At 31.8% G+C, this 71,048-nt stretch overlaps 10 protein-coding genes across 13 annotated transcripts; 7 read left to right on the top strand and 3 right to left on the bottom strand.

Moving 5' to 3' along the window:
- The first annotated feature begins 7,964 nt into the window (after window positions 1-7,964).
- Window positions 7,965-9,215, top strand: LOC107947750 (uncharacterized). The gene has a single exon (XM_016882277.1). It carries the CDS (start codon window positions 7,965-7,967, stop codon window positions 9,213-9,215), a length of 1,251 nt encoding a protein of 416 aa, XP_016737766.1.
- An 8,908-nt stretch (window positions 9,216-18,123) lies between these two features.
- On the bottom strand, window positions 18,124-20,525 carry LOC107948154 (protein TILLER ANGLE CONTROL 1). The gene is made up of 5 exons (XM_016882622.2): window positions 20,071-20,525; window positions 19,930-19,975; window positions 19,305-19,804; window positions 19,100-19,211; window positions 18,124-18,282 (listed from the first exon to the last, which is right to left on the bottom strand). The coding sequence occupies exons 1-5, from the start codon at window positions 20,074-20,076 to the stop codon at window positions 18,263-18,265; spliced, it is 684 nt and encodes a 227-aa protein (XP_016738111.1). The 5' UTR covers window positions 20,077-20,525; the 3' UTR covers window positions 18,124-18,262.
- A 3,101-nt stretch (window positions 20,526-23,626) lies between these two features.
- Window positions 23,627-24,579, top strand: LOC107948155 (ATP synthase delta chain, chloroplastic). The gene has a single exon (XM_016882624.2). It carries the CDS (start codon window positions 23,627-23,629, stop codon window positions 24,467-24,469), a length of 843 nt encoding a protein of 280 aa, XP_016738113.2. The 3' UTR covers window positions 24,470-24,579.
- An 877-nt stretch (window positions 24,580-25,456) lies between these two features.
- Window positions 25,457-27,818, top strand: LOC107948156 (pentatricopeptide repeat-containing protein At5g08510). Its single transcript, XM_041082845.1, has 2 exons — window positions 25,457-26,529; window positions 26,614-27,818. Exons 1-2 carry the CDS (start codon window positions 25,597-25,599, stop codon window positions 26,929-26,931), a joined length of 1,251 nt encoding a protein of 416 aa, XP_040938779.1. The 5' UTR covers window positions 25,457-25,596; the 3' UTR covers window positions 26,932-27,818.
- A 1,351-nt stretch (window positions 27,819-29,169) lies between these two features.
- LOC107948157 (serine/arginine-rich splicing factor RS31) lies at window positions 29,170-31,680 on the top strand. Of its 3 annotated transcripts, none has more exons than XM_016882626.2 (6): window positions 29,170-29,281; window positions 29,431-29,582; window positions 30,652-30,764; window positions 30,850-31,079; window positions 31,167-31,442; window positions 31,527-31,680. In XM_016882626.2, exons 2-6 carry the CDS (start codon window positions 29,477-29,479, stop codon window positions 31,555-31,557), a joined length of 756 nt encoding a protein of 251 aa, XP_016738115.1. In that variant the 5' UTR covers window positions 29,170-29,281; window positions 29,431-29,476; the 3' UTR covers window positions 31,558-31,680. The 3 variants fall into 3 exon arrangements, with proteins under 3 accessions (XP_016738115.1, XP_016738114.1, XP_016738116.1); XM_016882627.2 differs by lacking the exon at window positions 29,170-29,281 and adding an exon at window positions 30,134-30,517 and having other exon boundaries at window positions 29,436-29,582; XM_016882625.2 differs by having other exon boundaries at window positions 29,244-29,582.
- Window positions 31,669-32,151, bottom strand: LOC107948158 (calcium-binding protein KIC). Its single transcript, XM_016882628.2, has one exon. It carries the CDS (start codon window positions 32,149-32,151, stop codon window positions 31,780-31,782), a length of 372 nt encoding a protein of 123 aa, XP_016738117.1. The 3' UTR covers window positions 31,669-31,779.
- A 2,163-nt stretch (window positions 32,152-34,314) lies between these two features.
- On the top strand, window positions 34,315-41,929 carry LOC107948159 (bifunctional fucokinase/fucose pyrophosphorylase). 2 transcript variants are annotated; one of them, XM_041082844.1, is made up of 8 exons: window positions 34,315-34,388; window positions 35,653-35,712; window positions 37,645-38,345; window positions 38,765-39,129; window positions 39,209-39,335; window positions 39,425-40,438; window positions 40,583-41,316; window positions 41,388-41,929. In XM_041082844.1, the coding sequence occupies exons 5-8, from the start codon at window positions 39,317-39,319 to the stop codon at window positions 41,778-41,780; spliced, it is 2,160 nt and encodes a 719-aa protein (XP_040938778.1). In that variant the 5' UTR covers window positions 34,315-34,388; window positions 35,653-35,712; window positions 37,645-38,345; window positions 38,765-39,129; window positions 39,209-39,316; the 3' UTR covers window positions 41,781-41,929. The 2 variants fall into 2 exon arrangements, with proteins under 2 accessions (XP_040938778.1, XP_040938777.1); XM_041082843.1 differs by lacking the exon at window positions 38,765-39,129.
- A 953-nt stretch (window positions 41,930-42,882) lies between these two features.
- Window positions 42,883-45,073, top strand: LOC107948161 (ORM1-like protein 1). The gene is made up of 3 exons (XM_016882629.2): window positions 42,883-43,342; window positions 44,088-44,236; window positions 44,663-45,073. The coding sequence occupies exons 1-3, from the start codon at window positions 43,157-43,159 to the stop codon at window positions 44,799-44,801; spliced, it is 474 nt and encodes a 157-aa protein (XP_016738118.1). The 5' UTR covers window positions 42,883-43,156; the 3' UTR covers window positions 44,802-45,073.
- Window positions 45,074-48,083: 3,010 nt separating this feature from the next.
- On the bottom strand, window positions 48,084-49,619 carry LOC121210906 (dof zinc finger protein DOF3.7). The gene is made up of 2 exons (XM_041082842.1): window positions 49,352-49,619; window positions 48,084-49,267 (listed from the first exon to the last, which is right to left on the bottom strand). The coding sequence occupies exons 1-2, from the start codon at window positions 49,373-49,375 to the stop codon at window positions 48,473-48,475; spliced, it is 819 nt and encodes a 272-aa protein (XP_040938776.1). The 5' UTR covers window positions 49,376-49,619; the 3' UTR covers window positions 48,084-48,472.
- Window positions 49,620-60,183: 10,564 nt separating this feature from the next.
- On the top strand, window positions 60,184-61,505 carry LOC121210905 (transcription repressor MYB6). Its single transcript, XM_041082841.1, has 2 exons — window positions 60,184-60,481; window positions 60,568-61,505. Exons 1-2 carry the CDS (start codon window positions 60,349-60,351, stop codon window positions 61,275-61,277), a joined length of 843 nt encoding a protein of 280 aa, XP_040938775.1. The 5' UTR covers window positions 60,184-60,348; the 3' UTR covers window positions 61,278-61,505.
- Window positions 61,506-71,048: the final 9,543 nt, after the last annotated feature.

Here is a 71,048-nt window from a genome sequence, read left to right as displayed (position 1 = left end):
GTATTCATGCTAAAAATCCTTCCAATCGCTATTCTCATTTCTCCTAAATATCGGGATTGACAACTCATCCCTTAAAGCTGACTCGATTTCAAGTCAAAAAGTACACGTTGGGTTGGAGTCGTGTTTGCTGAAAATTGGAGAGACGATTCGGCTGTGCTATATTCGATTCTCCGAGAACATATCAAGGAAGAAGTGATCGGGTTTAAATAACCCACATGGTTGAGGTCGTTAATTCGAGTTGGGTTCTTCAGAGCGCAAGGCTGCTGGAATCTTGAATCTGGAACACGTGTATCTCGGTTAGATAATCGGTAAGGGTTGGTTTGTAGGTCGTACGAGAGGAAGAATTGGTAGTTAAGATGTTCTTAACTGCTATAACCAGCTTATCGTTTGGAGGAGAAGATTAATTTTCGAGGAGCGATTCTTAATCCGGAACCCACCGAGTCTAGGGCTAAGGCTTAATTATCTCTGTTTAAAAAAATCTAAATTTATTTTTCGATTTAAATTTATTTATAATATTAATTAATTGTTTATTTATGTTGATTCGACTATTTACTTTCTAAATATTTTCAAAACCCCCTGATTTATTTGTTTATTTCTTTTGCAGGTACGTTTGGAGTCGCGGGCATGACTTTTGCCACAACTTTCGACACGAGAAATGTTCTGTTCACAAGTTAAACGCAGAAATTGATTATAACATCCAATCCTTATGGATTCGACCTTACTACCACTCTTTACTACTATTTAGAGTTATTTTTATAGGAATTATTTTTGGTGGTTTCGATGCCCATCAAATTTTGGCATTGTTGCTAGGGATTGGAGATATTTTTTCTAATTTTTTTTGTTTACCTTATGAACAGATTAGAACCGAAAACACTAGAGTTTGAACCAAAAATTGAGAAATTGGCCCAGCAACTATGGAAAGAAGCCTTTCAACGCTGTAAACGGCCAAATACCAGATTCGAAACTGTATCATACGTTGAGGAAATTTTTTAGTTTGACGAACCAGACATGATGGCCGAACAAACTATACGCCAGCTCGCAGCGGCACCAGATGAACAACAACCCTTATATATAACCTATCCTGTAGGAGGAATGCCGTTCGAGTTGAAATCGGGTTTGATTCATTAACTACCATTTTCTGTGGATTACAGAACAAAAATATGCACACTCACCTTAAAGAGTTTTATATAGTGTGCACAAGCATGAAGCCTCAGGCCAAATCAAACATCGTGTTTTTCCTTTCTCATTAGCTGACTCAGCTAGAGGGTGGCTATTTTATTTACCCTCAGGATCTGTCAACACAAGGCCTGACATGTCTCGTTTGTTTCTTGACAGGTTCTTCCCTATAGCTCGAGCAGTCGAACTAAGAAGAGACATTGTGGAATCCGTCAGAAAGAGACTGAATCGACCTACCATTATTAGGAGCGATACAAAAAGTTGTGTGCAAGTTGCCTACAACATGGACTGACTGAACAATCACTTTTGTAGTATTTCTATGAGGGGTTTCTTTCGATGGAAATGAATATGATAGATGCTGCAAGTGGAGTGACACTAGTCATTATGACTCTTTAGAGAGAGTTGATTTCAACAATAGCTGCTAATTCTCAACAATTCTAACCGGCTATAGAACCCACGATACAGGTTCATGGGTTAAGTTATCTATCTCTAGAAGATAAAATTGATAAGCTAACTAACCTTGTTCAAACTTTGCTTATAGATAAAATGGGCCCAGTACAATTGTGCGAAATTTGCGCTAAGCCAGGCCATCCAACAAACTCATGTTCGAATTTACATTAGGATTCAACAAAACAAGAAAATGTTGTCGGAAACTTTTCAAGACCGCCCCAAAGGTGATATAGCACCTACTCGAACTCATATAATATGGGATAGAAGGATCACCAAAATCTAAGCTATAAGTCGAATCATCAGTTTAATCAATCTTACCAATAAAGACCGCCTCTGAATCAACAATTACCACCCCCAAAGACATATTTGGAAGCCATAGAGGAAAGACTAGTAAATAGTATTGAGAAGTTTCAGCAAAAAACTGAAATACATTTGCAGGAGTTAAATAAGCAAGTGAGCAAGCTTGTGCTCACGGTTAGTCTTTTGGAGTCCCAAGGTAAGCTGCCGTCCCAAACTGAGCCTAATCCTCAATACAATGTAAGTGGTATGACGTTGATGAGTAGGAAGTTTTTGGAGCCCGTACTTGGCACGAGTTGTGCCCACAACATTGGTTGAGATAAGAAGAAACTTGACACAAAGGCTCCAATAGAGTTAACACTACAAAAACCATTTGTTATACCACATCCGTTTCCTAGAAGACTAGTCAAATGCAAGAAGGAGCAAGAAGAGAAGGAGATCATCGACATCTTTCAAAAGGTAGAAATCAACATACCTTTTCTTGATGCGATTAAACAAATTCTGTGGTATACAAAATTCTTAAAAGAATTATGCACAAGTAAGATGAAGCTCCTAGGCTATGAAAAGATGAGTTTCAAAGAAAATATCTTCACCGTTTTACAAAGGAAAGTACCACCTAAATGTAAGAACCAATGTATGTTTTTCATATCTTGCGAAATAGGTAATGTCGGTACTAAAAAAGCCATGTGTGACTTAGGCACATCAATTAATGTTATGCCTTTGTCAATTTATAAACTACTTAATGCAAGTCATTTGAAGGAAATAGGCGTAATTATTCAACTTGCAAATAGATCTGTAGTGCATCTGGAAGGAGTGCTGGAAAACGTTCTTGTTAAGGTAAACGAACTGATATTTCCTGCAGACTTCTACATCATCAACATGGAGGATGACAACTCAGTCAATTCGTCTGAGATACTTTTTAAGAGACAATTTTTGAGTACCATGCGAATGAAAATTGATGTTTAGAGTGGAACACTCACTATGGAATTTGACTGAGAAGTGGTTAAGTTTAATGTTTATAGGGATATGGGTCATCCCAATGATAAGTTACAAATCGTGCCTTGCAGGAATGTAGATCTTGATTTATGCAAGAGGAATTATATATAATTAACAAACCAATACGTGAAGCTGTCATGAAAGCCTCGAAATTAGAGCTAAAACCATTTCCAAAACGTACAAGGATTTCGACAGAGAGAAATGCAAACTTGAACGGAGAAGCTCAAAGACGCCTCAATCTACTAGTGATAGGGGAATCCGAGAGGGCTTCAAGGTTAGTGGGCAAAGGTCAAAACTTTTCTGCAAAAATATCCAAGTGCACGAGATGGAAAAATTAATTCTTAATGAGCCAAACAGATAACATTTAAGGTCGTCGAGCTAACGACGTTAAACAAAAGCATTTTTTGGGAGGCAAGCCAAATTTATTTTTAATTTATTGAATTTTTTTTAATTTCAATTTAATTTGGATTAAAAATAAAATAAATAATAACCATATTATTATTTAATCAGGTTCATGTGCTCTTTTCAGGTACATTATAGAGGTTGTCAAATTTTCCAAAATCAGATACTAATGGTGGCGTGGGCATGCCGTGCTAAATGCTGACAATTATTTCTCAATGCCGACAACATCGTTAGAAACACATGGGAAGTCTTCTTAACCTTTCTCTTTGCTTGTTGTTTGAGTTACTGAACTTTATTACATATAAAACAAGCTTGATGACAAGGATAGATTAAGTGAGGGGATGAAAATAGTAAGTATGCATGGATGATTGATTGATTTTTACTGCATTTTTTTTTTTGCATATGTTCAAACTTATGCTAGATTTATTTGATAGTTTATTTGACATTGAGCCTCTAATCTCATTACTTAGTCAATTTGGACAATTGGGCAATTTTTGAATTAAAATGTTCAAGTATCTAAATTAATCAACATATGTGTTTTAAAGTTGATATATGTAACTTGATATTTCATATAAATTGAATGTTTGGAAAAAAAAATTTCTTGTATATAAGTAAATAAATAAAATGAAAAATAAATAAATTAATAAAGGCTCAAGTTATGAGTGAAAGTTTTGAAAACGTGATTGAATTTAGTAACCGGGTTGAGGTGCTTGGGTTGTCATCTTATCTCACGTAAAAGGGTTCGAGTGACAAATCGAAAACCTACAAACATTCCGCTAACAAGCCTCCAAAAAAAAAACAGATTGTTTGAACTGAGTAACTGGGATAGGGTGCTTGGGTTGTCACCCTAGTTCGCGTAAAAAAGTTTGATCGTGTCTAAAATTTTTTATGAATGCATGATTAAATAATAATACCTTGCAAATTTTGGATTCAAACTCAATTTAGTGAAATGATTTAGTTAATATATTTCAGTTTTATGACACTTGTTAATCAAACTATATATTCTGAGCATTTATTTATTTTTGCCTATGTTGTTTGCATTGTTTATGGATGTGAAAAAGAGGCTCAATTTTTAATAAATTTTAGAATAATTTCTAATGTTTGAAGGAACAATATGCTTGAGGACAAGTAGGGGGATTTGATAACATGTTAATTTGCATGACATTTTGTGTTTAATTCGGTTTATTGCTGAATTGATCCCTGCTAAATTAGTGCTTTTATGTTTTAATCTTGTCAGGGGTGTAATTGGGATGCTAAGAGAAAAAAACAAGCAGAAAAAGACCAAATTAAAACACAATCAATAAAATGGGGCCGAATAAAAAATGTCGAGAAAGCCAAGGATTTATCAATTTCTTTGACAATGTAAAAGCCAAAAATAAAATAAAAATATTTTTATTTTTATTTTTATTTTATATTAAAGTGGTTAAGGCCAAAATTAGTAAATTCCATGTATATAAATAGGGCCTTAATGCACTTAGGAAAGACACTTAATTCTACATTCTGACTTCAATTTGAAATTGAATAGAATTATTTTCTCTTTCTTTCAATTTGACGTAAGCATATTGCTACTTTCATTTACATTTCCTTATTTATACAAAATTGGTTTAATTATTTGGAAGTACATTTCTTTCTCATTCTTCACCATCATCATCAAATCACATTTCAAAGTATACAAAGCATGAATAATTTCATTCTTCAATAAATTCCATCTTGGTTTTAGGCCGGTGTTCTTTCCTGTCGGGAATCGTGAGATATGTATTGGTGCTAAAAATCCTTCCAATTGGTATCCCTATTTTTCCTAAGTATCAGGATTGACAACTCATCCCTTAAAACTAACTCGATTTTAAGTCAAAAAGTGCACGTTGGGTTGGAATCCTGTTTGCTGACAATTAGAGAGACGAGTCGGCTGATAATGCTCTAAAATAACATATTTTTATGTATTAATCATGTGTTTATTCTTAGCTTGATCCTACTAATTTAAGCTATTTATGTCTTTTTATCGATTAGGGACTGATTTGGAGGCAAAAGCAAAATTAAAGGACAAAAGTGCGAATTTGGAGACACAATGGGCTGATATGCGACACAGGAAAAAGATTGTGCCAAAAGTGCGAGCATGGAAGACACAAGGACTAAAAATGTAAAAAGAAGAGATTTTATTTTATAAGACTCCATTTTATTTATATTAGGATGATTAATATCAAGATAATTATTAGGATTATTTAATTTTAGGATTTTATTTTAATTATCTTCATTTATCTTTAATTAAATGTATTTATCTTTTTAGAATTTAAGTTAAATTAGACTATCTCTCTAGCACTATAAATAGGGTGTGAAGTGACTCTATTTGGTGTTCATCTTTTTCTGTAAACACTCTCCCTCTAAAAGTCTAGGCTTTTGTTTCTTCATATTTTCTTTCAATAAAATTCCCTTTTCCATTTTTATATTTATTTCTTTTTCCACCATTATCATGAGCCACTAAAACCTATCTAGCAGAAAGTTGTCAATATTCCCTAAAAAGAGTTCTTGAGGCCTAAAATCTGTACTTAGCCTTCTCGCCAAGTATTCATCATTTTTCCGCACTACGGGCTGACACTTCCATCCATGGCCCTTAAGAAGTAAGCTTTTCAGCATATGCAAAGGTGGCCGTTTTGTATGTTTTGGAAGGATTGCATAGTCGGTTCGTTAACTTACTACTTCAAAGGTTAGCGAGCCAAAGAAACGAAATGGCGTGGGATTCGCCATTGAGAAGAGTTGATCTAGCATAAATTACTGGCTAGAGTCAGGTTCCCTAAAAATCGTAAGTCTAATCTTTGGAGCTGGTGGTCTAAGGCATCCTCTTCCACTATAACTGGCTTACTTGAGTTGAGAATGGTCATTTAAAAGTCAAGGATCGAACCCAATGTGGAATGAGACAACTGGAGGCTGGAATCTACCAATAAGAATTTCTTTTCCTTCAACTCTCTTTATTATTTTTATTATTTTCGTAAACACAATTTCAGTCAACTTTAGATTCTGTTTTTTATTTTTTCCAAATCAAATTTTTAATTCTGTTATTTTTTTTATTTTTTTCTGTCACGCAGGTTTTCTTGGACACGATTCTGCCTAGGATTTCGAGAAACAAGCATTCATATAATCCAATCCTACTTCCCATTTACTGTTCTTTTTCATTATTTTACAGGGAATAGGATATTTTTCGTGCTCTCAACGATCACATCAAATTTTGGTGCTGTTTTTGGGGACCGGTAATGTACTAATCTTGTTTTTTTTGTTTCTTATGACCAGATCTGCTCCGGGAACTCTTACATTTGATTCGGAGATTGAAAAGACTGCAAGAGCAAATCGCAAGGAAACAAAGCTAAAGAAAAAGCAGTCAGCGGTGGTTGGGACTCAAAGTAATCCACCGCCAAGAATCAGAATCGACGACGAAGCAGAGTCTAGGGTTAACAAAAACCCTACTCAAACTTTTGAAGGCGAAAAATTAGAAGTCGATTCCCCAGAAGAAGTGCTTAACGCTAGTGTTAACGTAAACCCTAATTTAGCACCTCAACCTATGGTTCAGACAATTCGGCAATTGGCCAAAGCGCCGACAAAACAACCGCCACTATGCACACGTATCCTACTATGGATACTGATTTCGAGCTAAAATCAGGATTAATTCAACTACTGCCAACTTTTCGTGGGTTACAAAATGAAAACCTCCACAAGCATTTAAAAGAATTCCATATGGTTTGTTTGAGTATGAAACCTCAAGGGGTAACTGAGGATCAAATTAAATTGAGCGCTTTCCCTTTTTCCCTAGCAGATTCAGCTAGGGAATGGTTATTTTATTTACCTCCTAGATCCATTACAACTTGGGCTGATCTATCTCGCTTATTTCTTAACAGGTTTTTCCCTACATCACGAGCGGCTGAGTTAAGAAGGGAGATCGTGGGAATAAGGTAAAAAGAGGCAGAATCTCTGTACGACTATTGGGAATAATTTAAGAAGTTGTGTGCGAGTTGCCCAAAACATGGTATAACAGAGCAATCTCTCCTCCAACGCTTTTATGAAGGCCTGAAACCCATGGAGATGAATATGGTAGACGTCGCTAGTGGAAGAGCATTAGTCAACATGACTCCCTAACAAGCAAGAGACTTGATCTCCACAATGGTGGCAAATTCTCAGCAATTTTGAGCTAATCTTGAACCCCCTAGAAGGGTTCACCAGCTAAGTAATTCTACTTTTGAGGATAGACATGATAGACTTACTAATATTGTGAATTCTCTTGTTGCAGAAAAAGCAAAACCAGTTCGAGTATGCGGAATATGTGCTACACCTGAACATACGACTGATGCGTGCCGTAGTCTGTGTGACGATACTATGGCCCATTTAGATGTTGTGGGAAATTTTCCTAGGTCACCACAAAGTCGATACGACCCTTACGCCAATACCTACAACCCAGGATGGAGGGACCACCCTAACTTTAGTTATGGGGCTAATCCACGATATAACCACCCATACCAAAATCAGGTCCCACAAAAGCCACAAGATTCAGGTAATTCTCTAGAAATTTTGGTTAATAAATTAGCAGCTAATGTCCTTGATTTTCAACAGCAAACTCTTAATTTCCAAAAAAAACGAAGGCATCTATAAGAGAATTGACCATGTCAATTGAGAAATTAAGTTCTCAAGGGAAGCTACCGTCGCAAACAGAACCAAACCCGAGACAGAATGCAAAGGCAGTAATGTTGCGAAGTGGAAAGGTGCTGGAACTAATTCTTAGTAAGAATCTTGGCCAAGAAATCGCCCAAGAAACTCCAAAAAATGATGAACAGATCCGAGCGAAACCCCCACTGCCAAAAATCCAACCTTCATTTCCAGGACGACTAAACCAGTGTCGAAAAAGTAAGGAAGACAAAGAGATCTTAGAAACATTCAGAAATGTCGAGATCAACATACCACTGTTGGATGCCATCATACAGATTCCAAGGTATGCCAAATTCCTTAAAGAGCTTTACACCAACAAACAAAAGTTAACAGGCAATGAAAAGGTAAGTGTTGGTGAAAATGTTTCCGCAGTGCTACAGCGGAAAATACCGGTTAAATGCAAAGATAGGGGTATGTTCGCTATTCCATACAAAATTGGCCATTTAGGAATTAAAAAGGCTATATGCGATTTAGGGGCGTCCATAAATGTAATGCCTTATTCTATTTATGAATCACTTAATGCGGGTTTTTTGACGAAGACAAGTGTTATTATTCAATTGGCGGACAGGTCTATTGTGCATCCCGAAGGAGTCCTCGAGGACGTCTTGGTAAAAGTTAATAAACTTATTTTCCCTGCAGATTTCTACGTAATAAAGATGGAGGAGGACAACACTGCTGGATCTTTAGACCTCTTGTTGGGCCGACCCTTCTTTAGTACTGCTAGTACCAAGATCGATGTTCGAAGTGACACTCTTACGATGGAATTTGATGGGGAGATCGTGAAATTTAATGTTTACGATGCCATTAGCCATCCAAGCGAAATCTTGAGCGTAAACCGTGTCGACATAATTGACTCATCAGTAGAAAAAACTTTTGAGACATCTTATGAAGATAAATCTAAAATGATGTTTGGTGATTTTGAATCTGTTAATAAATTATTGGCTCCCATGAATACTAAACCTCTACCTTCTATTGTGCAGGCACCAGATCTAAAATTAAAACCACTTCCCAATCATCTCAAATTCACATTTTTGGAGAATGATGAGACCATTGCTGACTTAAAAGGGATCAACCCCTTGGAGGAAAATACGGAACCAAAGAAAGAGGCACAAGGACGATTAAACCCAAATGTAGTGGACATGTTAAAAAATGAGAATTTCCAAGCTCATAAGAACAAAAGAATTCAGCTGGAACAGCCCCAATACTAGTTGGGGCGTCAAGCTAGCGACGTTAAACAAGTGCTTATTGGGAGGCAACCCAATTTTTATTTTTATTTTTATTTTAGTTTATTTTATTTTTATTTATTTTTCTTATTATTTTCTTATTTATTGTTTTAGATATTAATAAAATTCTCTTCTTTTGTCTAGGTAAACCGAAGGAACAATAGGAAGAACTCATTACCATAATACACGAACGACAGCAACTACACGAGGAGTTCTTCTAAACTTTTCTTCTACCTATTTATTTATTTATTTCACATCGAAGACTATGTGTTTTAAGTATGGGGGAGACATTCCTCATTATTTCTGTCGTTTTAGATGCTGATTTGGTTGTTGCTGCCCATATATATATTTTTTTAAGAATATTTTGCCTCTTTTCATGACCAAGATTTTGACCAAGAATTGCCTACTGTTTGCCCCACAAGCATGATTCTTGCCTTATGAGGAAGTTATGATTTTTCCCTATAGTTGATGTCATTTCCACTGTTTTATTTTTATTAGGCTAAAAATAATTGTGATTAATGGAGTTAACTCTATCTTACTTTTCGTAAAATCGATCAAGTTTAATATAAAGTGAACACTTAAAATGATTGCATGCTTAATTTATGTTCATGGCTATTAGGTGATTATTGAAACTTGTTCTTGACACTTAAATTATTTTTCCTGAGTTCTCAAAATGTTAATTTCATTTAATTGTTAATAAATTTTTCCATGGTTATGGGTACAGCTTAGAACGTGACAGACTGAGTAACCGGGGTAGGGTGCTTAGGTTGTCATTCTACTTCGCGTCAAAAGATTGTGTGACGTGATAGTTAAAGCTCCACTAACCGGAATTAATTCTTAAGAATGCGTTGGGCTGAGTAATCGTGGTGGGGTGCTTGGCTGTCATCACTCTTCGCGTCAAAAGGTTCCACATGTTCTTAGGGAAAATAAAAATAAAAAGTATGTTGGGCTGAGTAACCGGGGTTTGGTGCTTGGCTATCATCACTCTTCGCGTCAAAAGGTTCAACATACATACATAAATAAATAAATAACAAAAAAGAAAAAAAATATATGTAAATAAATAAAATTTGGGACTAAGGAAGAAACAAAGAGGGTGTCTTGGTAAGTTTAGTAATTCACCTAATTTCTATGAAATAATTCAAATCGATTTTAATTTCTGTGTATTAATTGGAAAACTTTTTCTATTTTACTTAAAGCAAACTTAAGGTTCTCTTTATTTTTCATAGGGTTCTCTTTATTTTTCATATGCGTTTTAAACTAATTCTTATGAAACTTTGGAGTGGTATTTCTTTTATGGCAGAATCTAACTTTCACAGTAGATAGGAACCATACTTGAGGGCAAGCATGGGCTAAGTAGGGGGAATTTGATAATGCTCTAGAATAGCGTATTTTTATATATTAATCATGTGTTTATTCTGAGCTTGATCCTACTAATTTAAGCTATTTATGTCTTTTTATCGATTAGGGACTGATTTAGAGGCAAAAGCAAAATTAAGGGACAAAAGTGCAAATTTAGAGACATAATGGGCTGATATGCAACACAAGAAAAAGATTGTGCCAAAAGTGCGAGCATGGAAGAAACAAGGACTAAAAACGCAAAAAGAAGAGATTTTATTTTATAAGACTCCATTTTATTTATATTAGGATAATTAATATTAAGATAATTATTAGGATTATTTAATTTTAGGATTTTATTTTAATTATCTTTATTTATCTTTAATTAAATGTATTTATCTTTTTAAAATTTAAGTTAAATTAGACTATCTCCCTAGCACTATAAATAGGGGGTGAAGTGACTATTTGGTGTTCATCTTTTTCTGTAAACACTCTCCCCTTAAAAGTCTAGGCATTTGTTTCTTCATATTTTCTTTCAATAAAATTCCCTTTTCTATTTTTATATTTATTTCTTTTTCCACCATTATCATGAGCCACTAAAACCTATCTAGCCGAAAGTTGTCAATATTCCCCAAAAAGGGTTCTTGAGGCCTAGAATCCGTACTTAGCCTTCTCACCAAGTATTCATCGTTTCTCCGCACTACGGGTGACGCTTCCGTTCATGGCCCTTAAGAAGTAAGCTTTTCAGCATATGCAAAGGCGGCCGCTTTGTATGTTTTGGAAGGATTACATAGTCGGTTCGTTAACTTACTGCGTCAGAGGTTGGCGAGCCAAAGAGACGAAATGGCGTAGGATTCGCCATTGAGAAGCGTTGATCTAGCATAGATTACTAGCTAGAGTCAGGTTCCCAAAAAATCATAAGTCTAATCTTTGGAGCTGGTGGTCGTAGGCATCCTCTTCCACTATAGCTGGCTTACTTGAGTTGAGAAGGGTCATTTAAAAGCCGAGGATCGAACCCAAGGCGGAATGAGACAATTGGAGGCTAGAATCTACCAATAAGAATTTCTTTTCCTTCAACTCTCTTTATTATTTTTATTATTTTCGTAATCACAATTTCAGTCAACTTTAGATCTGTTTTTTATTTTTTCCAAATCAAATCTTTAATTCTGTTATTTTTTTATTTTTTTCTATCACACAGGTTTTCTTGGGCACGATTCTACCTGGGATTTCGAGAAACAAGCATTCATACAATCCGATCCCTGAGGATTCGACCCTACTTCCCATTTACTGTTCTTTTTCATTATTTTACAAAGAATAGGATATTTTTGGTGCTCTCAACGACCGCATCATCGGCCGTGTTGTATTCGGTTCTCCAAGAACAAATTAAGGAAGAAGTGATTGGGTTTAAACGACCCACGTGGTTGAGGTCGTTAATTCGAGTTGGGTTCTTTAGAGGGCAAGGCTATTGGAGTCTTGAATCAGGAACAAGTTTATCTCGATTAGATAATCAATAAGGGTTGGTTTGCAGGTCGTATCGGGACCAGCTATGAGAGGAAGAATTGGTGGTTAAGACGTTCTTAACTGCTATAATCAGCTTATCATTTGGAGGAGAAAATTAATTTTTAAGGATCGATTCTTAATCCGGAATCTACCGAGTTTAAGGCTAAGGCTTAATTATCTCTGTTTAAAAAAAATTGAATTTATTTCCTAATTTAAATTTATTTATAATGTTAATTAATTGTTTATTTACGCCGATTCAACTATTTACTTTCTAAACATTTTCAAAACCCCCTGATTTATTTGTTTATTTTTTTTGTAGGTCCGTTTGGAGTCGTGGGCACGACTTTTGCCATGACTTTCGACACGAGAAACGTTCTGTTCACAAGTTAAACGCAGAAGTTGTTTATAACATCCAATCCCTGTGGACTCGACCCTACTACCACTCTTTACTACTATTTAGAGTTATTTTTGTAGGAATTATTTTTGATGGTTTCGTCGCCGATCAAAAAGTTGTCTCTTAATTTTGTAGCACACTTTGAAACGCATCATTTTAAGTACAAGGGCTCAAGTTATGGTTGTTTTGGTGAATGATGCACGAGTTGAAATTTCGGATGAGTTCAATATATATTTTGATTATTTGAACAAAACACATAACATCTGAATCAAATATTAGATGAAAGGAAAAAGAAACAAAAACATAATTTGAAGCTTGACATACGATTTTTAAAAATCCCTTATTTTAACACTTTTGAAAAAGTTTCACCCTTACATAAATTACCTCTAAAAAGTTAAACTCTAATTTGAGCATTTAGCGTTATTCATACGACAATTATTATTGTTGATTAATATGTTGAAGCAAGTAATAGTATACTTAGTAGCTTCCAAAAACAGAACCTTAAACATGGGAATATATAAAGCAATTCATAGAGTAGTTTTTAAGCATGATTATGGAGGAATAACAATTCAAAGATCTGAAAAAAGAAGCTTCATATCACCCACCAAACCTCCTTTGAATATAATAAAGTGAAGACCAAAACCCAAATCATATATACCTATTCTTCTTGTTGCCCTCATAGGAGATCAAAAGGGAAAAGAAGAAAAGCAATAACATGTTTTTTTGGGTTTGTTTGAGATTATTAGTGTCGATTAATTACATTAGATTCTATTTAAATCTAAAATCGAGTCGAATCAGACCTTTAAATGAAAGACAACTTAATTTATTATTATTTTTTCTATCCATAAGGTTCGAACCCATAATTTTACTTAAAAGATATCAAATTTTTTAACACTCGATTATTACAACCTATAAGTTTTATTTTATGTAAATAAATTATTTTGTGCATTTGCGAATCAACTTATGATCAATCTCTTCAATTAGTAAGACGTTTTGAGGGAATCAAAAGTATGGGCATAACTAGCATTGATGTCATGTAATGTCAAGATATGTTTCTAGATCAAAGGCATTTTAATTATTCCTTTTCTTTTGTCTTTGTTTTTTAGTGGTCTAATTATGCTCTCAATTTTTGTACCCTTTCAATACTTTAAATTTAGTCCTTTAAAATTAATTTCAAAGATTTAATTTTTCTACTTCTATGATTAAAATATTAGTAATTAATTTCCATTAAATTTAAATATTAATTTTTAAATCAAACAAGTAAAAGGACTTTAATTTTTTAAAGTCCACTATTCAAATTCAATGAAAGTTATGTTGTCATTTTAACAGTAGCAACTAATATTGTTATCATTTTTTACCTACTCAAAACATTATGTGGAAAATTAAATTATGTCAAATTAAATAGAAAGACTAAATTTTATTTTGACTTATATGAAGGTGTGGTTAAAGCTCTTTTTAGATATCCATTTGACATGGGTTCAAACCGCATAACCTCCTTCCCTAAAGAATAGGGAGAGTTAAAACTGAGGGTTCAACACTAAACCCCCAAAAAATTATTTTATTTCCTCCAAAAAATTAATTATATAATGTAAATTATTTTAAAATAATTTTTTATTTTTAACCTCTCAAAATTTTAAAAATTTATACCGCTAAACAAAGTTCCTTTAAATTCTTTTTAGAATTAAAAAATTATAAATTAATATAACTTTTTTCTAAAAAATTATAATTTAAATTTAACCCCTTAAAGTAAATTTTTAAATGTGCTTTCTTCGTAGAGAATTGAAAGTAGTACATATAAATCACCGATATTAAAGGGTGCTAATGAGTATTCAACCAAGCGAAACACTCAAAAAGTGTTTCAACTTTCCATAGTTTTCTTTTCTTCCATAGTTCTCTCTTTTTTGTGCTTTCGTCCTTTAGTGTGGAAAAAACTTGCTAAGTTGTTTAAAATTAGACTAAAAAATTTGTTTAATCAAATAATTATCTGCATTCTTGGTTTTAATGTTGTGGTCAAACATGAGATTATGTTTGCAATTACATCATGTTTGCAATATAGATTTTGTACCATCTCAGTCCAAATTAGTCAGCATTAAAACTATGTCTTCATTTTTACATCATCTTTTTGACCAAAAAAAACAAAACAAAACAAAACATAAACACTTTGGGAATTGTGTTTACCAACTTGGGTTTGATCCTACATGAAATCAACACTAAACCTTTTTAGTTGAAATGAAAGTACCCATAGCTTAAAATTTTAAAAATTAAACGCGTAATTGTTCTAGTGTTTGATATTCACTTGTAGAATTCATCTAAGTTTGAGTTTTAAAAGGAGTAAATAATTTGAATAATTCCTTTAAACGCGTAATATATATGATATAAGAATATATGTCCTTACTGTGTGTGTAAGTATTAACCGGAAAAAAATTTAACAATTTGCATTAAAAAATATTCATATACTAGTGGGATAGTTAAGGCCTAACCCACTTTGGGGAAGGTGTAAAGATTCTTGACTTTGATATATTTATATACATAAATATTTTTCAATTTTGAATCTTTGAATGATGGAAGAATATGTTCAGCTTTGAATCCATGGTACTTTTAAGAGCCACATACATGAAATTATTTAGGCTTTATGGATCATATCACATTTTCCATTGCCATTTGCTCTTAGCTTTTGACTGAGAAAAGTTGAACAACTTGGATTTGCTTCCATATAAAATATCTATTAAAAAACTCCCAACTCACTCTCTCTATTGTTATTTGTATCTAACAATCAATATTTTCATATTTGTTAATATGGGAAACTTTTTATTATGTCCTGTCAAGTTTTCTCTCCAAAATATAAGCAAAAACCCTTACATTTTCTTTGAATGTAATTGGAGAATTGTTTTATCTTTAAGATTTTAATTATCTCAATTTAAAAAAATTTAAAAAGTAAAATCTATAATTGTTGAGAGTGATTGCACATAAATAATGATTTAGAACCCCATTAGATACAAATAGACTTATATTTCATTGTCCATTTAAAGATAACCTTCAACTCAATACGTGATGCGTCATGCATCTAAAGTATCACTTGAACTAGCTAATCAAGTGCTCTCTCGAACTGTTACCTTGCTCATGGATCTTCTATATGCTAGAAAACATAGGTTCCAACCATCACATGTACAAAGCTTTGTAGTAGTGTGGCACTTGCTCTTCAACTGACGTCCCTAAACTTTCTTCAAAACTGAGTTTAAAACTTTGAAGGTATATTGGTTCTTGAATGATACTTAAAAAGCATTTTTATATTAAAGGTATAATGACAAATTCAACCCTTAATTTGTTTTGTCAATTTAGCCTTTATTATTATTTTAGTTAAATTTAGTCTTCAACCTTTTAAAAAGAGTCAAATTTGACCATCATCTTTTCAAAAAAAGATAAATTTATGCGTTTTCAACAGAAATACTGACTAAAATGTTAAATTTTAAACATGACAGTGCGCATGGCAATCTATGTGCATTTCATGTTATTTTTATTTGTTTTTATATATTTATTAATTTTTTGAATAGTTTGATAAATTTTAAATTATTTGTTAACATGTTATATAAGATAAATAGTATCATGTCAGCATAAAGTACAGATGAGCTACCATGCCAACATCATTAACAAAAACAATATTTTAGACAGTACTTCCATAAAAAAATGATTTAATTTTCTTGAAAGAGTAATTTCTAAATTTAGCTACAAATAATAATAAACAAATTGACAAAAATATAGACATTGAGGATTAAAATTTTCTATTATACGTATATTAAAATAGCATTATATATATATATGAATTTGACCACTAAGTTGATGACAAAAGGCTTGTAAATTGGTCCCATTTGGATATTGGACCAACATTTTGACATAAAAAATCTATATCTATCTAAAAGATCACACATGAACTTGTCAACATAAAAATAAAGAGGAAACAAAAATGGGGATATATTAAAATAGCAAAAACAAATAAAGCTTTCTTCACTTTTAACACCCATAGCTAGATTTGTATCTTTGAATTTTTTATTTTTTTATTAAAAAAAAACCCCAAATTTAGGTAAGAAATTTTGTGTTCATATTCCTTCTTAATCTGAAGATTTGATTCCAGACAGAATTTTTCTTTTTCTTTTCTTTTTATAATATAATTTCATACACCTGAAGCAATTTGCATGCTTTGTATTGGTAGCCCATGCACATCATACATATAGAGATCTCTTTTTAGCAATATTTAATATTATTAAGTAGATGAAGAATATGTACTGTCTTTTGTGTGTATATATATATAATCTTAAATATGTGTTTTTATTAATAAATTATTAAAATTGGTTGGTGCTGAACAACTCAGTTGCAGTTCTATAAATCTTACACCAGACATAGCATATGCTTTGAATTCTTGCTTCTTTGAGTCACCATTTATAAAAATTCAAATAATATAATTGGTATATAATTATTATTTTATTTAAAGAGTTTTAGGTGAAAAAGGATAGAGATTATCCATATTATCATCATTTCAAACTCCCATCTATGTTGGATTAACAAATTTTATCTATTAAAATACAGAATAATTCGATTTATACAATGTTCGCAACAAATAAAAGTAGAAGATTTTAATTTTTGTTCAAAAGCACTTTTGAGAAATAATGATAAACTAAGCCTTGAAACACATGGATTAAATTTAATCATATCTATAATTGTTGCATGGATTGCTTAGACATGACGTTTTAAACAAAATAACCCTCCTAAATTTTGATGATGACATTTGCTTCTTCTTCTTTTTTTTTAACATGTTAGATCCATGTTGTTGATGTTATAAGTATACGTATATTTAAATTTTAATATGTTTATTCCAAACCCGAGCTTGCATTTAACACCAATACTGGCATTAAACTAATAAGACTTGGTTGATACAATATTCATACATTGAAGATTCAATTAGAGTTGTTTATAGGTCAAGCCTAGGCACAATATTAACGCACTTTATGTTTGCCTAAGCTCAACCCAACCCTATCCTAAATATGGGCTTAAAATTTGCTCATGCTCGTCTATATTTGTATATAGTTAACTCAAACCCATTTTAGGTCTGCCCATATTAATTTTTTTAAAAATTAAAATATATATTATTTTTAATTTTATTTTAATTATTAAATTTTTACATATAGTCATCTTAACATATTTTTTTGTTTGTTTGTTTTGTTTATGTTATAGTAGTATAACTATAAATTTAATTTTTATGTATTATAAATTACATAATATCTAAAAATAATAAAATATAAAGTAATTCAAACTAAAAAAAAGGGTCAGGCAAGCCTTACTCTAACTTATGAATTTAATCTGATTAATTAACTGTTTGTTTATGGTTTAATCCACCAAAGACCTGTTACCCATGTAGGCCTGAACCCAGTTAATTAATGAAGTCCAAAATACACACCACAGCTGAAAAGGCCCATCAACCACTTTCAGTCAAATTCCAGGTCAAATCATAAACAAACGCGAGAATTAGGTAAAATGACAAAAAGTTGTTCTCAAGGATTTAATCCTCTTCCTGGATTACGAAAAATTAATCATCAAATTCGCTTCAATGGATACTTTTAAGTAACAAAAGAAAAAGGAAAATCACATGGTTACAAAATTTCACACATTACATGAGAAATAGCTTGGATTGAATTAACATCGTCCCTTCGTCCATAATGAAAACACTAAAACATAAAATTATTTAAAGCACAACACGACAATACAATTAATTTCCAGCTGCACAAGGTCATCATCATCATCAACTCGTAGCTCAAGCTGTAGCAGCAGCACCTGCAACAACAATAGTGAAATAGTTAATATCAAATTCATTTATGTGTATATATATTGGTACTAATTTAGTTACTTAGTGAAGAATGTGATATTCATTAATGGTGATTAAAGGATAGTGAGAATTTCGTCCCTACCAATAACGAAATGGCAGCAGACATAGTAGCCATGTGAGGGGAATTATTATAGGGCCTTGTGATAGGATTTAACTTGGTGTTATTATTAACTTTTTTTCTGAAGGAGTTAAATCATTCTCTAGTGTCTAAATTTGGCAACTATTTTTATATTAAGGTTTGAAATTTTTTTTTTCAAGTTAGTCCTTGATATTTTTTTAAAATTCAAATTTTAATATAAGAACAATTATTAAGTTCAAGAATTAATTTGAAAAAAAAAAGTCTCAATACGAAAATTATTATCAAATTCAAGTCCCAAATAGTGATTTAACCCTTTTAAAGGTTGAAATAAAAACTTGATCTAACCATGGAGGCATGGAGTACGTACAAACAAGAGCTAGTTGCAAACCCTTCACACATAATACAACAAGAAGAAAATGATAGCTATACGTCACAGAATGTAAGGTCGGAGATTGAAGATGGTTCACACGATGTGCTGAGAGCCACTAGTGATGGTTTTTGAGAATTTGGAGAGCATAAAAGGAAATGAAAGGTTTCCGAGAGAGAATTGACAAAGTAGTAAACTAACAGTGGTGTCTTAACCCTCTTTTGAGAATTCTCCTAAATAGATTGGTGGCAGCATCATGGAGAGCTCTTAGTAAAGGTTTTGCTAACAGGGGCTAAAATGTTAGTAAAATTATATATACCTTGAGATTGAAGCAAAGAAACGAATTCACAAGCTTCATGTTTCTTGCAACATTGCCCTCTTTTGCCTTCAACCTCCGGATGGATCTTCCTTTTCAACATTCTCCTCATCGTCTAATAAACCAAAATATAAAAAGAAAAAAAAAACCCAATTTGCTTAATCAACTTACTAATTAAAGCTTTGTTTATGGTTTCATGGCCACTCACTTTCTGTAACATTTTGATAGGACCTGAACCTTCTCCTACTTGAGGAACCAGTTTCATAGCCAAAGAATTTCCCTGCTTTGTTCCAACAATGGCTTTTTTGCCACAATTCAGTTCCATTTCAAGACCGCTCGGCGAGTCTGCGGAGAAGAGCTCTGCCAATGTGGTTCTTCTCCGATTCCCAGACTGGCCCTTAATTTCACAAACCGGCATTGCCTCGTCCTTAAAACCGTGGTCCAAAGCACCGAACATCAGCCGATTCACTTCTTCATTACCATCATCAAAATGAACATCACCATCATCGTTATCGCCGACACTATCGTCGGAACATCGTTGTTCTTCCCGGTGCTCGTCATCGTTTTCGTAATCTTTTTGTCCACCCGATTCCAAAGGGTCAAAACCGAGGGTGCCAATTGTTAGAATGCCATCAAGCACATCAACCAGAGCTACTTGCTCGATTACAATGGCTTCATCGGTATTCTTAACATTTGGAGCCAACCCATCTGCACAAAATACCAAAGTTCTCTCATGATCATCCAATGTGATAATGTAGAATTATTATGAAAATAAACAAGCATTAATATATAAATACTTGGACCGTTATTATATATATATATAGGAATTGAACCTTTGAGGATGGTATGATTGAATCTCCTATGCACCCAGTTGAAGATCTATTATGTAAAATTTAACATTAAAAACACAAAAATTCAGAGGAAATATACTCATTAGAAAGGAAATATATAATTTATGGATATGTTGAAATTACCTTCATTTTTTTTCAGACAAGCTTTTGTTTGGTGAGAAAAATCAATGCAATGGGCAAAGTGTCAAAAGAAAATGTAGTGAGTGAAGGGGGGGACTGGCTGGGAATGTTTTGTAGAGGAAACTGTAGTAAAAAAGCAAAGGGTCTAGTTCTTGTTCTTGTTGCTGCCTTGAAACCTATAGGGTTCAATCTTTCACCTCCCACCATGGCTGATGCTTTGGATTCCTTTTAAACCATATCTGATTCCAAAGGGACATACATATGCTATGCCTCTATCTAGCTACCTTGGTGGGTCACCTAAGGTCCCTCCGGTCAGGGTTTATCAGAAAAAAAGAGTACTTCCATTCACTTCATTTGAAAAAAGAATATAAATTAATTTGTTCTCGTTTTCAGGGGAAAAGACTAATAATTTGAGCAGTTTTTAATCTGTCTATGAATACATATATTCTCTCATTATTGTAGAGCAAACAGCACAATCGTTTGCTTTATAATTATAGGTGGCCACAATACAGGTTTGAAGAAATAAGGACCACAAGTTCCTTTGAGCTTCTACTTTAAACACGTTACATATCTGTTATCTTTAGAGCACATGCATTCAAATCTTGAAGAAATAACCAATAACCATATCCCTCTTGGCTCATACTTGCTTAGGGATTTTAGTAGGTTCCACTAATTCCACTAATTCCACTAATTGGGCACATTGTGAGGTGTTTTCTTTTTCTTTTTCTTTTCTTTTTTTTGTCTATTTGGGTGTTGAGGGGGAGATTAGACTCGTTTGAAGAGAAGTCTATAAAGTGTCGAGCCCAATATTAAACTTGAAGTGTCTGTATTCGATTGGATTTTGTATCGCGACTCCATCAAGAGCCTCAAAGGGTCCACAAACCCTTCTTACCCAGAAATGCCATGGGTATATATGACAACTCGATAGTTAGGGGTATCGAAAAATGCATTCTTGAGACTCCGCTTCAGTAAATCCGACTCGTAAATATTTTTAATAAATATTTACAAAGCTAGTTGTGTAGTTAATTAAGTTTTGATTAAGTAAAATTGTATGAATTAAGAGTAATTAGGTATAAGGACTAAATTGTATATAGGATAAAAATTGAATTATAGATTAAAGAAAAATTAAAAGGGACTAAAAAAGCAATTATGTTATTATTCTTTAATGAGTCGGCATAAAGTAAGATATTTATAAATTTAATATATATTATAATAAAATAAGTTTAATTAATATTTAAGTATATATATTATAATAATAATAATAAATTAATGTATAATAAAATAAAATAAGTAAATGAATAGAAAGCCAAAGCCAAACCAAAAATAGAAAGGGAAGAAAGAAAAAGAAAAAAAGAAAGAAAGATGCAAGGTTTAGGGATTTCTAGGGTTTAAAGCTCAATTGGTTAGTTAATTTAGTCTCTTTTTTTGTAATTTTTATGTTTTTGAGATTTCGGTATCAAGTACTACCCAACACATGTCGAAATTTTAGCAATTATTGAGTTTTTAAATGTTGTTAATGTTGAATAATTTTAGTATTAGGGATTAAATTGATAGATTTTTTAAACTAGAAATGAAAAGGGATTAAATTGTAGAATAAATTGTAAAAATTTTGAAATTTAGGGATTTAAGTGAAAATAGGGAGTTAAATTTAGTTTAAAGTGAAATTTGTATAAAAATATAGAATTAATTGTAAAGAAATAAAATTAGTCTCGGTTTAGGGACTAAATTGGAAATTAGGAAAATATTGAGTCAAATTTGAAATATCTAATATGAAATTGAATTGTGTTGTATTAATGAATTTTAATTGTTTTAATTTCGTAGCTAACGTCGTACCAAAATCATCAACTAAAAAGGGGAAATATAAAGTTGACGTGGAGTAACTCGAAATTTTTGGTTTGTATTTCTATAATCTGAACTTAGTTGTTAATTGTTGTAATTCAATTTAATGCATATGGTAAGTGTTGATGTGAGTAATTGATATTTGATAATTGATTGAAATGAATTGAATTGGTAGATGCATATTGAATATATTGATTATTGAATTGAAATATATATGTGTTAATGTGAAATTTGGATATTGGATATTGTTGTATTTGGAAAGAGAATTGGAACCCTATTAATTGTATCAAGTTGAGTCGGATATAAATGGCATGCTATAGGATTGGAAGAGTTTAGGGATTTCTTCGACTTCGAGTCAATGAGGCACTGGGTGCCAATTTACTTCGGTTTAACCGATGAGATACTGGGTGTCAAATTTATATAGTATTGGGCGCAGTTATTACTTCGGATTTATCTGATGAGGCACTGGGTGTCAAACTAGTGTGTTGGTTGAATCTATGTATCCGTCTGAGTCTGAGTCGTGTTAATAGGGGTAATTAAATAAAATGGTACAATGATTGATAATCGATAATATTGTACATGAATTATGTATTCATGAATTGGATATTATTATTGTTTCAAATGATATGTGGATCAAATTGTGAAAAGCTATTATATAGCAAATGATGAAAATTGAATAAGAATATGGTATAAAATGATGTATTTATGTTTTGAGTATTAAATGGTTAATGTTATTGTATAAATAAACATGGTTTTAAATATTCAATTATGTCTATTATATTGCTTTGTCTTTAATTATTCGGATTATAGAAATACTATTGAGTTTTACTCAGCGTACGGTTTTGTTTTCCGTGCGCAGGTTAGGTACTTAACTTTTGATCGCCGATTCAGCATCCAATAACGATCCTGAACTCAAATGTGATGATGTTTATCTTTTGTGTCGGCATGTACCTAGGGTGTCTAAATAATAATTATTTTGTGGATTGAATGTAAATGAGATTATAAGTTTAATATTGGTTGGTTTTATACATATAAATATGTGTTAGTTTTTGAAGTCATCATATTATGGCACGGTAAATTGAACTAAATCAAGACAGATGCATGTGAATTTAATTCTATGTTTAAGTGCTCATGAACTAGACAAATTGATTTGGATTTGGTATGTTTATAATTTGGATTAAAATGATTCTCATGAACTATTGCATTGGGATAATTCAAATGCAATTTCAACATATGAATTGAAGAAACCAAAATCCTTACTTGCCTGTCTTAAAGTTTGCCTAAACATCTCAAATATGAACAATGATTAGTCTGCCTCTTTAGATTTATCTTGCATATCTCGAATATAGATAGTTTATTATGTAGTTATGGGTGATGAGCCAATGTACACTATCAAAAATTCTGCCTATTTTTCTGTGTGTTTTTCATTTAATGATTGGTTCATGAACTACTATTGATTTCTTCTTAACATCCTCTTCGAGTTCAACCCCTTCCTCCTTTTAACAATATCTCTGCTAAGGTTCAAATGTGTGTTTTTTTCTTCTGTGTTTTATTACAAGTACTCAATACTGGTTAGTATAAATAATTATTATTATTTAGGATTTTTTTTTTTTGAATTTTGCTCTCAAATTTTCCTCGAAATTATATTTAAAAAAGAGATTAGTGAATTTTTTTTCCAAAATAATAAAGAAAAAGGCAGGCCATGAACTGATGGATTAAGATGAAGGAAAGCTTACGTTTTCAAATTTCAACCACAAAAAGAAGATTCATAATATCTTATCATCCCCACCTCTTTCTCCTACAAACGTCACAAACCCTAATTCTCTCTCTATCCATGGACCCTCTATCAAGCTCTGTTTCTTCACGCCTCAAACCCGCCAACTTCAACTCAACACCTCGCCAATTGCACCCCTTAAAACCACTCAACAGACCGCGTCACCTCCCTCCACCGTCACCCCAACGTCCCCTTCTCTTCTCCACCACCAAACCAACCACTATCTCCACCTCTTTCACCCACAAAAACCTCACCGCTCCTCCTATCTTCCCCCACCGCACCTCACTTCTCCCTTCATCATCCCTTCATGTCCATCGAACCCCCGCCACCGGCTACGCCGCAGCTCTATTAGACACAGCTCAATCCACCGGTTCACTTCACGAAGTCCGACGAGACGTACGAAAGCTCTCGAGACTACTCCAAAACAGTCAAATTCAAGCTTTTTTGAATGACCCGTTTTTGGGTGATCAAGAGAAGGGAAAAGCAATGAAGGAATTGGCTAAAAAAGGGAAGTTTAACAAGCATCTTTTTAACTTGTTAAAGATGATGGTTGAGAAGAACAAGTTGGGGATTGTAAGTGAAGTGTTGGAAGAGTTCGAGAGGGTTTTCGATGAGTTGATTGGGACTAAACAGGTTTGGGTTTCGTCGGAGAAGATGATTGGGGAAGACATGTTGTTTAAAATTGCTATAAAGGTTCAAAAGCTTAGTGGTGCTGTTAAAGTTAAGGTCAAGAACTTAGTTATTGATAAGCTACCCAAAATACCAGACTTTGGCTTGCTCTATACTTAATATGCAATGATTGGTATCTTTGTTTCAACTTCAACACTCCTTTCATTTTTAGCTTACTTGTATTATAATAAATATGCAATCAGAAATGAAATCAAGATTATATTACGTGACATGATTTGACAGAAAACATGTAGTTTTTCTTTCACCATTTAAATGCTTATAGACAGCATGTATGAGGATGGACTTGAATCCTAGAGAAATTATTGTATTTTCGAAGTGTATGTCTGGTTTTCTCAGCTAGTCTTTCTTTTTTTAGTATCAACATAAAAAGTCAGTACAAAGGAGATGAGCCCAAGGCTTATCCCACAACACTTCCCAAAACCTTGCAGTTAAAGGAGTGGAGAGAGAATTAAGGTCTAGAGAAGCAACCCTTGCAGCTAGCCTGAGAAATAGTGCCTCCACTAAAACTTGTTGGAGTCATAACGACACCTAGAAGATCTCCAAACAGTAGAGGAGCAAAGGCTGAGGCACAACTTTGACAGACCAACTACGAATGCCATCAGGCAAGGCCTAGTGCAATTACACCAGTCGCCATCAACACCATCACCGGCAGAACTCCAAAGACAACACCGACGTCCCAACAATAAAAGCAGGGTCTTTGAAAAACGAGGGGAAAAGAGAAGAAAAGAAAAAACATAACAACAAACGGTTGATCTAAGGCAGCTCGACAAAAGAAAAGAAATACCATCTTGTGCTTGTTACTCGATTTTCTTTATTACATTTGATACATTACTTATCAAATTGAAGTTTGTGAAATTATGATTTTAGTCTTGTATTGTATTTTTTTTTATACATACATGATTTTTTATTTGATATCTAAATTATATTTCGATGAGAAAGAGATAATTGTGAAGATTATTGAAATTTATTTTATATACATTTTTTTATTTATTATTTTACATCTGTTGTTTTTATAAGTATACATGTGTGTTGAGATTTTTAATTCTTATTATAATACACTTACGATGGAAGTGTAGTATACATTGAGTAACCTAAACAAATTATTGCCACTAAACAATAGCTTGTTTACTAAAAGGATATTCTTTTCGATCAACAAAACAACTACATGTATAACAAAGAATGCATGATGAAACAATTTTTATGAAATCACCCAGCTGAAATATGTCATGAACCAGCTGAAACAGTCCCTAGCTTCCACTCTTAAAATTGGCCTGCAACAACACCAAACTCAGCTTCTCATCATTCAATTCCTCCGATTCCTAAACATTCCATATGCCCACAACCTCTTCGATCTCCTTCCAAATAAAACTGTCTTCCTCTACAACAAGCTCATCCAAGCTTACTCCTCAGTTAACCAATCCCATCAATGCCTCACTCTCTACTCCCAAATGTGCTTCAACAACTGTTCCCCCAACCAGCATTCTTTCATCTTCCTTTTCCCCGCCTGTGCTTCACTTTCCTCCCTTTCCCATGGCCAGATCCTTCATACCCATCTTCTCAAATCTGGGTTTGGTCTTGATTGTTATGCTTTAACCGCTTTGCTCGATATGTATGCAAAACTTCGTGTGTTAAAGTTTGCTCGGCAAGTGTTTGATGAAATGCGTGTCAGAAATGTGCCTACTTGGAACGCTTTGATTTCTGGGTATTCTAGGTGTGGGGATATGAAGGAAGCTTTGGAATTGTTTAAATCAATGCCTGAGAAGAATGTGGTTTCTTGGACATCGATGATATCGGGTTACTCGCAGAACGGGCAGTTTTCGAGTGCGTTAGATATGTTTTTAAGGATGGAGAAAGAGAGTGGAGTTAAACCGAATCGAGTGACCATTGCTAGTGTGCTTCCTGCTTGTGCAAGTCTCGGAGCATTGGAGATTGGAGAAAGGATTGAAGCTTATGCAAGAGAGAATGGTTTGTTTGAGGATTTGTATGTTAGCAATACTATCCTCGAAATGCATGCGAGGTGCGGTAAAATCGAAGTAGCGAAAAGGGTGTTTGATGAGATCGGGAAGAGGAGAAATTCGTGCTCTTGGAATTCAATGATCATGGCTTTAGCCCTTCATGGAAAATCAATCGAAGCTCTCGAGCATTACGAGCAAATGCTGGTTAGCATTTCGTTGTACTCCGGATACATCTGCATTCCTATTTCAGTTTCATCCTTTTATGTTTTATTTCATTGATTGTAACAGCATGAAGGAACTGCACCGGACAATGTCACATTCGTGGGAGTTCTCTTAGCATGCACGCATGGAGGATTGGTTACAAAAGGACGAGAACTTTTCGAATCAATGGCGAAAAACTACAACATCAATCCTAAATTGGAGCATTTTGGATGCATGGTAGACCTCCTAGGTCGAGCCGGAGCATTGCAAGAAGCTTACGATCTTATAAAAACCATGCCTATGAAGCCCGATGCTGTGGTTTGGGGAGCTCTTTTAGGAGCTTGCAGCTTCCATAAAAATGTCGAACTCGCAGAAAAAGCGGCTCAGCCTCTCTTTCTGCTCTAACCATGGAATGCAGGAAACTGCGTTATTCTTTCTAATATATATGCATCGAGGGGGCAGTGGGACGGTGTTGCAAAGCTAAGGAAGATGATGAAAGGTGGCCACATTACAAAGGCAGCTGGATATAGCTTCATTGAAGAGGGAGGTGAAATGCATAAGTTTCTCGTGGAGGATAAATCGCATCCGAGATGTGATGAAATATACGAAACCTTACATCGGATCTCGATAGTGATGAAGCTACAAAACAAATTAATTGACTTTGAGTCCGAGCTTACAGTTTGAACTATACAGTAAAAGGCCACAAAGGGATATTCCATTAATCGAACAATAAAGATGCGTCCGCAATTACAAAGTCATGTAGGCTGGCTGGGTAATATAAGCCAAACCGAACCTCGTTTATGTTATCTAGGTTGGCCAATCTATTTGCCGATCTAGGTACAAAAACAAAGTCCAAATAATCAAAGTATCGAGCAAAAGAACGGGCCTCGGAAATTAAATAGCACCCTTGTCGCTCGACCGCCCATCACCATGCCGTCTGCATCTCGAGCCATGACTCCCAAGCCTGCGACTTGCTCATCTACATCCATAGCAGCATCGGCATTTACCATAAATTAGCGCTCCGAAGGTGGGTACCATCTTACCATCCACAATTGCCTAGGTGGAATTGAGTAGGTTGGGTTGATTTCAATTCAGATTAATATGTGTTAGGTAAATTTAGATTCTAAATTTTTTTTTGTATAATTTCGGGTTTGAATCATTTAATGTTTAATTTGGTTCATGCCATTCAGGCTAGTTGGTCGGGTTCTTTTGGCCCAAACATTTCAAGTTGCTTAATTCCGGTTTGGAACTTGAGTTCGGGTTAATAGTTCAAAATATTTTAGTTTTTGCTCATTCTGAATTTGGGTTATTTTGGAGTCGAATCATTTTCAAGTTTAAGTTGTTTACATTTTATAATCAAATTAAATTGATTAGTTTGAATTTGGGTTAACCAGATTATATTTTCAAACAAGTGAATTGTACTCAATATTATCATTAAAACATCATGAAATATTACAAAAGCAACAAATAAAAGAGAATAATTAATTACTATATTATTTTTCATTAATTTATCAAATTAATATATTAAATGTCAAATAATAATTAAATAATCTTTTGTTTAGGGTAGTTTCTTAAACATTTAAATGGGCCAAGTAATTTTCCTATAGCCCAATAGGTTCTTTATATGTTGGCCTGAAAACCAGCCTACTTTTTAGGCCTTCCATAGGCCCATTGAAACTCAATTAAGTTACGCCCTTAATCCTCTAGCGGATAATATTGCATCTCGCTTGATGGAGTTTTAATCCAACGGTTAAAAATGACCATGGCAACGTCAACCCTAAATTAACCTTTTTTGAGGGCTTAGTTAAAATATGCTTAAAGTCCCTATATTTTCTTACATTTAAAATTTAGTCTATCTATTTTAATTATTAGAAATTTAATCCTTTAATTTTTGTATTTCAAAATTCCAACTACAATTGTTAACATCTTAAAATTTCTTTCTTAAATTTACTAGTGTGATATTTTAAAATAAAAGAAGACATATTGCGATAAAAGTATCGTGGAACCTCTATACTAGGGAGTTATTTTGCATTTTGCCCCTCTTTACTCAAGGAATGAACAAATTAATCTTTATAGATTGGATCAAAGAGCAAACCGATCTTTTCTATTAAAAATTTCATCCATTTCTTATGTTAAAAATTGGCTTAACTGATGAAATCACTAAATAGTTATACATAGCGTGTCACGTGTACACCGTACAGACGTACATGGAGTAGTTTTTAATAGTAAAAGTAGATGGTTCTTTTAATAGAAGGACCCAATTTTGCTCATTGAACTAACATACAAGGAATGATTTGTTAATTTTTTTAGCAGTGGGGTAAAATACAATCTGTCTCCTATTACAAGAGTCTCCATGGTAAAGGTGTAGTCAAGGGGTTGGCAAGGCCCCACTCCCTAAAATGGAAAATTTTTTATTTAAGCTTTTTAATTTTTTTTTAAATTTTAAATTAGTAAATGTAAAATTACACTTTAGTCTCCCTAAAAATAATAAAATTTTGATTTAATCCTTTAAAAATTATAAAGATATAGCTATTCAAATTACGAAATTACATATCGTAAAAATTAAAATTTAAAAGAAACAATAGATTAGATTCCAAATGTACTTACTTGTAAAACATTTTATCCTTAGGGCATATGTGTAATTTAAACTATTAATTTCCTTTGTCCCTTTCATTACCCACAAATTCCAAACACGCTTTCTCTCTATTTAGGGTTTTCCGTTAGGGCTTAATGACATTTATCGCTTCATCACAAGGTACTCTCCATGCCCTTTTTTCCCCTTCCCGTTATCTTGTCTTGTCTGTTTGGTTCCTGAGAAAGCGAAAGAAAACGCAACGGTCTGTTTTTAAAGACAAAACAGTAGTGGTAATTTGATTCCCCCTCCCCCCTTAATTCTTGCTTTAGGTATCTGTTAAAGGATAAAGGTGCGATTCTTTTGGTGAAAAAAACAATGAGGCCTGTGTTTGTGGGGAACTTCGAGTACGAGACTCGGCAATCAGAGCTGGAGCGTTTGTTTTCAAAATACGGGAGGATCGAACGGGTTGATATGAAATCTGGTAATATATATGAAAACAATAAATGTTACCCTGTTTTTGGGATTATGGTTTTAATATTATTAGCTAAATGAATATAATATTTCTTTTATTTTAGATTGTCGGTTAACTGGGTTTAAGCCTTTCTGAATCTAAAATGCTTTCTTTTTTTTTGGTTTGGTTCATCGTCGCCTTTATATATTTTGTTGATAGTTGGCTGATCATAACACATTTATTACATTGCTTCTTATGTTAACCATGTATATACATGTTCATGTATGCGTGTATATATATAATCGTTCTGTATTATTTGGAAATGATGGAGTTGCTCCAGTGGAGTTTCTCTTATAATGAAACCCGGTGGAGCGATTTGTCGAGTAAGAATCCGGCATATATCCTTACACAAGGATGCATTACATTGATGTTTGAATGAACAAAAATAGTTGAATGGGCACTTACCTTGCTTTGGGATTGAATGTCATGTCAGCATCTAGAGGGGGTCTGTAAATGTGATCACAGCAGGATTTCAATTTTATTGGAGCAAACCTCCGGTTTAAGTCTTTGTTTTGACGCAGGAACTTATACTAAGGGAAAACGAGCTTCTATCAGGGCTCGCCATCTTTCTGCAAAAAAAACTTCTATTGCAATGGAAATATTCATGCCTTCCTGTTCTCCTGCCACTCACACAGATGGCATCATCCTGCATTTTCTTCACTCGATCATGTTACTTCTCACACTTCCTCACTGGCTGGTGGGGGACCTTATCAAATTATCATGCCATGCTCTTCCATTTCTGAACTTCCTTCTGTCTGAATGGCCAACCATGCTTTGCAAATGATGTCTCAGACCTGAATAACTTGGAATTTTAACCTTTAATATGTCACCATCTTGATTTAAGTTCATCATGCAACGCTTCTACATCCTTATGTGCATCAGCCCCTTCCTTCACATGTATGCAGGTTTCGTATATTTTTCTTAGTTCTTGAAGGGATAAAGAAATTCTGTGATTTAGTTAATGTACCACTAATTGTGAAGGTATAGGATGATTATACAACCTGTCACTTTTGCCACTAATTATAAGTTTATGTTGCAGGATTTGCCTTTGTTTATTACGAGGATGAACGTGATGCTGAAGATGCTATTCGTGAACTTGATAATATTCCTTTTGGTTATGACCGACGGCGACTGTCTGTGGAGTGGGCTAAGGTGTGTTATTGTTCTTTCTACTGTTGCTTGTTTGGAGTTTTAATGGGAATGAAAGCTGTAATTTCTGATTTTTAATATTTGTCAGGGTGAACGTGGTCGACGTGGTGATGGTTCTAGATCAGTGACAAATCAGAGACCCACCAAAACCTTGTTTGTTATCAACTTTGATCCAATCCGTACTAGGGAACGAGATATTCTAAGGCACTTTGAGCCATATGGGAAGGTTCTTCATGTTCGCATTAGGCGAAACTTTGCGTTTGTTCAGTTTGCAACACAAGACGATGCTACCAAAGCTCTCGAGGCTACACAAAGGAGGTAGAAATAATTAAATATACCTTTTCTTTTTTACTCGTCTTTGCGGTCATTGTCGTTGCTCCTAAAGTACTATATATACCTTTACAGCAAGTTACTAGACAGAGTCGTGTCTGTTGAATATGCTTTAAGGGATGATGATGAGAGGGATAACAGATTCGATAGTCCTAAAAGAGGAGGTTACGATAGACGTAGAGATAGTCCATATGGGAGGTCCCCAAGTCCTGTATACCATAGGCGACAAAGTCCTGATTATGGTAGAGCTCGTAGTCCTGTTTATGAACGTTATAATGGTCCTGCTTATGACAGACGCAAAAGTCCTGATTACGGGAGGCATAGGAGTCCTGAATATGGCAGATACCGCAGGTAATGATTAAGGCCGTTTATTTTTCATTTCTTGTTCTTTTACATAATGTTTTGAAAGATCGTTTTTGTTCGTTGAATCTACAGCCGATCACCTGTTCGAAGGTCCCGAACATAGAAGGGCATCAGATTAACGGTGAAAAGTATTTCGTAGCTCTATGCCTAGCTTTCTATGTATTTTGGTATGTACTTTAAGAACCTATTGTTCATGTTAATATATGTACTTGGCTTTGGATTAAAATGATGCTTTGTCCATTAATTAACAAATCAACTTGCAGTACAATAACATAAACTAAATCATACAAACACACACCATTAAAACACCAAAAGAAGGAGAAGATCAAGGTGAGGTTTTTTTCCTTAACTCTTGATCAATTGCTTTCTCGAGCCACGTCTCGGCATCTTCCATCATCCCGGGGCTAAGCCTAACCATAAGTATACAAAACTCGGTCTGGTTCAATGCGCCATCTCCATCAAGATCACCTTCTTTAACCATATCCCAAGCTTCTTCTTCGCTCATCCCTTCCATACCTAAAAGAGCAGAGTTCTTCTTCAAACTCTCGGCAGTTATCAACCCTCGATCTTCATCTGCTAGTAGACGAAACCCACCGCATAACTCGGAAACAAAAGCTTCCACGTCAAGCTTTTCAGCCATCACAGGTAACAAATCTTCATATTCGTTCTTCGTCGTCGTTCTTCCCTTGTTTTCCATTTATTGCTGAAATGGTTACACCAACATGAATGGGAGGGGGGGTGTTATATAAGGGTTTCACCATTGATAATGATGATGTGACACTGGACCTCATTTTGTCCTCAAACGATTTCAATAAAAAAAAAAGCCTCTTTAAGATCCATTTCATGATGGGTAAAACATGTTTTCCGCCTTTATATTTAGCCCTAAATTAAGGGGATTTTATTTATTTATTTGATTTCACCATCAAAAATCAAGAGATGAGTTTCTAGGAAGGTGCGTATGTGGGGATAATGGTGCGATGTAATCCATTTTGACGTAAGGAATTTGTCCTATGTTAGGCTTTCTACGAAGCTCCTATCAATGATATTTCCATACAAAAACCAACCTACAAAGTCAACTTTGCAAGACGACCGTAATTCTTTAAATGGACTTCAACTGGGAATACTCAAACTTACCTTCACCTTGTAACAATTAGAGGTCCCATTTCATCGTTACATGTTTCACATGCATCATTTCGTCCTTCCAATTTATGGTGTTAGGTGAGAAATAATATTTTGTGGAAATAATTGTCATCCATGTCCTACATCACATTCAATATATATTTATTGCTTATTGAAAACTTTTTCCAAGATCGAAAACTCACGTTTGAGTAAAAATGTTTAAGCTTGTGTAATATATTATTATATCATGTTATATTTATAGGATATAAAACTTAAATTTATAATAATATATGATATTATAGTGTAAGAATTAAAAATGTTATCTATATATAAAATTTGAAATATGAAATAATATAAATATTTTTTTAAAAAATATGAACGGACTTAAAATGGTACGACTAACTATAAATATAAATATATATTTGACTAACTATAATATAAAAATTCATAATAAATAAATAAAAACCGAACAAAATCCACACAAAATACATTTACATGTTACATGGTACGAGAGAAACCCAGTCATTACAAATATAGATAAAAAGACTAAAATCCCTTCCTCCAAAATACGAGTCCCCGTTGTAATTTGTTTTCTGGGGGTCTCTCCAAAAAGCCCAGTCTTCTTGGTCTCTCAAGGTCAGTTATTTATCTACCTGCAATGGATTATTAATTTGGTAAGGTTTAGCCACTATAATCTTTATTCATAACATGCAATATTAAGGGATATAATTTTTTTTTGAATTTATGAAAATTCAGTTTTTTTAAAAAAAATTTATCCCTTCTAATAATATTTTTAAAGAATTCAAATTTTAAATTTATTTTCTTAGAGTATAACAATGTGTTTCAATTACACGTAACGATAAACACTTATTGATACACTATTTTCATAATTTTCAAAATTGGATTGAATCAAAAATCCGCCTGATAGATTTCAAATAATTAGTTGAGCCGCTAATAGATGAGAATTGGTTTTGGACTGTGAGTTAGAGATTGGATGAAACGAAAAAAAAATCAATTAAATTGATTTTTGTTATAAATATCTTATTAAGTGGATATCCATCAAAATTAAGATAAATGTTGATGTACTTTAAATTCTAATAGTTATTAAAAGTAGATGACTTTAGAGATGTTTTGTAAATATTACAATTGATTAATAAAATATGCTCTTTTGCTCTCCTACTTTCTTTGTGTAACAACCCAATTTTTAGTGGTATTGGAAACAGTGATTTGGGATCACTAAATCCGACAAGTAAGTTTGAAAATTTAATAAATTAATAATTATGGGTCAAGTGTGAATTTAGAAAAAAATTTGAATTAGTGAATTTTGTGATTTTTTTTAAAAAAAGAAGAAGAAGAAGAAGAAGAAGAAGAAGAATTTAATAAGTAAATTGGGTCTAAAACGAGTATCGAGACCTCAAAATCCATAAGCCGAGCCATAAATATTTTTATAAATATTTATGGAGTGTCATTGAATTAGTATTAAAATTTTGTTAGAAAATTTTAACGTTTGGATAGTCAATTAATTAAAAAGTACTAAATTAAAAATAGTGCAAAATTTGTTAAATTGTGAGGAAATAGCTTAAGTATTTAAAAAGAGGGATTTAAAGGGCAATTATACTCAAAGGGTAATGACTGGACGGTTTGGGTATGAAATAAGCAAGAAAGCAATGGGAACAAGGGGCAAAATTGGAAATTGTATAAAGGTTAGTAATATAAAATAAAGACAATAGAAAAATCTAAAGATATCATCATTTTCCTTCAGCAAAAATGCCGTGAGAGGTCTGGAAGTTGCTGGTTTTTCATATTTTGACATATGTGAGTTCAATTTTTACTTTTTCTTAGTAATTTTTATATTTTTGTGACTTTTACAATTAGATCTAACTATCTAATTCATTAGTTTTTGATTTTATGGGTGACTTTAAAAGTTACCATGAATAAGTGATGTATGATTATGGTGAATTATTATGGAATTGAAGTTCTTATTTTATTATATGATGATTTTATTAAGTGATTTTGATAGAAATTGATTTTAGGACCTAATTGTAAAAAAGTTGTGAATTAAGGTTTGGTGCTGAAATTCTGATTTTCAAAGGTTTTGTAGTAGCTTAGAATGAATAAATAAAGTATTAATTTAGAAAAATTAGCTCAATTGATGGGTTAATTTAAAAACTGTAAAATTTGAGGCAAAAGTGCAATTTATGGAATTAAAGGATATAAACTGTGAAGTAGAGTAAAATTGAAATGAATGCTAATAAATGAATGATTTTATAATTATAGATCAAGAACCCGAAGTGAATTGTGAAAAATAGAAAATAGCTGATTAGTCCCTGAACTTGTATGACTTTTGTGAATTTGCTCAGGTAAGTTCATATGGCTAAATTTAATGTTTTGATATGAAAATTTCATGAATGATATAGTATATTATTGCATATGAATGTCATTAAACTGTGATAGTTGTAAAATGATATTTGAATAAAAGTACAAATTAAGTGGACCAACGGATGTGAGTGCTTTCGTTCAGTGGCTAAGACGAATAGACAGAAAAGACCATGGTTGGACCATGGCAACATGTGATATGTGATTTCCGTATAAGACCACAACTAGGCTATGGCATCGGAGAGATGTGATTATGTGCTTCCGTATAAGACCATATCTGGGATATGGCATCGGTGTGATATGTGCTACTGTATAAGATCATATCTGGGATATGGCATGAGTGTGATATGTGATTCGTGTAAAACCATGGTTGAGCTATGGCTTCGGTGTGTGATATGTGACTATGTGCAAGACCATAATTTTACTATGGCATTATGATAACGAAGTACTCAATTCGGTAACCGTTCCTTAAATTGATTAAGAAAAGTAAATGAGAAATGGGCCCAAAAGATCAAGAATTGGTGAATAGTGACATTGAAATCAATCAAATGAGTTTATTAATGATTTTGTGATTTATAGGAGGATTTAGTGAAATTAAATGTTATATGATTATGTGCAATGTTCGGTAAGATTTATTTTTCTATGCCTATGAGCTTACTAAGCTTTCATAAGCTTACTCTTGTGTGTTAAATGTTCTTTGTAGATTGACGAGAAATCGGTGGATCGGGTCAATACATCAGGGCACACTATCCAGATTACTTCGGTAAATTTTATTGTGCATTTTAAGGTTTATATAGCATGTATAGGGTTTAATTGAAAGGAAGTGAAGGTGTTATAAATTTAGTTATCAACATTTTTCACTAAAACAGTTTTAAACAGTAGCAATAATCCAAATTTGAAAAATCACCAAAAATTATGGAAATTGACTTAGAGGTTGAATAAAATATTAAATTAAATCCTATTGAGTCTAGTTTTACATAAAAGAAATGGTCTAATAAAAAAAATTCATATTATAAGATATTTGAATTTTTGTGAGGCAAGGTCAGAATAATTTCGAGTTCCCCTGTTCTGACTTTGGAAAATCATAATAAATTTAATAAAAATAATTAGAGGCTTAAATTTATATGCTTAAAATTCTTGATGAGTCTATTTTCAAAAGAAATAAACGGGAATATTATCTAAATTCTGTATGAGGAAATAATTAATCTTTAGTGAAGAGGGGTCAGAACTGTCTGACAGCGAAACAAGGGTGAATTTGAAAAATAAACTGTACTTATTGGCTAAACAAAAAATTCTGAAAATTTTATGGTAAGGATATATGTGAGTTTAGTTTCAGAGAAAATTAGCAAAACTTAATTTGGAGTTCTGTAGCTCAAGATATAAATAATTTAGTGACTATGACTCAAGTGGACAGTTTCACTATGAACAGTAAATATCATGAATTATCTAAAAATGTTCTGAAATTTCTGGTAATGCTCCGTAACCCTATTCTAGTGTCGGATACGGGTTAGGGGTGTTACACTTTGTTCTTTACTCTATGTATATTTATTTTATAACAATTTTTATATTTTAGGCTAAATTTTTTTACCCAAAAAAAATTAAACCCAATTTATTTATTTTCTTTATAAACTAGTCCACTTTTTTTTTAAAACCTAAACCCATGTTATGTTGATGCCCTAGCCCAAAATAATAAACAAAACGAATTAAGGAAGAAATTAAATCTAAATTTTTAAATTTTAATGTTACAATAATGAATATCTAACTTTAGATAATGTAATTATTAATTGAATTTTAGTTTGACTGGTATAAATATTGTTCCTATACAAAAGAACATGGGTTCGAGTATAATGAAGCATATTATCCTTCTATTTATGAGTTGGGAAAGAGTCTTTATAATTTCTTTTAAAACAAAATTCTTGATTTTTCTTTTATTTTTTTAAATAGTGAATCGATTAGTTCGGTGATTAAATCGGTTGAATTGATAATTAATGATCTAATCAATTCGACCACCAATCTAATTATAATTTTCTTTTGAAAGAGAAATTTATTAATTTATTCAATGAATGAGACTCATACAATTCGGGGAAAAAAAATAACAAACACATAACTCGTTGAAGGAAAAGCTCTATCAACACAACAAAAACTTTAGCTTCAACATCAATAAAACATTACAACATGTTGACAATTAAAAACCTTGATTAGTTTTTTTCAGTATAGTTTCCTTTTGATTTTAATCCAAATTCCCTTCTTTAATAATCTTAAACCCTAAACTATTATCAAATAACAATATCATTAAGTTGAAATGTTTTTTCCTAATAAAATTACATAAAAAATATACTTCTATGTAGGATTTTTCGTAAATTTCTTTTATTTATAAGAATCTAGTTAGGCGCTGATATAGAGAGAAGGGTTAAACCGATTAACTAACTCATGAATCACTCGAAACCAATTTTCTCTATTTTGAAATTAGTTTGTTTAATTAAAGCATTGGTCCGGTTTGATGATTTGTCTAGTTCTAAACACTTTGGTTTAATAACTTTTAAAAAATGTTTTGTTTTTAAATATATAAGAATGTTACATTGTGCCATAAGGTGGTGTCATGGTGTAGTTGGTCATCACGTCAATTTAACACACTGAAGGTCTTCGGTTTAAGTCCGGGCGACGCCATATTCTTATTCTTTTTTTAATCTTACAGGAAAGGCAAGGAGGAGCATGGTGGATCCGAAAACCACATGATCGTTAACCCAACATCCAACATCCAACATCCCTCATATCATCTTCTTCATCTCCTTTATCTCCCCTTAACCGCTTCTCAATCCCTTTAATTTAAACCCCAAATTCTCAAAAAAATGGATCCTATCCCACAAACAGTATTACCCAGAACCAAACAGAAACCCGACATAACCACCGTCCTTCGTAAATCATGGTACCATTTAAGGTTGTCGGTGCGTCACCCATCTCGGGTTCCAACATGGGATGCCATTGTTTTAACAGCTGCCAGTCCTGAACAAGCTCAACTCTATGATTGGCAACTCAGACGGGCTAAACGAATGGGTCGAATTGCTCCTTCTACTATTACCCTCACCGTACCCGACCCAGAAGGTCAACGGATCGGATCCGGTGCTGCCACACTCAATGCCATTCACGCCCTCACTAAACATACAGGGGTAGTTGTTAATGGAGGAGATGATGCTGTTGGTTTAATGGGTAAAAAGCATATTTTATTACTTCATGCTGGTGGGGATTCTAAAAGGGTTCCATGGGCTAATCCGATGGGTAAAGTCTTTTTACCACTTCCTTTTTTAGCTGCCGATAACCCTGACGGTCCGGTACTGTTGTTATTCGATCATATTCTTGCAATTGCTTCTTGTGCTCGACAAGCTTTCAAAAATGAAGGTAAAATGAATTTAGTTCACTGTGAAACGATAGAAAGTTCTTGTTGTTAAGTGTTAACCTCTGTTTTTAGTTAATATGACACATGGATATACGGATATGAACTCGAATCTTGGAAAACCTTCAAAAATTCGATGATATTCGGACCCACACTCATATTTGACACTTACAAGTAGGTTACTGGGTTTAAGTCGACACATGGATATGCATATATGGCTTTGAAACATGAAAAAATGTAGAAATGTAGAAAAAATGATGATATTCGGAGCCATATTCATATCTGACAGTTACAAGTAGGTTATTAGGTTTAATATAACATAGATATGCGGATATGACCTCGAAATATGAAAAATATAGAAAATTCGACTACATTCGGACACATACTTGTATCGGACACTTACAAGTAGGTCAATTTTGTGTAGGTGGAGTATTTATTATGACTGGTGATGTACTTCCATGTTTTGATGCCTCTACTTTGATTCTTCCACCCGATTCTTCGACCATTATTACCGTGCCTATAACACTCGATATAGCTGCTAACCATGGTGTCATTGTGGCGTCAAAATCTGAGATTTTTTATGAAAGTTACACGGTTAGTTTAGTCGATAATTTACTTCAGAAACCTAGTGTAGATGAGCTTGTTAAGAATCAGGCGATCTTGGATGACGGTAGAGCATTGCTAGATACTGGGATTATAGCGGTTAGAGGCAATGCATTGGTGGAGCTTGTTAAGCTTGCTTGTTCTTGTCAACCGTTGATTTTTGAACTTTTGAAAAGAAAAAAAGAGGCAAGTAACTAAACCCAAACTTTCAACTGTGTCTCAGTATTGTAATTCTAACTGTTTCGAGTTTTTTATTGTTATTCAGATGAGTTTGTATGAAGATCTTGTGGCAGCTTGGGTACCTACGAAGCATGATTGGTTATGACATCGCCCTTTGGGTGAAGCATTGGTCAACAAATTGGGAAAACAAAGGATGTTCAGCTACTGTGCTTGTATGTTGGACAATAAATAGTCTTTAAAGCATCAAAAACCTTGTTTTAGTTCTCGATTTCTCGTTATTGATTGTCATTTTCAATTGCAGATGATTTTTCGTTTTTACATTTTGGAACTTCGAGTGAAGTTTTGGATCACCTTAGTGCATCTGATTCAGCGCTTGTAGGTCGAAGACACTTATGTTCTATTCCAGCAACCACTGTTTCAGACATTGCAGCATCTTCCGTTGTCCTGTCTTGTAAAATTGCTGATGGTGTCTCGATTGGTGAAGATTCTCTAATATACGACTCAAACATATCAAGTGGAAGCCAGATTGGTTCCCAGTCCATAGTTGTCGGTATGAATGTTCCAAAGGACAGTGATAATATGGCAGGTAATTCTATAAAGTTCATGCTTCCGGACCGCCATTGCCTTTGGGAAGTTCCTTTGGTAGGATGTATTGAAAGAGTGATTGTATTTTGTGGTATCCATGATAACCCGAAAAACCCTCTTAGAAAGGATGGAACCTTTTGTGGGAAACCTTGGGAGAAGGTCATGCACGATTTAGGTATCGAGGAAAACGATCTATGGAGCTCCAGTAGCAGTCAAGAAAAATGCTTGTGGAATGCAAAATTATTTCCCATTCTTTCGTACTTTGAGATGCTTCGAGTGGGAATGTGGTTGATGGGTTTGAGTGATGGAAAAAACCTACACTGTCTTCCTTTGTGGAGAAACTCACCTCGAATCAGTCTCGAGGAGTTGCATAGATCGATTGACTTCTCAAAAATGTGCACTGGATCCAGTAATCATCAAGCAGATCTCGCAGCTGGAGTTGCTAAGGCTTGCATTAACTACGGCATGCTTGGTCGTGATTTATCTCAGTTGTGTGAAGAAATTTTACAAAAAGAGACTTCTGGTGTTGAAATATGTAAGGACTTCCTAGCCCTTTGTCCCAAACTTATCGAGCAAAATTCTAAGATTCTTCCCAAAAGCCGAGCATATCAAGTGCAAGTTGATCTTCTTCGAGCATGCAGAGAGGAAACGAAAGCTTATCAGTTAGAACATGAAGTATGGGCTTCAATTGCTGATGAAACTGCATCAGCCGTTAGATACGGTTTTGGAGGTAAAATCAACTGAATTTGCTTTAAATATGCTTCAGAAAATGTTAAATTGTTCGTATCTTTGTAAATCAGCTTTTTCTATGTATTGCCCTTTCTTTATTTCTCGATTTCACATCTATTTCCATTGATCTTTCACCTTGGTTCAGCACATCTCTTGGAGTCCTCTGGCAGCAAGTCTACTCTGGCCTTCAGGAACAATAACCATGTTGGATCCATGGACAAGCCTTTTTGTCAACAAACAGTGAAAGTCGAGCTACCGGTTCGAGTAGACTTTGTTGGCGGCTGGAGCGATACACCTCCGTGGAGTTTAGAACGTGCTGGTTGTGTTCTTAATATGGCAGTGAGCTTGGAAGGTTCTCTTCCGATTGGCACTATAGTAGAGACGACAAATTCAAATGGAGTCTTGATTATCGATGATTCTGGAAAAGAGCTATATATTAAAGAGCTTACTTCAATTGCTCCTCCTTTTGACGGTGATGATCCTTTTAGACTCGTGAAATCTGCACTGCTAGTAACCGAAATTATTCATGAAAATATTCTAGTATCAAATGGTTTGCGAATAAGGACATGGGCTAACGTACCTCGGGGCAGTGGGTTAGGAACTTCTAGCATCTTAGCTGCTGCCGTTGTGAAAGGACTTCTACAAATCATTGGTGGTGATGACAGCAACGAAAATGTTGCAAGGCTTGTTTTGGTACTAGAGCAGCTCATGGGAACGGGCGGTGGTTGGCAGGATCAGATCGGAGGTTTATATGCCGGAATTAAATTTACAACAAGTTACCCTGGAATACCATTGCGTCTCCAAGTCTTCCCTCTCGTGGCATCTTCTCAACTGATTTCAAAATTGCAGGAACGGTTGCTTGTCGTATTTACCGGTCAAGTAAGTAATCAAGTCTTTCATACATGCTTAGATCTTCGTATTCTAATTGTTATCCTATTACGACCCTGCAGGTTCGACTAGCACATCAAGTCCTACAAAAGGTAGTCCTCCGGTATCTCCGACGAGACAACCTTCTCGTATCCAGCGTCAAACGACTCACTGAATTAGCTAAGATCGGTAGGGAAGCTTTGATGAACTGTGATGTCGATAAATTAGGCGAAATCATGTTGGAGGCTTGGAGGTTGCATCAAGAACTTGATCCATACTGTAGCAATGAATATGTCGATAAACTGTTTGCATTTGCCGACCCGTACTGCTCTGGCTACAAGCTTGTGGGAGCAGGTGGGGGGGGGGGCTTTGCCTTATTACTCGCCAAAAATGCCACATGTGCCAAAGAATTAAGAAGCATGTTAGGGAAAAACCCAGAATTTGATTCAGTAATCTACAATTGGACCATCTACTAATATTTTTTTTCGATATTTTTCGTTTTACAATTTATTTTTGGGTTATTGGTGCCCTCTATCTAATAATTAATAGACGATATAATTCATTGTATTGTAAAATACTATTCTTTTACAACATTTGTGAAATGAAACACTAGAAAGTTCCATCATCTTCTTTTTTCTTTTTATTATTATTAGCATATGTGGGTTTTGGTTCGAAGGATCAGTTTAGTTTATATTATTTCAGCTTTTAATTTATTTGTATTTTGTAATAGTTTAATTTTACTTTATAGTTACTCAAAATTTATTTTTATTGTGCAATGATTATACTATATTTGTATTTGAAAATTCTATAGAAAAAAATTAAAATATTGTATTTTAATATTTTTAATTTTTTCAATCTATAAATTTTATTTTGAAAAGATTTAAACCTAAAATATCATAATTTTGTTTTTGAAACATTATTATTTTAACCAAAATTATATTTAATTATTATATCATTTTTCATAATTATTTTAGCCGCATTCTACCTATCCATAATATAATAATTAATAAAAAATGGTCTATAAATTATGTGATTAGAGTTTGGCTACACTTTCTTTGCAACAAAGTAAAATGTATTTATGGCTTCCATTCTTAAAATAGAAGTGCAATTATTTCAAGTAATAGCATGAAATGTTATTTAAATTAGATTGATTAGATTAAAAATGAATTGAGAAATTAGTTGAAAATCAATGATACAACAAACTTTTCTTTTCTTTGATTTTAAAATTTAAAAATGAAAAAATAACTTAAAATCATACAAGTAATTTTTGAAAATTTATAATTATTAATTTAAAGAATTTATGCTTTGAAATACTTTTGGATGTTTAAATAAATAAAACGAAAGATGATGGAAGTAGAATAAATATTTTAATTGAGTAACTACTTGAGTATTTATATCAAGGTGTTTTAATATTTTCAAGTGCATGAAGAATAAATTGTCTATTTATTGAATAAGACTTAACAAGAAGAAACGAGAAATTAATAACTAATTAAGATCAAAATGTAATTTACAATCGAATTCATTTAATTTTAATTTTTTATCAAATAAATTCAAAAATTATAAAGTCGGTGTGAACTTAAGAGAGTTTCCAAAATGAGGGAAAAAAGGGAAAACGGTGGCGTATGGGTAAAGCAAAAGAGTTTATTTTGTAATAATGAGTTTACAGGCTTTTAGATAATTAATCAAAAGAAATTGAGAACTTCCACATTAATTTCCGATCATCTTCATCTTCATCTCCATCGTAGAGCGCCTAGTGTTTGAATTTATATAAATTCAATCAAATACAAAAACTGGGTCGTTTTAGAAGAAGGGTCTCGTCTCTAATTTTGGCGGGTTAAATTGAAAAACATAAATGGCGAATCTATATGTGAAGGCGGTACCACCGGCTGATCTGAACCGGAACACCGAGTGGTTCATGTACCCAGGTGTATGGACTACTTATATCCTATTCCTCTTTTTCTCTTGGCTCCTTGTTCTTTCCATCTTTGGTTGTTCTCCTGGCATGGCTTGGACCATCGTTAATCTCGCTCACTTCCTTGTACGTTTCCTTTTCTCTTTTAATTGTCTCTTGGTATTTAATGTTGAATTGGGTCCCTTTTTTGCCTGCAAATTACCCCTTTTTTTGTGTGAATTTGCTCTGTATTGGTTGGTTTTGATTAATTTTCCTTTTGGGTCTTTTATGATTTGTTGATTAATGTTGTTGAGCTGTGGGGGAATTATTGTATGCCTTACAGTCTTTATTTGTGATAGGACTATTATTTGAAAGTTTTGAACTTTGCCTTTTTTGTTTTTCCGTCCTTGCAATGTATTGGGAGCTGAAATTATATCGAGTGATATCTTGTTTATTGATAGGAAGTAAGGAAATTAGGGATTTTACATTGAACAATGTCCTTAAGTTTTGAAAAATGCGTTTCGAGTTGAGATATAGGCTGCCTCATACTCGTAATCTCGGAAATTATAGCTTTGGGATTCGAAATTAGTCTATGTCCATCGCATTGGTAGCTTCACTAAATAATTTCCCCAATATATGTATTTGTTGCAGTTGCTTATTCATCTACTTACATTATGTCGTTAACTGAAGTTTTTCGACCACTTAGCTTCATGGTAGTTCTATCTAAGCCGATCTTATGCTTTGTTCTAATGTAAAGGTGATTTGCTAGTTTACTTCACATACCATGCCTTAAGCTTTTTTCTAAGGAACTTCCTTTTTCTGGTTTTGGTCATGTGCTCACTACTGCTTGATAGTATCCGAACCAACAATGAGAGATTTGTCTATTTTTCAGGTTACTTACCACTTCTTTCACTGGAAGAAAGGAACCCCGTTTGCTGACGATCAAGGAATTTACAATGGCTTGACTTGGTGGGAGCAGATAGACAATGGAAAGCAGCTAACACGCAACAGAAAGTTTTTAACCGTTGTACCTGTTGTGCTGTAAGTCTGTTATATGATATATTTCACAATTTTGTTTCCTGTATCTTGCTGATGATCTTTCTTATTATTTTGTGCTGTGCCTCTGAATTCATGTGTACGAGTGTGCATGTATTCGTTTTCGAGCTTTGAATGTAATGAACTATATGGATTACTAGGGAAGCAATGAGTGCGTAAACACGGATACCCACCGATCATACACAGCATGTTCATGTTGGATTATAACAACTGGGTTTTTATACATGACTATTCATGTTACCTTGCTTTTAACAAAAGAGTAGATTTTAGTGTATCGTGTATTTAGTTTTAACATAGTTTATGCGTAATTCATGATTTTTCTAGTTCCGTCAGAGAGCATTAGCTGCTTCCAGTCTTTTTGGAATCCGTTTGCTGACCTTGGGTCATTCAATCACCACTTTTTTTTTACAGATACCTGATAGCTTCGCATACAACAGACTACCAACATCCTATGCTCTTTCTGAACACACTTGCAGTGATCATCCTCGTCGTTGCCAAGTTCCCAAACATGCACAAGGTCCGGATCTTCGGAATCAATGCAGACAAGTGAGTTTTCCTCCCCGTTCAGAACAGTTGATTTCACCAGCTAGAAAAGCCATACATACAGCTCCTTCACCTCTGTTGAAAATGGGTATATCTCTTTGTATAGAACATTTTGAAGGCTTAATGTTCTTCTTTCGTTTTCATGGTGAATTTTCTAACTGCACACTTAGAAGCTCCCCTTTGATCATGATGAAGGAATAATGAGGGTATCAAGTTAAAATCTTTGTATAGTAGAGAAACATAATATATGTTCAATATCATTAAGCTCTTGTCTTCTTATATTTGTGTGTATATGTATTTATGCAGCTATCATGTTCTTATATATATGTCTGTGTGTATATATATATATTTTTTTATGCAGCTATCATGTTCTTATTTTCAGACCAGTGGCAGCCATGGGAAATATCTTAGATAAGACTATACCTAGGCCTTTTTTGTTTGGTTACTCTTTTTTCTCTGATAATTAAGACATTGTATAATCTGGTACAACTATAAGGATTTATCATATGTTATTGTAAATCACTACCTTAATTTTAAAGACTATGCAATTCACTCCTTGGAACTTGTGTAATCTCACATTATATGAAAAACCAATCTTGATGGAAAAACCTAGGTTCACATAAATCCTGAAAGTTCTTATTTTATGTGAGAGATTTACTTTTTTTTTTATATATATCATGGAAGCTTTAGTAATAGAAGTTGGATTATATTTTGTCCCATTTATTTAAAAATGAGCAAATTAGTCTATGTGCATTAGATCAAAAAGTAAATTGATTATTATTATTAAAAATTAGCATGATTAATAAAATAATCAGATAATTGTATATGGTATGCCATGGGTAACTCATGCTAATGTAAATAGATTAATTTTTAATGGTAAAAATGAATAAAATTTTTAACAGAAGGATTAATTTATTATTTGATCTAACATATAATGATACATATAAGGATTAATTTGCCTATTTTTTTAGCAAATGGGTAAAATGTAATTCAACTCCTATTATAAGGGTCTCAATGAAATTTATATTTTTTTTATTTTTTTAAAAAAAATCTAAGACCTAGCATCAAGTAATACCATTGGTTTCGAATCAAATTTAGAATCGAGTGGGATCATTAAATCAAGGATAAAGCTTTTACAATTGTTTTTTTCGTTCATAAGATTTAAACTTAAGACATTAAATGATATTGAAATTCTTGCTATTCGATTCAATACTATAATGGTTAACAACATATTATAACAAGAGTGTATGTGAAAAGTAAAACCAATAAATCTTTTCATATATGACCCTAGTGCTTACGAATTTGGGAACTAGGTCGCTTCAAGAGCTAAGGATAAATTTTAAAATTATACATAAATTTGTAGTCGAATGTACAAATTTATATATGAAATTTGATTTCGTACAATTTTATACATGAAATATAGTTTTGATTCAATTCTCATAAATTGTTAATACAATTATTGATATAACATCAATTTATATTTATATATTGTATACACATAATTATATTTATCTAATATAAAAAAAATAATGTATTTATTTATTTAATGTGTATAATCGAATCAATATTAAAGTTCTATGTGTATAATCGTACTAAATCAAAGTTCACGTATCAAATTATTTATCAAATTAAAGTTGATGTATAACTTTAAGATTTATACCGATAACTAAATCGATGTATAAAATTGACATTCTTGTTTTACTTTTCTTTATACTAATTATCCTTATTATATATATATATTATATATATTATCTCAGGGTTATTTTTACCTAACATCCTAAAATTATGGGTTAAATTTTAAATTACAATAATATTCGAATTAAGTACTATCGATGTAGTTATTGGTTTTGGCATTAAATGTTGAAGCTAACTTATAATGTGAAAATTTATGATTAGGTTAAAATCAAAATTAGAGAATAAATTAAAATATTGAAATATAATGGAGGTGCTTTTAACCCCTCCCCCAACCCACATCAGTTGTAGTTATAGTCTTTCATTATCATAGCTAGTTAAAGGAAGAGCCGTGATTCCAAGCTAAAGTCTTTAGCTTCAAGCCAAGCAAATAACACCATGGAAAACAGACCCAAATTTGTCAAACAAAGATTTCGGTAATGATAAAGACAACAATAAAACACAAACCATATATGTTACAAGGGGAAAACTCGGAAATTTATGACGGGAGGATGATAAATTTTTTAGGATTAAAGTACAATTTTACCATTATATTTATTTATAATTTTTTAATTTTTTAAAAAATTAAAAGACACCTTTATTATTTTGAGGAGGCCAAGGCTACCACCTACCCTTTCATCTACATGCCTATATATTACGATATTATATTCAAATATTGTGACAAAGCAAAAGAGTATTAAGAATAAATTTCCAATCTAATTCTACTTCAAATTTAATTGGAATCTAATATACCCAACCACAAAACAATGGGATTGACTTTTTAGGATGGAATGTTTTTGTACCCAAAGTCTGGGTACCCTTTTTTGTCTTATATTTAAAAAAAAAATTAGAGAGAATTTATCATCAATGACAGGGTAAATTATACCCAATTCATTAAATTATTAATAAGTTCATATTTTAGTCACACGACTTTAAAAAGTTATAAAATAATTATTGAACTATTCAAAAGTTTTCATTTAAGTTACCGGGGCTGCTAAAATCATTGTTATATAACATTTTCCGTTCGCACTATATACGCCAATCGAAAGCTCTCCTTTTTTACAATTTAGTTTTTTTCATTAACTTTGAATGTCACAAATCTATAAATCAAAATTTAAATAGTTTTCTTCTTTGACCCCTAACATTGATTGTCAGATCGATTTAAATCTAAAGTGTGCTCTTTTACTTGTCGATGGGTACTGATCCACCATACCAATCATCAAATTGTGGCTTGGAGCTCGCTAATTGAACTTTTTTAAGAAAAAAAAAACAACACAGTGACTTAAATGAAAACTTTCAAATTATTCAATGACTATTTTATATATTTTTTAAAGTTAAATAACCAAAATGTAAATTTACTTACTAATACTTGAATGAACTTAACTGAGATTTACCGTTAATGGATATAACGTTAGAAAGCTAAAGACTTGCCATTGAAATAGCTTTATATTTTTAGGTAAAGGACTATAGTTGGAGCAGGTAAACCAGTTTCTTTCTCTTTTTGAAAGAATCAAATATATATATATATATATATAGATCAATCAAATTCCATAGGCGGCCATCCATCCATCATCACCACAATGAACAATGAACAATGGACATCAACAATAATAATAAATTTATCGAAAATAATAATAATTAGCATTATAATTTCAAGATACAATTGGAGCTTCTCAAATGGTATATCTGTTGAGAAACCGCAAATTATAAATACATACTTCCATATATATCACTCATCACTGCAACAAATTCTAGACTTGAATCTGATACAAGAACCCAAAACCCAAATTGGATACAATCTTGAAATTTAAAAGAAGAAAGCAAAGAAAAGAAACCCCATTATATATATATATATATCCTATGATGATGATGATGATCTGTTAGTTCTAAAAAAAAGAAACTTTGAACAAGTAATAATAATATCAACCATGTTAAAAATGGTGAAAAAAAAAATTAAAAACTAGAAAAAGCAGTTCCTTTCTTGATCATCTTCATTTCTTTTTTTTTTTACCATGATCCTCCACCACCTAATACACCATTATTATTCCAAAATCCAGTTGAATTGCTTTGTTCCTTGTTTTGATCATCATCAACTTCATTATTAGTGCTAGAAACTTGTTTCATTTCTCCAAAAGGGAACCCTTGAACACCACTATGGATTGGGAAAGTAGTACTACTAAGGGATGGCTTATAATCTTGCATGGAAAAAAGGGCAGCCGGTGCTGGTGTCGCCGGTGCTGCTGGTGCCGGAACGAAAGAATTCAACCCTCTTGAAACCATCCCGGTGTTGTTGTAGTAGTAGTAGTTATGCTGATGATCATATAAACCAGGCTCTTGCATAGGTGGGAAAGTAAGGTTAAGATCTTGACCTTTATAATGAACCTTATTAGGGTTTTGAGAAGATGATAACAGTGAGAAAGTGGATGGGTTTAGATCTAAAACTTTAGCTGAATCTGAAGCGAAAGCTGTTGATGATGAAGAAGAAGAAGAAGAAGAAGAAGAAGAAGTTGTTGATATTGAAGATCTTTTGTTCTTCCTTGAACCACCACCAACAGGTACATTCCTTAAAGACCCACCTTCAGTCCAATACCTTCTACAAGTCTTACAAAAGTACCTTGGTTGAGTAAGACTATAATTGTTGTAATAACAAAACTTGGTGTTTGTTGAGTTACACCTAGGACAATTCAATTGCTCTGGTGGTCTTGTTTTCTTCTCTAACACTGTTGTTGTTGTCGTCGTCCCTTTTGTGCATGTATTATTATTAGCTACCATCATCTCTTCCATTGATTTCACTTGAAAACCCTTTGAGAACAAAAAAAAAAAATTATTTACTCTTTAAAAAAGCAAAAAAAAAAAAAGGGAAAAAAAGGATCAAAATTAACCTACCTGTGACCATTTATCAGCATCCATTAAGTGATGACTTCACAGAGAGAAAGATATAAAAGAGAAATCAAAACAAAGCCTTTTCTTCGTTTGTTTGGAACTGGGTCTTTTCTTTAGGTGGAAGAAAGAATGTTTTTAGATTGTTTCTAATATGCTAATAGCTTTATGAGTTGGGGATTTTCACTTTATGAATGATGAAAAGAAAAGGAGGAGAAGAAAAGAGAAGTGGGGGTGGGTTTGTTTTGACTACTCATAAAAAAAAAAACAACATTAATTCTCTTCTTCTTCTTTTTTAAAGATCAATGTCTTTTATTGTATGATTATTTTATTTTATTCATTGTTGTGGGTGGAATTATGAATGTGCAACTGTGGTGGGTTTCTCCTTTTTTTGACCTTATAAATGTGAAATAAATAAATAAATATTATTTTTCTTCCTCTTCTTATTAATTCTTATATTCAACAACAATTCCCATTTACAATAACTTTTAAAAAATATTGAGTCTTAATTTAATTGGTATTGTTATTGTTGTAAGAATATGAATAATATAGTTTCAAGTGTGCTTAAGCGCATTATTTCTTTCATTTTAAAAGTTGAGAGATGTATGAATAATTTAAGTATACATAACAACATCTTCGTAGAATAAGTCATCATAAACACACTCTCCAAAAAATAATTCGCATAAGATATTTCACTTGATATTACATCATCAAAATAGAAGAAATGACAACATAATCTCAAAATATGATAAAATTCTTGAACTACTTTTACTGTGTTATTTGAAGGAATTTGGTTTAAGGAATTGATTTCTCTCAACTTCTTCTAATGGGTACTTATATCTTTATTAAATTTTGTATTAAACTCTTATATACTATTTATCATTACCAAAAAAATAGATAAATTTAATTAATAAAAGTATTAATATGTTTTGAAATTGAAATACCCTATAATTTCTTCTATATGATATCTATAAATAAGAGCTTTTTACAAATTTTAAAACAACTTTTTAGCATTTTAGATTTTTAGTAATTCTTATGCATTTGCTTAGTTTTATTCTTCTATATATCACATTTAGGGTTAATTTAGTATTATTTCTCATAAAATGTTTTGCACAAATATTTCTTTCACCAAAAGCAGAATGAAAATATAGTTATTTGCTTGCAGTTAAATAATCCGTGATTCGCTAGTTTTTTCGGTCAATATTTTCTTATGGAACCTTTTGTTTTTCTTTTATATATATATAATATATATCTCAAAAATCATTAGGGGAAATATCATACAAAGTGAGTGAGAAAAGTTTATGTAATAAATATATTTATAAAAATTTAATGTATAAAATAGATAAAGTTTTAATTAAAATATAAAATTCAAACATTATTATATATATTATTTTTAATTTTATATAAAAATATAAAAAATCAACATTTTCACAGAAATATTTCTTACTTTTGTAGAATTTTTTTTTAGTAATTTCGTAATTGAATTAGATTGTGATAGCCACCAACTCAATGAAACCCTTACATAATTATATATATATATCAATAATTTGTTGGTTGATGTTGTTGTTAATTGTAGCCAAAGGCGAGGTTGGGGTTAGTAGTGGTATTGGCTCTCTCTAAAAATAAAAAAATTTAGTTTAATGCATCCAAAAATAATAAAAGTATTATTAATTTATGATAAAATTGTATTAAAAATTTAATTTAAACCCTTTAAATTTAATAGAATTATAAATTAATATATTATAAAGTTACATTTTAATCTCTAAAAAAGGAGTCAAAAAATTTCTAACTTTGCTCTCAATTGTAACTTAATAAAAATTAAACTTTATTTTTAAATTTATTAAATATCATCTCTTCATAAGAAAAAAAAGAAAAGGAATAGTTACCTTGTCAAGAATAATTTTACTAAATCAAAAAGGTAAATTACAAAAAAAATCATTTTTGTTTGTCTCAGATTATATTTTAGTTATTTATATTTGAAATGTTATGTTTTAGTAATTTATGTTATCATTTTGTTTCGAAGTGGTCACTCTATTATTAAGTTCTGTTGCCTCCCTAATAGCAATCCTACATGGCAGTCCAAATGAGTTTTAAATGCCAACTTGGATGTCCAATTGGGACAAGAATAGGTTTTTAATTAATTAAATTTAACTAATTAAAAATTTTAAATTAATTACACCTTGAACTAGAAAAGAAAAATCATTCATCTCCTTTTTCTTTTAATTTTATTTTCCATTTTGACTGAAAAAATTATTCTCATCTAAGTTGGATATCCACGTTGGCATTTAAAACTCATTTACTGTTAGGAAAGTAACGGAGATTAACGGTAGAGTGACTATTTTGTAACAAAATAATAATTTAAGTGACTAAGATATAATAATTTAAATATAAGTGACTAAAATATAATATGAGACAAATAAAAATAAATATTTGTATATTTATCCAAATCAAAATTCAAAAAGAAAGTTTAGTAAAGACTAAAGAATAAAATTGAAATGTTGATAGAGGGAGCCGACAGGAGCCGACAAAAAGGAGAGTGGGACCCAAATAATGCGATATACGATGGAAGATAAATTTTTTGTCATAATATAATATAATATTGATATTTAATGACGGTATAGTCGATTGAGTTTTAATTTAATTAATATGAGTATTGTTATTAGTACAGAAAAATATGAATTTGAGTGCGCTGAAGCGTATTATCTTTCTATTTAAGGGTTGAAAAAATGTTATGAGTAGTTCTAGGCATTATATTAAAAAAATAGATATGATCAGAGTTTATAATGAAATTGTTCAAAAAAATTTCACCATGGTATATAAATTTATATATAATTAATAAATTAAATTGTTATTATCATTAAAAATAAATAAATTTTAATTTTAAATATTTTAAATTATATTTTATAAAATAATTATTAGTGTATAGTATTTTATAGTGATGGTGACACATTTGGCTTCAAAATTATTCGAAACAGCCAAAGACTAAGAATCTCAGTGCCTGTTTTAGTTTGGTTACAGCTTTAATAAAAATAAAAAGCATTTTCTTCCCTTATTCACATTGTGGTTTGACACCATTTAATAACCCCGTTATCTTTAGCTATGGATTATATTAAATATTTTAGGTTAATTCAATACAACATCCTTCAACTATAGCTCGGATTTTAATTTGGTTCCTAAACTTCAAAATATTCTGATTAAGTCATTGAAGCTAGTAATGTTCCATCAATCTAATAGTTAGTTTAGGTGTTAAAATTAATGTTAATTTGGATCTAACATGAAAAATTATTAAAATATATGAATCAAATTGTAAAATATGTGTTGTTTGGACAATTTAGATATGATATATTAAAATATAGATTATGTCATTAAAATTTAGGAATGTTATTTTTTTATAACATGTCAAATCCAAGCAATTTATACTTTAGCTACAGGCGTGTGTTTTCAAAATGCTCAATGCTGAATTTGAGTTGATATTTAATGCTTAAGTTAATGCTGAGGTTGGTGATAGGATTGGTACGATACTAACTCTTTGATAACTCAATTAGAATATTTTAAAGTTTGTAAATTAATTTAGAATCTTGACCATAATCTAGGGATTCTAGTGCAATTAACCCCTCTAATATTTTTTTCTGTTTCTACGGTGAAAACTCAACCATGATTGAATAAAAATTTAAAAAACGCTATAAGTCATTCATACACTTCAAAATTAGTTCTCATGCTTTTATTTTCAAGAATTGAATCTTTTTTTTTAGATTTAAAAATTCAAGTCCAATCTCTCCTACATTAACCAACGGTTAAGGGTTCGATCCTCGTCTTGGGTATGGAGCAACTTTAAAACTTGTGGTCGACATCTACTCCCTTAATGAGCCTATAGAATGTGGAAAATTAATTATTTGGCTTGCTCTAATAAATACCTTAAGAAATACATAAAAATAAAATTCAAATTCAATAATTAATACAGTAAAATGTTTGCATTATCTTTATAATGATGATTAAATTCTAATCTCATCCCCAGAAGCCAAAATCTTTGTCTTTTCAATTTTCAAAATTTAGCCAAAACTTTAATTTTTTTTTGTGTGTGTTTTCTAAGAGCAAAATGATGAAGGGCATTCAATTAGAGGGGCAAAAATAGTGTTCTTTAATACACACAAATTATAAAGAAGCCTCTTTATGTCTCGTACAAATAAAAAGATAAAATTTGAGTGTACCATCTAATCAATGGCTAGAAGCGCTTTCTAGTTTCTAGGAAGAAAAGAAAAAGAATGCACTTTATTTGGTAAGCTAAATTAATATTTTTCTCATGCAAGCTTTTATGAAATTATTACATTTAAAAAAAAATATTTTTGTATTCTTGTATTGATAATAAGATTTATACCAATTAAGTTAAAATTCAATCGATTATTCCTATATTACTTATGTTGAAATATTTCTAAATAAAAGTAAGGGGCAGTCTGAAATTGAACCCAAGATTGATATCAATTGAAAACTTAAAAGTAAACTGTACTCAAACTCATTAAATTATTAATAAATTTATGTTTTAATCGCTCAACTTAAAAAAGTTACAAAATGTCCGTTAAACTATTTGAAAGTTTTTATTTAAGTCATTGGATTATTTGAAAGTCTTTATTCAAGTCATTGGGTTCTTAAGTTTTTTTAAAATCCAGCTAGCGAGCTCTAAGTAACAAATTAATTATCAGTATAATGAATCAGTACTCATTGGCGAGTAGAAGGATCCAAGTTAATTTGACTGCCATTGTTGAAGAATAGAGAAGAAAGTTGTTTGGGTTTTAATTCTTAGATTCATGACGTTTAAAGCTATTTTATGAAAAAAAAATTGAACTGTAGAAGAGAAGAGGAATGAAAGCTTTTGATTGGTGCATGTAGTAAGGATGATAAAAAAAACTCGAATCTAATGTGTTCCAACCCGACCTGATCTGTTAGAGTTATTTTTTTCCTGAAAAATCAAGTTTGGAGTGGGTCGGGTCATTGAAATTTAAAAATAATAACCAGGCTGAGTCGGGTTTGAGGTAAATTTGCCCACCCGCCCTAGGATATTTACAAAAATACCCATAATATATACATATGTTAAGTTTTTGCTTTCAACAAATAAATATTTAAATAAATTAAGTTTTAAGTTTAAATTAAAAAAAATCTTATTTGACTTAAAAAAAATGAAATAGTTAAATTAAATTTGGGTTGGGATGGATGGAGCAGAGTCAATTCTCTTATTAAATTTCGGGTTCGGGGTGAATTTAGCCTTAATAGTTGAGGTTGGATTAGGACAGATGGGTCAAGTTTGAGGTTGGAGTTAGGACAGGCAAAAATATGCCCTACCCTACCTTGCCCCGTTGCCAATATGATTAGAAAAGATAATATAATAACAAATTTAATAATTTAGTTACTTAAAATGATTAGTTTTATAATTTTTTAAAATTAAATGATGAAAATATAAATTAATTAATTTAATCCCAATTTATTATTATTTTTTTTATCACTTGATCCGTGTTAATAGTTTTGATTGAATTACTCGTGTAACACATGAATGGGGTGGTCTACACGTCATTGGCCCCTTAATTTCCACCGTTCATTTAAACTGCTCCGCATTTATTTAATCTAATATTGGCTGTATTTCACGTTCGAACTAGGTTGGACCTTTTTAGATTCAATGTCTTTTTCTTAATTTTATTCATTTTTGTTATTACTTTTATATTTAAATTTAAATTTTGTGTCAATTTCAAAATTAAAAAGATATAGAGACTAAGAATAATCAAATTGGAAAACAATAACTAAAACTATAACTTTAAGTATAATATTGATTAATAACACAATTTAACTAAATAGATTAAATTATGACCATTTTAGTCTGAATTAAAATTTTAATATTCAAAAAATATAAATATTAAAATTGGTTAAATTAAAATATAAATATTAATTCTACAATTTATATATAATACAAGAATTAATAACAAAATTGAGCTGACTTAATATTTGAAAAATATCATGTTAGTAATTATTATTAATTTTTTTATTTTTAAATATTTGCTAACGTGACAATTTTTCATGTCATGTTACATGTGACTTGTCAATATTTAATTAAACAAAATAGTCACAATCAACTATGGTGAAGGTTAATCAAGAGTTTGATTGATTAAGTTTTTAGCTGTAAGAGATGAATTAAGTGTAAATTTTTCATCTAGGATTTAATTGGTTTTTTGCTGAGGGTTTTTTTTTATCATTATCCCAATTTGACCTAATTATAATGATATTGCCAGGAAGTAAATGGGCCGTAATGAAATGATGGCAGGGCCCATATAAAAATAAGGAAGAAGGAAAAAAGAACCATATCCATTATGACATGATTATTAAGCTAAAAAGTGAGTCAAGACGCAACAAGGATAGCCCTTGCCTTACACCATGTTTGTCCAATCTTTTTTTTGTCAGGTTGTTTTGCATTTAGATCATTTTAGATTTGTATATAATAAAAATAATTTTTTAAGGTTAAAATTAAATTATAACTTTTTAAAAGGATTAAGATATAATTTTATTATTTTTGAAGGAACCAAACTATAATTTCATCCTTTTTGAAGAGTCCAAGACCTTGTTTACCCTTCACTAGAACCACTCTTGGGTTTGGATTATTGTAGTTTTTTCAAATAAATTTTTTATTAACTTTCTATTATCAAATTAAATTACTTCAGACTCAATCTCAGATTAATCGAATTGGATTATTGAATTTAAGTAAAATTTGACAACTCTAAACCGATGATAAGATGTTTTATTATTTTTTTTAAAGAAAATGTGTATAAATTTGTAGGTTGGGTAAATCTATGCAATGAACATAAAGTTGATACCGCAACCTAAATATGCTTTTTGACAAAGAAAATCGACCCATTAAAATTTGGGTTCAATTTCAATTTGATCCCATCGAAAGTTGTCACACAACATGAGTGAGGCTAAAGTTTTTGGGCCCATCCTATGTTTAAGAGCTACCCAATACATTTAAAATTGTACAAGCTAAAGAATTTTAAGACATTGAAGGTGAGTTTGGATAAGTGGTAAGGTGCGGTATAGTAAGTTTACCTTATTTTTTGTTTTAGACTATAGTGTTGTTACAATATTTAATTTCATTACTACCGCTGTTTTTACATTAACTGAAGGTAAACACACTGTCCATCTAAACCCACCTTAAATTTTATCATGTATAAATATTATGTATTAGTTCTTTTTTTATATTTATTGAGTTTAAGTCTATTACGTGTGAGTTCTGTTTAAATCTATTTTGATTTAGATTTGAATATATTTTAATTTATAATCTATTACACGATTCTAATTATAATTCTCACACATACATGCATTATTTGTGATTTAAATGTACAACCCACCAAATTGAGTAGGTGAAGATAGAAGTATTGTTAAGGGGATGAAAGACAAATTATATGAAAAGAAGACAAATTTAAAAGAAGATGATGACAACAAAAGCTAGGGTGACCAAACAAAATTTATCTTATTATTAGATATTTATTTTAAGGGCGAAAATGAAAATGGAAAGAATTTAGGAGATGAAACACAAAATTATCTTATTTTTATATGTTTAATCTACGGATTAAAATGAGAAAAAAAATTAGTCTGAGTGTACTCATGTTTAAGTCAGGGTGGTATTTAGATAGAGCCTTTTTAGCAATGATGATTTCAGAATTCAAACTTAATTCAAATGTATAAGAAAGAAATTCGTTATTACTTTTTATAATTGATAAAGACACGTATGGTTATATAAAAAAAATAAATCAATTTAATATTGAGGATAATAATAAAATAAATTATATTCTCCAAAAGAAATATGAATTTGACTTAAAAATAAAATTATTAAAGAAAATAATCACGAATTTAAAAAAAATTAATCTCTATCAATGATAAAACCCGCAAAACGGACTTAGAGAATATAAATAGGGACCTGCCTGCCACAAGGCAGAAATGTGTAGCAGATGGAAAAGTTGTGGCATTCCAAGAAGTTGGGTACCCAAAAATCCCATAATCACTACCTTAATGGACCAAATAAATTACCTTCGGCCGAAGGTTGACGACAGAATATACATTTATAAGGGCTTAGTGTCAGTAGAACAAGAAATCCAAAATGTAGCAGCTACCGGTCATTTGACAATTACAATTGAGCCCCCATCGACCATCCTATCAAACACAAAATCCAAGCCAACCAGCTGCCACACATTGTCCAATATTCAGCCCATACTTAACCCAGCAAATCGTGGATGAAAACTACCTCACTCCTGATTCACAACCTCAAATGCTAAATACTAATCACACATAAAAAAAAAATTTTAAGATGATTCTGGATGAAAGGTGGGGTGAGGTGCGATACAGTGCATTTAGCTTATTTTTTATTTTACGTTATAGTATTTAATTTTATTGTCACCATTATTTTTATATTAACAGTAGATAAATGTATCGCTCATCTAAATTCACCTTTAATCCCTCCTCAATTAAAATGTAATAATATGACACTTTTAATTCATCTCATATCATAATTTTTTTTAAAAAAAATATAAATACAATCATAAATAATACATCTGAATAACTTTAATCAATGTCAACACGTAATAAGAATTAAATAAAAATATTTAAAGTTTCCAATGGTTAATTAATCATGGTTTAATGTATCATATATATATATATTTAGTAATTGAAATATTTTTGGGTGGGGTTAGGGATTAAAAATAGCTTCCTTAAATCTAAGCTTAATTAAACCCTTAATTATTTCCAAATAAAAAATAAATCTAAGAAAGGGTCTCACAATATTCCTTAAAATTCTAATTCCATTATTTCAACTGTTTTTTATAGCTGTCTCCTACCCTTTGGAGTAATGAAGTGCCAATTTTGTATAATAAGAATGTAATTATTTGTTTTAATGGGAAACTTTCTTTTTTCTCATGAATTAATTCCAATTTTTCTTTGGAATTTCCTATATAATAGGAAAACATAAAAAAAAAGAGCAATACTTTTTTATTTTTATTTTGTATTAATGTGATTATAATGTTTGAATTGATAAGGTAAAAAAGAGACCAATTTTATCTTTAATTACCATTCTTTCATTGTAATAGGATGTGATTACAAGAAACACATTAAAAATACTAAAAATATAATATTGTATTTAATTTACTAATACATTAAAATAATGATGTAAATAAGGCATTTGTGCTTGGATGATTATGAGGTCAAAAATCTTAGTACTCAACTTAAACAACTTATTAGCCCAATTGATATAATATATACGCAAATAATTGAATGTATTCCTTTATCACGTTAGCTTTTATGTTTCGATTTTTACCCTGCATCAATCATCAAATTTCAAATTAACCTTAATCTCAAACTTGATTTGATTGAATTACAACTCCAAATTATTATTAGAATACATCCAAAGGAATTTTACATTATTGAGAATCCTATGAGGATACTAACTAAAGCTATTCCGATTATATATACAATTACAAATTATAGGAGTTTAAAAGCAAATTAACTACATGAAAATCGATGCTATTTTAATGAGATGATAACCAAAATAAAAAATCAGCAAACTATATTTAAAATAAATACTATTCAATATTTTAATATTTATATATAAAGCTAAAAGGTGAAAAAAAAAATCTTCATAAAAAAATAAATTAAATTAACGTTGACTGTTAAATTATGTAGGCATGACAAACAAAAATATTCGACAATGACATAAGTCATGCCAGGTGAAATTAATGTTAATGTGGCATGTTGTCATGTTAAGAAATATTTAAAAAATATATAAAATCATAAAATATATAAATTTTATAAAAATAAAAAATTATAAAATATTAAAAGTACATAAAAATTTAAAAATATATTTTTATATTTTCAATATAAAGTTTGGTAAATTTTAATAAAAAAAATATGTTATTTACTTCTTTAACGGTAACATATTAAGGTATTTCCAAAATTTGATCTATCTATTTAATAAGTATTAAATTGGATTTTAATATGATTTTTTAATTAAATTTTAAAAAAATATTTGTTCCAGTCTAATTAATTTCTAATATGTAAATAGCTCAAACTTTAAAAAGACTTTATTACCGATTTTTTTTAACCTTTATATATTTATATGATATTAAACCTAAAAGTTTGACACCAAACCCATGCAATATGGGTTACATTTATGATATCGTCTAGTTTCCGCTTAAGGTTTAAAAAGGATAAAATATTACATAAGTTTTTATATATATATTTTTTAAAATTTTGAATTTTTATTTTTAAGAATTTTATTTTTTTTTACTTTTATATTTCATAATTCAAGTCCAACTGTTGATGTTGTTAAAATTTTTTTGTTAAAATTTGTTGATGTGACATTTTGAAATAAAAAAAACTCACTTGGTAGCCATATAATTAAAAAATAACATTGTAATGAAACCTAAATTTAACAAAAAAAATAATGTTTACAACTGAACTTGAATTTTGAAATATGAAGAGTAGAACTAAATTCTTGGAAATAAAAGTACATAGACTAAATTTTAGATTTTTGAAAAGTACAGGGACTTATGACAATTTAATTGAGTAAAAAGGATCCATCATATTTAAAAAAAGGGTTAATATCCTATTTAGTACTTGAGTTTAGTTTTAATGTTCACTTTAGTACTTGAGCTTTTTTGTCCCAATTTGACACCTAAGTTTGGCTTCAATATTTATTTTGACATCTGAATTTTTTCAATTTGATACTTGAGTTTCTTTTTGTACCAATTAAGTACTTGAGTTTCTTTTTGTACCAATTAAGTACTTGAGTTTAAAAACGATTGTAATTAAAAAGGCCTAAAGCCTAACCTTTGGGGAGTCATCGTCTCCAACATCTCTCTCTCTCTCTTTCTATGTTTTCTCTCTCTTTCGTTTGTTCCAATGTTTGAGAGAGAGTGAATTGAATAGCTTCATCCATAAGTAAAAACAATAGAAATATATATATACAGAGAGAGAGAGACATGGGAAGGGCTCCTTGTTGCTCTAAAGTTGGGTTACACAGGGGTCCATGGACACCTAGAGAAGACACATTGCTTGTCAAGTACATTCAAGCTCATGGCGAAGGTCACTGGCGATCCTTCCCTAAGAAAGCCGGTAATCGAATCTCACTCGTATTCGAAAAACGAAAAGTGGTATTTACGAATCACTCACACCATGTGACGTTTTCTATAATGTTGCAGGGCTACTTAGGTGTGGAAAGAGTTGCAGGCTAAGATGGATGAACTATTTGAGACCGGATATCAAAAGAGGGAACATAACACCCGACGAGGAAGATCTCATCATCCGATTACATTCACTCCTCGGCAACCGTTGGTCTCTCATCGCCGGAAGGCTTCCGGGTCGAACCGATAACGAGATTAAAAACTATTGGAACACCCATCTAAGCAAACGTTTATTAAGCCAAGGAACCGATCCGAACACCCACAAAAAACTACCACCGGATAACCCGGTTGTCGTCCTCGTCCCGAAAAAGAAAAGGAAGAAGAGCAACAAAAGGCCGAACAAATCTAAAAAACCAACCGAGCAAGAAAAACCCAAAATCCATCTCCCAAAACCCATTAGATTTACATCTTCAGTACAGTGTACCACTAAGTCTTCGAGCCAAGGAGGTGAAAATGGACAAGTCCTCGTCCCTTGGTCCGAATACATCAATGATGATGAAAACCGAACCCGGTTTTTATGTTATAATGACGATCATGATCTTATCAACAACTCAGATTTCGAGTGCCAGTCTCATCATCATCATCATCATCATCATGATCATGGACTAGGTGCTCAAGGTGACAGTAATGATTCACTAGAGAAGATATATGAAGAGTACTTGCAGCTGTTGAAGACGAATGAAGATCAAGTGCAGTTGGATTCTTTTGCTGAATCATTACTGATATGACGACGATGATGACGTTTAAGTGGAGAAAGAAATATGGGAATCTTGTTGATTTTTAGTTACATTATATGTCCATGAAACGTCAAATGATGGGTTTTGAGTTTAACTCTCTACCAATAAAGGTTGGTTGAATGTTGAATCTTTTAGGTTTTCACGTGCTTATCTTCTTTACCTATATATACTTTGTAAAATTGACAAACATAATGGCACTTCTTTTTCTTTTCATATAAATCTCTTTCATACTTTTATTAATCAACAAATTAAATTAGATATACTTAAATGTCCTTAAACTATTTGTAAGTTTATGTCTTCATAAAATAATAAATGATAATTGTATTATTTAAAAGTCTTTATTTAAGTCATTGAGCTGTTAAAATCACTATTGTATGAATTTCAATTTCCTTTTCTTCTATAATTCGATTTTTTTTCATGAAATAGTTTTGATGCGTCAAATCAAAGTATAAGTTTAAGGGGTGATTAGTACTTATACCAATTGAAAGATCTCATTTTCCTTCTATTCTATAATTCGATTTTTTTCATGAAATAATTTTGATGCGTCAAATCAAAGTATAAGTTTAAGAGGCGAATCTAGGAGTTGACATTTGGCCTTGTGTAGGATCTAAGGGTATTTTTCGAAAATTCTTTTAAAGGACTAAAATTAAGTTATAAAAATTTTAAAAGTCAAAGGATAAATTTATCATATATTAACTTTTGAATTCAGAATTTTTAATGGGCTAAACATGAAAATTTTTATTTGGGAAGGTAAGTTGCAATTTTTTCATATATTAATTTCTAATTTCATCTATAATAGGAGGGTTAAATAATCTTATATATATTTTTCCCTTTTGTGTAAAGAAAGTCAAAATATACGGCGAGTCTTTATATTTTATCAAAGTAAAATTAAAGGTATAATAATAAATTTAACTCTTAACATTTATATTTTTTTTATCAATTAGACTTTTATTCTTTTCAGCTAAATTTGACCATTAACTTTTCAAAAAGAGTTGGATTGTTTTTTTTAATGGCAATACTAATTAAAATGTTATATTTTTAAAAATGGTAACCAAAATAGTGATCCATGTGTACTTTATGCTTTAAAAAAAAGATTTTATGAACTTTATATAATTTTTTGAATTTTATTTTTTTATTTTTAATATTTTATAATTTTAAATTATTTGTTGATGTGACGTATAAGACAAATAGTGTTTAAATTATTAGCATGAAGCACATGTGGACTGTCACACGAGTTGCCACGGCCACGTCTTTAAAAACAAATGTTTTAGTTAGTATTTCTATTAAAAAATATTTTGACTCTTTTTGAAAGGTTAATGGTCAAATTTAGCCCAAAAAAAGGATAATGACCAAATTGACACAAAAATGTAAACATTGAGGGTTAAATTTATTAATATACCAAAAATTAAATTATCATATCTTTTCTATTTAAAAAATTATAATATATTCTTTAACGTGTATTGATTAGGTTGCCCTTATATGTTAATAAACATGCTATATTTGCAACTATAACGGGGGGTGTTAATAACTTTAATGATTAGATTAAAACTTTTAAGTTGAAAAGAAATAAGATTCAATTTTTAACTTTTTTAAATGTATATACTTTGATTGAGTATTAATTTAGTTGGCACTGATGCTATTGCAATAACTAGGAGGATTTGGATTCAAGCATGCTTAAACACATATTATCCTTTGATTAAAGGGTAGAGGAGGGCATTCAATCAAATTGAGAGAAAAGAATTCTAGTTAGTCGAGTTAACAAGTCTTATTTTATCATCCTAACTCAATTTGAATTTTTTTAATCGAGTCGAGCGAAATAAAATTCAAATAGAGTCAAATTGAGTGAAATTGTTCGATTTAAATTAAAAAAAATTAAACATGTCAAAATAAAATCTTCTTACAATTTAACTAATTTCATGTTAAAGCACATAAATTTGAAACCATATATATTTGAACTCCTTGAAAGGAAAATTAGAGAAAAAAATAAGATACTTTATTATAATAAACTTGAATTTGTAATTTACTTGTTTAGGTCCTTAAAATTATTATTTTGGAATTTTTTTTTTAAATTATGAAAATTTGGAATTTTTATAAATATTTTTGAATTTTTAAAAATTATTTTTATATTTTTTGTTGAGAGTAACCGATTGGCTCGTTTTTTAAATTGAGAGGGACTATAGGGGTATTTATACCAATTTGTTATTTGAGTTATTTGAATTATTTGGGTTATTCAAATTGTAAAATTTAACTCGAATTGAACTCAAAAAATCAAATTACTTATTCAAGTTAACTCCAAAAATCGAACATGTAACAACCCGATTTTAATGGTATCGGAATCGGTGGTTTCAGAACCCCGTTTATTGATGGTTTGAATCCATAAGTTTTCATATTTCATGATTACTAGTCTATTATATTGTTATAAGAAATTTTGATTAGATAATTTGGTTGAATAGATAATTGATTTTTGCTTAAGGACTAAATTGTAATGAACGTAACAGTTAGTCATCCTTGACCTTTAGGAGTTAAAAGGTTTTATATAGCGATTGTCCACTTTCAATGTTAGTAGACGATTAGTGTATGGATTTGGATGAATACTTGTTAGAATGTTAATAAAATAACACTTTGATAAATGTGAGAGTAAGTATTTAAGTTGAAGGAAAGAGAATGATTTTGATTCTCATATTCTTCTCCGAAATCTCACCATAATAGGAGGAAAGAAAAACTTTAAGAATATCCTTAGCTTTCAGCGTTGCATGGTAAGTAAATTGTAGTTTGATTCTCATAAATTTTATGAATTTTTGAACATGATAACTCAATTTAGCTAACCCGCGTGTCTATTTTCAAAACTGTTAAAGTTTTGAAGTGTTACCATTTTTACGTGCTTGAGATGTTGATGTTAATTTATTATATTAGAAATTTAGATATGAAAAATATTTACCTGGTAAAGTGAAGAATTGTTATTCTTAATTATAAAGATTCAAGTATACGTCCGAAACGTGTTTAAATGCATTGTAAGTTGATGAATAGTATTTAGAATTTCAAGTGATAGAATTGAACTGACTTATATGTATACAGTGAGATGATGAATGATATTTGGTTGATAAGAATTGAATTAAATTATGTTATATATCAAGATTTAAATCCACAAAGAGAAGACCACGAAAAAGGGAAGGTTGTTGAGTAGGCTTTATCGTGGTGTGTTACCATTCTGCCAAGTAAGCACATAAAAATATAAACATTGTTTAATTCTTCGTCAATTTAATACTTAAATTATATCATCCTGATATGTGGTCCAACATCTAAACAATGATTCGCAACTTACCAATATTTGTATAGTCTCTCTTTCGTTTAACATATGACATGCACTTAGGTTGTGAGCCAATTTTGTATATTATATGTGTAACAACCTAATTTTTTACTGTGCCGAAAATAATGGTTCAAGGACCACAATTCTGATGATAGAGTTAGTAAATATTATTTAATGCTATTTACGATTCCATTATATTGTTTTATTGATGTTTGAAATGGTAAATTCTATTAGCAGGTTAGAAATGAAAATGTACGGACTAAACCGTAAGAATTAGCAAATAGTTAATCAAATGAGTTTAGAAAAGAATTATTCAAGGCTTAAAGTGGTAAATAACCACTCCTACATGGTAAGGCTAATTGTGTCAATGTTTAGTAGAGACACCTGTTAATTTTCATTTAACAATGAGAATTAGGGTGTTAAGTGTTAGGCTAAAGTGGACGGAAATAGTCTTATTCTCGTCTTTCTCCACCGAAAGCATTGTTCTAGGTAGAAGAAAGAAAAGCTCCAAGCTTTCTCGAGTAATCAACTTTTGTATGTAAGTGTTTTCAAATCCTATTCTTCATAAGTTTCATATTTTTTATATCATTGTATCTCAATTTAGCTAACTTGCATGTTCTAATTCAAAACTGCTAAAGTTAGAAAGTTGTCATTGATTAAATGAATGTATTAACATATAGATCAAATACCACATCAACCTATTGATAACAAAGGGAAAGGACAACTCTTGGAATAGTCTCTAATATCTTGTTTTGTTGTTGTACCAGATAAGCTTATAGGGTGTTATTATTGTAACCCCATGCTCAACCCGTTCACTAGATCCAGGTATGGAGCGTCACAAATGGACTTATACTTAATTTGACTTACTTAGTTGCTACAATCCTAACACTATAGTTAAAAATAATAATTCTTGCAACTAAATCCTTAAACCAGTAAATGTTTAAAACTTCAAATTATTTTCATCTTTAAACAAATTATTTATTTACAAAGAAAAATTTAAACCTAGCTAAAGATTATCTATCCTAAAGTCCAGATTCTAAGTATACTATCTGGCTTCATTGTTATCGATTTTGCGGAAAAGACTCCAATGGTATTCATTTCCTATGTGCATGGCTCTAACTACCTGCGATCCTCGCGTTTAGCAACATCTGGCTTGGTCCCTTTTTTGAGTCCTTGAACAACCTCGCAAATCTTGCGAACATCAGACAACTCCATAAGTTAAAGTAAACTTTGTGAGTTCCTTCACTACATCATAAATAAGCCTTATCGTACGAAGGTGTCAACTAAATTAACATATAAATACTCCCTACTTGCTCAAGGTGAGTATTTGTTATCTGGGTGGTAGTCTCCACCCGATCCTCCATGTTATACGGCTCCACTCGACCATATTTTAGATGCTTCGCCATATTAGCGAAACCTACTCTTACTCCATATCTTTCATTCCTTTCATGTTTGTAACACCCCTAACCCATATCTGTCGTCGGAATAGGGTTATAGAGCAGTACCAAATAAACAGAATAAACAGATCAAATACAGAAATTTCATATTATTTAACATTCATGTCAGATATTATTCATACAATCCATTATATGAGCCATCGAGGCTCAAAACATACATTAGAAATAATTCGGGACTAAACCAAGTACTCAGAGCACTTTTCACGAAATTTTTAAAATTTTCCTTGGTGTAGGGGACACACATCAGTGTGGTCAGGCCGTGTGGTTCACACGCCTGTGTCTCTGCTTGTGTGGACAAAATAAGGCCATTTCCAAGACTTATTTCTCACCCAATTTGTCTTCCACCTACATAAACACTTTTATACATTCACCAACCAATTCAAGACATTAAAACCAAGCCAAAACTAAGTCTTAGACATGACATATTATCACATATGTTCAAGTGTTCAAACTTACCAAATACACATATGTGCATATAGGCATATTTTACCAATGATACTATCTCAAACCAATCATCAATAGTCTATGTACTTTCCACCAGTTAACCATTTCAAACACACACATCAAACATGTTTAGGCCATATATTTACATATAAAAATATATCAAACACAAGTCATACCAATGGCTAGTTTCAGCCAAATATTTATATGCCATCATTTGGCCAATTTAACCAAAAGAAATTTTGCTATTTATACCAAACGAGCTGCAGGATAGTGTGATGTTGCTCTGACCCGCTTCCAACCTTTACGAACTTCTGAATACTATAAAACAGAGGAATTAAAACAAAGTAAGATGCTTAGTAAGTTCGTATGATAGAAAATAAACTTACCATTCATTTACATTTAAGGTAAGCAAGTAAACATACTCAAACCAAATTTGGCCAATTGCCTAGCACATATACTCATCAAGCATATTAGTCATGTAATTTGCATAAATACCAAGAAACATGAATGAGCTCATCAATATTCAATTTCCGCATACATGTATTTATCTCTTCAAGTATATGTGAACATGTACATATCATATCTTTGTACATAAAATATTTCTCATAGTAATTCATCTTGAATTCATTTCATCTCATATCAGAACTTTACCCGTTGAATCATTTAAAATATTGATGGATACAAGGGTAGTACACATGAAGTGTACGAATCAGATATTCTTCAATTCATATTCAAGGGTGCTTATTAGAACACATAATCGGGAAGCTGTAACACCCCTTACCCGTATTCAACGTCGGAACAAGGTACGAGGCATTACCAGACTTATCACAGGAACAAACATACAATTTCAGGATATGCATTTGCGTCCAAATTAAAAATTTTTGCATTTAATGATAAAGTCCCTAAAATGAGCTTACGAGGCCCAAAACATGCTTTGGAAGCAGTTTAAGACTAAATCGAGAATTTTAGAAAAAAATTATAAAACTTAGAAAATTTTTCACTAAACAGGGGTCACACGCCCATGTGGACATGGGACATGCCCGATTGGTCTGGCCGTGTAGTCACACACGCCCGTGTCCTGAACTTGTGTAACTATCTGTTTGTTACCCAAGAACAAATTGAAGACACACGACCAAGTCACACGCCCATGGGATAGGCCGTGTGGTCGATTTAAAATTCATGATTTTTCATTAAATAGGTGTAGACTTCACACGCTCAGGACACACGCTCGTGTCCAAGGCTGTGGCCCTCACACGGCTGAGACACACGGTTGTGTCTCTGCCCGTGTACTCATTATTGGGCATTATGTTTTGCAAAAATTAGGGTGCAAGAGACACACGGTCTATATACATGCCCGTGGGGCAAGCCATGTGTCGCACATGGCCTAGACACACGCCCGTGTGTCTACCCATGTTGACAAAAATAAGGCTATTTACCAAGCCATTTTGCCACCCTTTAATGCACACACCTACACAACATAACATAGTACCAATCCAAGCATATACATACAACCAAACATCCACAACCAAGACGTCAACACATCATTCATGAAAGACATCATTATATGATTATACTTATAACCAATATTAACCCATTTCCAATGGCCTTATACAAAGTGAATTACTAACCAATATAAGCCAACACATTTGCCCAAATCAATTATTACACATAACAAAATGATCAAGTCCCCTATACATGCCATAACTCAAAATGTTGAATTTATTGGTACCAAAATAATTGTTGATAGTGTGAATGGGTCTCCGACGATCTCCAAACCCCAAGCTAGCTTGGGGACACTATAAGACAACGAAAAGAAATGGGAGTAAGCTCTATAGCTTACTAAGTTCCTATGCAAATAATAAACATCATAACCACACAATTAACATACAATTAACATGATGAAGATTAGCATGAACGTTATCAAAATCTTATAGTCATAGCTTACTCAATCATAGTCTTACCAAAAGTTTATCACATATCGAGCTCATTACTTATGAGTTTTACGTACATACCCGTACCAACTCGCAACATAACCATATCCTTTTACAGCTTTGACATTCCCGTTGAACACTCGAAATATTAATGGATACTCAGGAATCTTGCACATAAGTGCCACGTATGTAGCCGAAGCTACCTCATATCTCATAATACATATGGGCTCGTTTTCGAGCTACTCACGGGCCTGCTCTCACAAGCTGTCAGTCAGGACGTAGCTACACAGTGCTGCTCATACAAGCTGTCAGGTATTCGCAATACATGTTGGACTACCTAGCCACTAGTATGATGTACAAGAACAACACCTGGATTATATAATTGCATATACACATGGGTTCCTAGTGACATGTCACTCGTATCCTATTCTATTCCTAAGTTTCGATCGAGATTTCTTGCTTGTCAAAAACTTTGTCGAATACATCCAAAGAGTCAATCACAATTCATACAATATTAAAGCATTTGAAACATAAATATAACAATGCCTTATTTACATACGAACTTACCTCGGTACAAAAATAGTAGAATTGGACCTAATCGTCAAACACTTTGTTTTCCCCCGATCTAGGTTCGAACCTCGTTTTTCTTGATCTATAATAACAAATTTAACTCATTTAATACTCACATTATTCAATTTAGCCCAAAAATCATATTATAGAAAAATTACATTTTGCCCCTAATGTTTCACATTTTTTACAATTTAGTCCTAGGCTTGTTAATTGAAATGTATTCAATGTATTCACTTAATCACACTTTTACTAATTTTTATACAAGCCCATATTTTCCACTTAATCACACTTTTACTAATTTTATAACTTTTACAAATAAGTCATTTTTGACATTTTTACCGAAAACCACTTAGCAAAAGTTGTTTATCTAACACCAAACATGCATTTTCTACCATTAGACATCAAAATACACAAATATCTAACATGGGTAAAATTTTAAACTTCATCTTTCTTTCAAATTAGTCCTTCAAATAGCTAGATTAGGTTACAAGGATTTCAAAAACATGAAAATCATTAAAATAGGGCTAGAACAGACATACAATCAAGCTTGGAAACTTGATAAACCCTAGCTATGTCTACCTCTTGTAAATTTCGGCCAAGGGGGACTAAATTGATGAAGATGAAGACTTTTATTTAGTTATTTTGGCTTTATTTGACAAATGACCAAAATGCCCTTCATGTACAACTTTAAAATTTCACCTAATCATGTCCATTTTTATCCATATAATTAACAAATGGTCTAACTACCATCTAAGGACCTCCAATTTAAAATTTCATAGCAATTAGGCACTTTTAGCTTCTAGAACACACATTTTCACCTATTGCAATTTAGTCCTTTTAACTAAATTGAATGCCCAATCGATAAAATTTTCGAACGAAATTTTCACGAAACAATTCCATAAAATTGTAGACCATAGAAATATAATAAAAATAAATCTTTCTACATCAAATTTGTGGTCTCGAAACCACTGTTCTGATTTGGCCCTAAAACGGGCTGTTACAGAAGCCCTCTCTCTCTCGAGCCATATAACAGGATGCTCATGTGAGCTATATAATGGGAAGCTTATCCAGGCTGTATAATGGGAAGCTCATAAGAGCCATAATCGGGAAGCTCATGTGAGCCAATAACGGGTAGCTCAGAAGAGCCATTAGTCAAGAAGCTTTGAATAGCCATATATTGGAAAGTTGAAACGAGCCATATCGGGAAGCTCACAAAGAGCCTTTAATTTAGAAGCTCATGAAGAGCCATATAATGGGACGCTCATAAGAGCTGCGGTGTGCCCACAACACATGCAGGATTACGACCGACTGGGATGCTCCGAAGATATATTAACCGAAAGTTCGCAAGAACCATATAACGGGAAGCTTGAGAAGGCTAATAACGAGACGATTTTTTGAGCTGTGGTGTGTCTGCAACATATGCAGGACCATAACCAATTCGGGAACCCTGTATCCATCAAATTTCACTTATTCAAACGGGATTTAATGCTTGTCAGTCATCGTTGCATATGTTATTACTTTCATATACATGGAAATAACACAATCACATACATACAATTCAATTCAAACATATACATATACAATTTAGTTACACGAACTTACTTTGAAAAGTATTTGTGTATTTCTAATCTAATCCGGTACTTTCTCTTTACCTCGATCTAGCTCCATATTTAGTCTATCCGGATCTATACATGTAAATTTAGCTCAATTTAATAAAATTCACATTCAATTCCATTCAATTCACATCTTAGGCAAAATTACTATTTTTCCCTTATACTTTTGATTAATTGCGATTTTGTCCCTAGGCTTAGAAAATAAAATTCATACAATTTAATCTTTATTCCAAACCTAGCAAATTTTTACATATAACATTTACAGCCCATGTATTCCACAAAATTTAGAATTTTTCCATAAATTTTTTATCTTCTCAATTTAGTCCCTAAATCACAATTTCATCAAAATTTCCTTTACAAAAGTTTTTTATCTATAAAAAACCTTTCATTTTCTACCATAAATTTCATAATTCATCTATATTCATCCATAGAAAAACCCG

The sequence above is a fragment of the Gossypium hirsutum genome, chromosome A12 (genome assembly GCF_007990345.1).
Source record: "Gossypium hirsutum isolate 1008001.06 chromosome A12, Gossypium_hirsutum_v2.1, whole genome shotgun sequence".
Taxonomy (NCBI): Eukaryota; Viridiplantae; Streptophyta; class Magnoliopsida; order Malvales; family Malvaceae; genus Gossypium; species Gossypium hirsutum.
Note: the sequence above shows the minus strand (reverse complement) of the source record. Positions and strands in the feature narration are given on the sequence as shown.

Coding starts and splice junctions, on each gene's coding strand:
- LOC107948157 (XM_016882626.2), top strand. CDS start 29,477: ATGAGGCCTGTGTTTGTGGGGAACTTCGAGTACGAGACTCGGCAATCA. Junction 29,583..30,651: donor ACGGGTTGATATGAAATCTG/GTAATATATATG, acceptor TTTATGTTGCAG/GATTTGCCTTTGTTTATTAC. Junction 31,443..31,526: donor GAATATGGCAGATACCGCAG/GTAATGATTAAG, acceptor TTGAATCTACAG/CCGATCACCTGTTCGAAGGT.
- LOC107948159 (XM_041082843.1), top strand. Junction 40,439..40,582: donor CGTTAGATACGGTTTTGGAG/GTAAAATCAACT, acceptor ACCTTGGTTCAG/CACATCTCTTGGAGTCCTCT. Junction 41,317..41,387: donor TTGTCGTATTTACCGGTCAA/GTAAGTAATCAA, acceptor ACGACCCTGCAG/GTTCGACTAGCACATCAAGT.
- LOC121210906 (XM_041082842.1), bottom strand. CDS start 49,375: ATGGATGCTGATAAATGGTCACAG. Junction 49,268..49,351: donor ATGCTGATAAATGGTCACAG/GTAGGTTAATTT, acceptor TTGTTCTCAAAG/GGTTTTCAAGTGAAATCAAT.
- LOC107948161 (XM_016882629.2), top strand. CDS start 43,157: ATGGCGAATCTATATGTGAAGGCGGTACCACCGGCTGATCTGAACCGG. Junction 43,343..44,087: donor TTAATCTCGCTCACTTCCTT/GTACGTTTCCTT, acceptor TCTATTTTTCAG/GTTACTTACCACTTCTTTCA. Junction 44,237..44,662: donor ACCGTTGTACCTGTTGTGCT/GTAAGTCTGTTA, acceptor TTTTTTTTACAG/ATACCTGATAGCTTCGCATA.
- LOC107947750 (XM_016882277.1), top strand. CDS start 7,965: ATGTCAATTGAGAAATTAAGTTCTCAAGGGAAGCTACCGTCGCAAACA.
- LOC107948158 (XM_016882628.2), bottom strand. CDS start 32,151: ATGGAAAACAAGGGAAGAACGACGACGAAGAACGAATATGAAGATTTG.
- LOC107948155 (XM_016882624.2), top strand. CDS start 23,627: ATGAAGGAAAGCTTACGTTTTCAAATTTCAACCACAAAAAGAAGATTC.
- LOC107948156 (XM_041082845.1), top strand. CDS start 25,597: ATGAACCAGCTGAAACAGTCCCTAGCTTCCACTCTTAAAATTGGCCTG. Junction 26,530..26,613: donor AGCATTACGAGCAAATGCTG/GTTAGCATTTCG, acceptor TGATTGTAACAG/CATGAAGGAACTGCACCGGA.
- LOC107948154 (XM_016882622.2), bottom strand. Junction 19,805..19,929: donor CAATCATACCATCCTCAAAG/GTTCAATTCCTA, acceptor TATTTTGTGCAG/ATGGGTTGGCTCCAAATGTT. Junction 18,283..19,099: donor TTCTTTGCTTCAATCTCAAG/GTATATATAATT, acceptor TTGTTGTTGCAG/GTGCTGCTGCTACAGCTTGA.
- LOC121210905 (XM_041082841.1), top strand. CDS start 60,349: ATGGGAAGGGCTCCTTGTTGCTCTAAAGTTGGGTTACACAGGGGTCCA. Junction 60,482..60,567: donor ATCCTTCCCTAAGAAAGCCG/GTAATCGAATCT, acceptor ATAATGTTGCAG/GGCTACTTAGGTGTGGAAAG.